This window comes from Coptis chinensis, chromosome 7 (genome assembly GCF_015680905.1).
Source record: "Coptis chinensis isolate HL-2020 chromosome 7, ASM1568090v1, whole genome shotgun sequence".
NCBI classification, from domain to species: domain Eukaryota; kingdom Viridiplantae; phylum Streptophyta; class Magnoliopsida; order Ranunculales; family Ranunculaceae; genus Coptis; species Coptis chinensis.
In genome coordinates this window covers 22941312-23013400 of record NC_141462.1, presented here as the reverse complement: position 1 = coordinate 23013400, position 72089 = coordinate 22941312, and the positions used below count along the sequence as shown (strand labels likewise).

Sequence of the window (72089 nt, the reverse complement as noted above, 5' to 3'; positions counted from 1 at the left end):
GGAGATTGACAGTAAAGAGAAACTTTCCAAAGCTGAATCCAAATCACTTAGTCTTCTTTCTAGTAGTATTCACCACACAACACAACACAAAACACTTTTGCCTCTCTCCTACTTTTAGTTGTACTTTTCCTGGAAAGACTAATGGTCCTTTCACCAAAAAGTCATTCTCTTAGAGAAAACTTTGAGAATACGTAAGTGTGTAGTGGGATCTACTTAGGATTCCAAGTCTTATCTTAAGAGGACAAGTCATTGTCATACAAGTACTTGTACTTGATATATTAAAACACTTTTAATATATATCTCTTTAATATGGAAAGTGCCTATTAACAAATCCATATTTACAATAAGGCCCCTAAAACTTTCAAGAAAGTCCTTTCCTACCATTAATTATATCTAAATCCCTCCACCTTACTTGTATTCACAATTAGACTATTGGGAATTTGTTCTTCACTGTCACACTCATGTCTAATTAACCCAATGTGACATTTAACATCAATTGAGCATTAAGAAACTATTTCTTATACCGGCCGGGTTTGAGCTCAATTAGTTATGTCACAATTTCCTAATACATAACTCCGTAGAGTGGTGGATTATTTTTAGAATTCGTGATTCAAGACGTCCTACATTCATTACCCAAAACATCAAGTCTATTCTATGAATAGACATTACTTTTTAACGTTTCAAAGTAATAAATTTGAGACACAATGAATTTTCATAATTCCTCAAGTCTAGGGATTAATCGGTAGAGTGAGATTTGCACACTAATCTTAACATCAAATTTATAGTGTGTTATCACTTTGATCCCCTCAGTGTCAGTCATGTGACTACACCAATATACAAACTTAGAGTCATACTCAAATGATTGAGATATCATCATCCTATCATATAGCAGTTATGTATATTGCAGTCTTATAAGTGAAGCGTCTGACTTCACCCCTAACTATGAGCATTCTAGGTAAATAGATACAACCAAATCTCCCGCACATGACTCTTCATATGCTTGATTGTTCTAATTCTTTTACCTATGGAACTTATGGTTTCATCATATGATATGAGTTCACCCATAAGCATAATAATAAGATGCGTGTATTTAATTAAACATCATCATGTATAATCAATAAATGTTCATTGGCTTTGTAAAGGCCAAATATCCCAACAATCTCCCACTAGCCTTCAAAGCCATATAACGACCATTCTAAAACCTATAATATTTATATAAGGATCTGCACATACATATATACCAATATATATAGTATTTGGTCCTCATAGACTATATCATTCATAATGAATAGTGTATCATATACATATGAGACCAATAACATAGCCATCTTACCTTCAACCTTCTTGTAAAACACAAGGTCCTTCCTTACATTAATCAAAACCAAACGATTTGATTATTTGATCAAAGTTTACATTCTAACTCCTTAAAGCTTGTAGGAACTATAAAGCCTCCAGGTTCTAAAATGCGGTCTTTACATCCATTTGCCAAATCACATAGTCATAATGAGCAGCAATCACTAGAAGGACTCAATGGACTTTTCATGGCTACTGGCAAAAAAGTTCTCTCATAATCGATACCCTCTTTTGAGTAAACATTTTCTCAACCAGTCTCGCATTAAAAGTCTCTACCTTTCTAATAGCTTCTCTTTAACTTTTGAATAACTACTTATTCTTAATATGCTTAATATTTGGCAAAGGATCAACAAGTTCCCAGACATTGTTGGAATATAAGGGCTCCATTTCTCATCTCATTGATTCAAGCCATTTACTCAAATCAATGTCAAAAATTACTTCTTCGTAGTTTATAGGATCTACATCCTTGTCATCTGATATAACATATAAAGTTTCCCTTAATAATAGGGTTACTTTTCTTGAAGACTAATTGTCATCCCACTACGACGAAGTACCAGAGTAGGTTTAGATAAACTCTGAACTTTACATGGAAGTTTTATCTAAATTATAAATTAATCTATATTGAACATAAATAGAAATATCTGCTGACATTTCTAAGGCTTATCTCCAAAAAGATACAGGGAGAGTTTGAATAACTCACCATAGTCTAAACCATACCCCATAAGGTTATTTTCCTTCTTTCTGCAATCTCTTTTTGTTGTGGAGTTCTCGGTGCACTTAATTGAAACAAAATCATATTTTGCATTAAGTTAATTACCTTTTGTTTTCACATTTATAGGCTCATGTACTAACTCCATTAACTATGTAGCTCTTGACCCTTTACTTTAAAAGATCTTTTAGTCATCACTCCTTCTAAATAAGATTACAGGTTGAAGAAGATTATAAAGGGAGTGAACTTAAAATCCCATCTTTCACCCATGCTATCAATCTTATTCAGATTGATATGACCAAGTTTTAGTGCCACAAGTTTGTTAGATTATCTGAAGAAAATACCCGCTTTTGAGGTAATAACATATGATGAATTACTAATATCAAAATCATTTATTTCTAGCATAGAAGAAAGTAAATAAAGACCATTTTCCAAAAAACCAGAGGCAATAATCTTTTTATTTAATCTGATTACAACTTTTGAATCAAATGAAATAGAATATTATATTCTGACTTATAAAGTGTTGAAACAGAAACCAAATTTCTCCTTATCCCTGGAACATAAAAATAGTCTTCTAAAACTAACATTTTCTTTTCTAATGATAAACAATAAACTCATATTGATACTGTAACAACATTTTCCTCTGTCCCTAGTGCCTGGTACACCTTTTCTTCATTCATCATTCTTTTCCGCTGAAACTCCTGTAATATTTTACAAAAGTAGTTAGTGGCCTCTTATTCCACTTAATAGGTGTCAGAAGGAAAAACCAACTCTTTGGTTTTAAGAATAAAGGATTTCATACATTCTTTTTGTTTTTGTTTTATAGCCAGATACTCTCTACAGTTCCGCTTCCAATGACCAGGCTTTTCACAATGGTAACAATTACCTTTTGCTTTAGCCCCTGAATTCTTCTCCACTCCCCCTTTTTGCCCCAAGGGAAAACTTTTTACCCTTTTTCCACTTGCTTTTGCCTTTCAACTTAGGCTTGGAAACACCAACATTTTCTGAGACCATTACACTTGGTTTAACCTTAACTAAGTCTTTAGCCTGCTGCAAAGAGTTCATTAACTCTGGCAGTGTCAGATCCATATTGTTCATGTTGTAGTTCAACTTGAACTGATTAAATGAAACTGGCAAAGACTGAAGAATAGCATCAACCTGAGAATTGGCATCTATTTCAATGCCTAAGATCTCCAACTCATTGACATAGCCAATCATCTTAAGGATATGCTCCCTAACTTGAGTCCCATCATCTATTTTTGTATTCATCAGGTTTCCCATTGCAATCTGACGTTTAGTGCGATTTTGTTCGCCAAACATCTCTTGCAAATTGCTCATGATCTCAATAGCTGTACCAAAATTTTGGTGTTGGTGCTGGAGTACGTTTGACATGGATGCCAGGAGATAACACTTGGACATCTCATTGGCCTTTTGCCATTTTTTGTACTCATCTTTCAGCCTTACATTAGCATTGTCTGCTGGTTCGGGGGGGGGGGGCGGGGTGTTGGGCAAGGGGTAGTGAGAACGAATTTGTAACTTTCAGCATGCAAGATAATGTTAATGTTATGCTTCTAGTTCACATAATTAGGACCAGTTAACTTGTTCTCTTTCAAGATAGATGCTAAGGGACTGAAATTTGATTGAGGCATATCTGGAATATTTACATATACACAAAAATTATTATAATTCATTTAATATTGATTTTGGGAATTTAATAAACCAATTTCCCGCTTATATAATAAAAATACAACACCCTCAATATTGTATCATTAAGACAAATATAAGCAATGGAAACCTAATACTTATGAACAATATCTTATCCGTAGGGCATCAAAATTATTCAACTTAATCAAGCGAGTTCTGCTAGACTCATCAATTTTACATACAAGTAATATGATTTACATTATCATTCCTTTTGCTACTAAAATATAATTGCACAAACCGTAGGGCTGTCAATTATATTTCAACCAAGTGTACCATCATCTTAATTCATTAATGTAACCGCGAGATAATGAATCTGTAAGGGAAAACACTCTCACTAGCCATACATGAATTTTTCTTCTTAAGAGTAGACAATAGGCCAAAATATTTTAATATGTAATTAATTTATCCGTAGGGATCATATTAATCATATCTAAAAATATAATTCCTATTGAATTGATAACGGCGTAGCAAGGGATTCAATTCGTAAATTAAATGCATTTACCACTTACTTTATAAAGACTGAGGGTATTAGTGCTTAAATATCAACACTTACTTCTAAGTTAAAAAAAAACCGATTACATAATATGCTTCTAATAATAATGACAATGACGTCTCATGCATCTCATGCCAAAAAAATACATGTCATAATGTCATAGATATTCTACTGTCATATTATGGAAAGTCTAGATATAAAAACTAGTAGCATATATCGTTCGATATACCCTGGTACATGTCATGCATTATATGTACCTAGCTTAATATTGCTAATAATTACGCAGTTAAACACATGTATAGCTACCATGCATGAGGTGTGAGGTGTCAAACATACTTTAAAGCTTAAGCATAAAAGGAAAAGAAGTTCACATGTGACTTTATTCCTATCTCTTACAGCAAGTACACATACTTTATACATCTTCTATATGGCCCACAGTACCAAGAACCAACTCAAAAGCTACTGTAAAAAAAAACGTGCATGCATATACATATACCATTGGACAACACATGCCAAGCATCTCATGCACCATGCATATCTTTTACTTTTCCTTCAAAGAAAATTTTACTAACATCTAAACACGTGTCACTGCATGTGGTCATTAGCAATGAACAAGACTATTAACATAGTCCTTCATCTTCCCACCCACTTATAGTAAAAAAGACTTTGTCATATACTAATACAATACTTTTTACAAGTCCAAGTTAAGGACTTGAGATGCCAACGTCATATCCACTTTTTATAAAGTGATTTCTGCCTTTTAGCTCATTGGTAATGCTATTTATATTAACAAAGAACTTTATGCAAGACATAAACGTGACTAGTACCAAATAGAGTAAAACAGATCTAGTAAAAATCCATCCTTCACTCACGTACTCACGTTACCGAAATCAACAGATAAAAACTTGATATTTAAAACGATCAATGTTAACCTTAAAAAGAACATGTGATCATATTATCAAACTAATAGATCACGTCAATATCACATATTTATATATATCATTCATTTTTATAGTATGTACTAATACTTAAAAAAAATCACCTTTATTACTTAGAACATGCAGATATGAAATCACCATATATCTCATATAAAATTTTCAGATCTCATTATTCTATTAAATAAAAAATAGATTATAGCATGACCCGCTCTGATACCAATTGTTAAGATTACTTTAATCCTCATCTTTCACATGCTAATCTATTATTGATCAAAAAAGGAATTAAAAGAAAAATACCTTCAAAGCCAGAATTAGAGATTGACAGTAAAGAGAAACTTTCCAAAGCTGAATCAAATCACTTAGTCTTCAGCCTTCTAATAGTATTCACCACACAACACAACACAAAACACTTTTGCCTTTCTCCTACTTTTAGTTGTACTTTTCCTGGAAAGACAAATGGTCCCTTCCACCAAAAAGTCATTCTCTTATATAGATAAAACTTTGAGAATATGTAAGTATGTGTGTAGTGGGATTCACTTAGGATTCCAAGTATTATCTTAATAGGACAAGTCCCTGTCATACAAGTACTTGAACTTGATATATTAAAACACTTTTAATATATATATCTTTAATATGGAAAGTGCCCATTAATAAATCCATATTTATAATAAGGCCCCGAGAACTTTCAAGAAAGTCCTTATCTATCATTAATTATATCTATGTCCCTCCACCTTACTTGTATTCACAATTAGACCATTGGGAATTTGTTATTCACTGTCACACCCATGTCTAATTGACCCAATGTGACATTTAACATCAATTGAGCATTAAGAAACTATTTCTTATACCGGCCGGGTTTGAGCTCAATTAGTTATGTCACAATTTTCTAATACATAACTCCGTAGAGTGGTGGATCCTTTATTAAAATTCGTGATTCAAGACGTCCTACATTCATTACCCAAAACTTCAAGTCTAGTCTATGAATAGACATTACTTTTTAACGTCTCAAAGTAATAAATTTGAGACACAATGAATTTTCACAATTCCTTAAGTCTAGGGATTAATCGGTAGAGTGAGATTTGCACACTAACCTTAACAGCGAATTTATAGCGTGTTCTCACTTTGATCCCCTCAGTGTCAGTCATGTGACTACACCAATATACAAACTTAGAGTCATACTCAAATGATTGAGATATCATCATCATATCATATAGCAGTTATGTATATTACAGTCTTATAAGTGAAGCGTCCGACTTCACCCCTAACTGTGAGCATTCTAGATAAATAGATACAATCAAATCTCCCGCACATGACTCTTCATATGCCTGATTGTTCTAATTCTATTACCTATGGAACTTATGGTTTCATCATATGATATGAGTTCACCCATATACATAATAATAAGATACGTGTATTTAATTAAACATCATCATGTATAATCAATAAATGTTCATTGGCTTTATAAATGCCAAATATCCCAACAAACAAAAGAGTAGAAGCTAGTTTGAATAGCAATTGTTGGCTTCAAGGCATGAACCACCGACCACTTGAGAGCAAGCTTAGAAGTTTGCCTTTATCATCGTTAAGAAGTTGTTCTTTAGTGCTCCCTCCAACTTCATTCTAGTTACCAGCTAGAGTTGATGCGATCCTAATGAAGTTGTTGAGGTACTCACATGAAATCAAATAGGTGACCTGAACTGAGAATTAGCATCCTATTCATGTAAACAGTGTAAAGTCACTATTTTTTCAAGGTGCATGAATTGAATAGTTTTATATTAGCTCGTGTATACAAAAGGCTAAATAACGAAGTTAAGAAACTCAGTGTAATAAATCTCTGTTGGGAGATTTCACTAGGAAGTTACACTTCAACCTAGTTACTTTCAATCCCAAATGACTTCAACTTGGAGTTCTGTTGTGAATAGGATAATGCCGAAACAACGTTATCCATAACAAATAGATCAATCCTACACAAAGATCGACTCTTTCTCACTAGACAAGACTTCAACACCCTCCAAGTAATATCCCAACACTTCTCAATATCAAATAACAAGCATATAAAGTAAAACAATTAATGTAAAGGAAGAACAAACCACAAGACGAGATATATCATGGTTCAGCAATTCACCTACGTCCACACTGCCAGTTCCAAGCTTTACTAGATGTCCAAAGTATCAGATTACAAGAGCTCTTAATTCACTCACAAAGAATGAACACTCAACTCACAAAGAATTGCTCTCTTACAATCATTCTCTTTTTTGGTTTTGGTTAGGTTAAGTTTTTACATAAAAAACTTATATTTATACTGTTTCCAAAAAACTTCCGAAACAGTGGAATTCGTGCTGAAAATGGTGGAGCGCAGGCGCGCTTAAAACACTGGAAGTCGCCAAAGACATGAGCGCATGCTCGCCCTTGTTCAAGCATACATAGGGCGCGGGCGCGCCTAAGACCAAAGAGAGAAAAAACATCTTTTTTCTCTACATTCTCCACCTCAGTGAGGTTTTAACACATAAAACCAAGCCAAACACATCCAGCAAGAACACATCCATCCAAAACTCGCAATCAACCGCCCCGAAGGGCCATGCCCACAAAGGGCTCTTTCAAGCATGTAGGATTTAGAGCAAGTCCAAACAGTGTTGGAACTTAACTCCAGTGACAACCTTTGTCAGCATATCAGCAGGATTGTCATGGGTGTCCACTTTCTCAAGGGCTACATCACCATCCTCAATGACATCCCGTATAAAGCGATAATGGACATCAATATGCTTGGTCCGAGCATGATGAACCTAGTTCTTCACCAAATGAATAACACTCTGAGTATCACAATACAAAGTAACATTGTTCTGCTCAATACTCATATCATCCAGAAGACCTCGAAGCCATAGTGCCTCTTTCACTGCCATATTTTGCTTTAGTAGTAGATAGTGCAACTGTAGCATGTAACATAGACTTCCAACTAACCGGTGCACCATGCATCATAAACACATAACCAGTAGTCGATCGTCGTCTATCTAGATCACCTGCATAATCTGAATCCACATACCCAATGACATAACAAGTGCCTCCACCATAAACTAATCCCACATCCAAGGTACCCTTCAAGTACCTCAATACCCATTTCACTACTTCCCAATGTTGTTTCCCAGGATTTTCCATATACCTGCTTACAGCACTAACTGCCTGTGAAATATTTGGGCGTGTGCACATCATAGCATACATCAAACTACCCACCGCACTTGCATAAGGAACATTTGCTATATGCTTTTGTTCCTCCACCGAACTAGGAGAGAACTTAGCTGAAAGCCTAAAATGCCCAGCTAAAGGTGTAGAAACCGACTTTGCATTCTCCATACCAAAACGAGAAATTACTTTCTAAAGGTATTTCTTCTAAGATACAACTATCCATCGCTTCTTCCTATCTCTGTCAATCTCCATGCCCAATATCTTCTAGGCTCCACCTAAGTCTTTCATCTCAAACTCAGAGCTAAGTTGAGATTTCAACTTGTCTATCTCCACCATATTTTTGGAAGCAATAAGCATATCATCCACATAAAGCAAGAGATAGATGAAGTTATTACTACGAAGCCTACAAAAGTAAACACAACAGTCATACTTACTTCGGGTGTACTCATGTTGCATCATGAATGTGTCAAAGCGCTTGTACCATTACCTTGACGATTGCTTTAACCCATACAGTGACCGATTCAATTTGCACACATGATCTTCTTTCTCAGCAACAACAAAACCCTCAGGTTGTCTCATATAGATTTCTTCCTCCAAGTCCCCATGCAAGAAAGCAGTTTTCATATCAAGTTGCTCTAACTCCAAGTCGATGTGAGCAACTAAACTTAATAACACATGAATGGAAGTATGTTTGACCACCGGGGAAAATACCTCATTGTAGTCGACTCTTTCCTTCTGTGAGAAACCCTTTGCTACCACTCTTGTCTTGTACCCAGTATTGTCGGACTCAGGAAGGACCTATTTCTTTTTGAACACCCATTTACTGCCGATAGTCCTTTTGCCCTTTGGCAATAAAACTAGGTCACATGTGTGATTTTTATTAAGAGACTCCATCTCTTCTTGCATAGCAACCAACCAATCTCTGTAATGAACATCTCTAACAGCTTCCTTGAAGCTATCTAGCTCATCATCTTCGATATTTAGTGCATATGCCTCTAAATCCACCTGACTATAGTGTTTCACCAGCTTCTTGTGCCCATACTTGTGCACTTTTTTAACTTGTCTCTTGGGCCTATGGTTAACCACTACAAGTTGCGGATGCTCATGCTTACTACAAGAAAATGGGCTTTTCCCACGGGTGCCCGTTATTTTTACCCACAGTCAATGAGCCTCGCTGGGTATCCAACAGTGTTTGACCGTCGCTACTCCTAAAATGATCGTGGTATTGTTTTGTAACTCTTAAGCCATTATTTGGGTGTAGTCTTCCAACGACTTTAGATCTTGTTGTGTTGTCAAAGAGCCGTAGGCAAAGGTCCACCTCATAACATATAATCTAAAACTAAAAAGAAATTAAAACTTAAGAAAAGCCCTAGCTCGTAACTATTCTTCTTCAACCTAACGAAATGAACTTCCATTCTAACTTTGTGACCGAATCAGAGTACGTTATAATTAAGTCGCTGGTATTTGAAGGTGGACGGTGGACGCATCTCTTCGTAGTTTGATATTCAAAGTCATTGATATTTGTTCTTCCTTAAGGTAATTCTATAAATTCCATCTTTTTTATAATTTTCGTTCATTGGGGTTTCACTTTTCAAGTTTAATTGCACTTATTTTCGAAGCTTTGATTTCCCTAATCCCTAATTCATCAAAAGTGTTGCCTGATTTCTTGAGTGTTTAAGGTTTAGAGAAATTTGATTTCTTTAGTGGGTTAGGGTTCAAAAATATGGTTGAGCGGTGCTGAGAAATTGATTCTCGTATTGGGGCTAGCATAAAAATCCTCGAATATGTTGGGGTTACACTCATTTGGAGTAAAAAATTCCAACGTTAAGTTATTCTCAACCCCATCTGTGGTTAGCTAAATAACCCTCAACTTGTACTTCACGTTTTTTTTAAATCTATAGGGAGGCTTGTACAAAGGGAGTCTGAATATGTGTTTATGGTGTGTTTTCACTACTTGTTACCCTCGGTTAAGTCAAATTGATTTTTATTTGTATTTTTGTTGATGTTGTAATTGTTGTGAATAGAATATGATTTGGATTGTTTTTCCTTTTGCACTTGACTTGTGATATATTTAAATTTTTTTATCGTGAAGCAAAATGTTCGAGGCCATTTTCCATATTTTAAAGGACAACACATCTTTGGAACTGACTATGAGCAGCTACCAGCTTCTTATCGAGTTAGACAAGGTAATTATTATGAGGTCTTAAAGTTCATGATGTTCAAGCAGATGTTTAATACTCCTTTACATAATGCAGTGTTTCCCTCGAGTTTACATATCCCACTCAAACACATCTGAGTCGAGTGGTAGTAGAGAACTTGTAGTGCTAGAGGAGGTAAGAGTGTATGACGATGATCAACATTATGTTGTATTCACCTTTGACATGTGACCATTGAATCAATGCTATGGGATGTTGCATTTGTAGGCTTGGTCACCTTTTGCTCTTGGCCCAGTTATTGCAACCTACAGGGAGACTGACACAAATTATAGAAACTCGAATCATCTGCTTGACTCCTTGGTTAGTTGTTCCTCTAAACGTAGATAGTATATCTAGTTTAAGTGGTTTTGCATTCAGTAAAAGTATTAACTTAGAATTATTAGTATAAAAATAACACTAGAATTTTCATAATGGATCCAGTTACAATCCTTTATCTGCATTTTTACTAATGGAAGTCAAAATTTTCTAGGGTTTCTGCCATTTAACTGAGAAAATTGCTTAAGAGGTTAATGAAGTTAACTTCCAAGTCCCAGCGATGAAGGTTAGGCTGTTATTTGACTTATTTCATCATATATACACTCATATTAGCTAAGTGCTGTCTAAAAAGTCTCGTACTACCCAAAGTGGTAATAATCATCACTGTTACATTCTTGATTAAAATAATACTCAGTTGTTGACTTGGATTGCATGGTGATAAAATTGTTGGTGGGTGGTATGATAGGGTACTGGTGCTGTTAACTTGGATGGCCTTTGGGGGTGTCTGTATTTCTTGTGTTGTACTGTATTTACTGTTCTCTTTGCTTACCTTTGATGGGTGTGGGGTGATGTGGTCTTCCCTGGTGGGATGACTGTATTAGGGGTTTAGGTGGGGGTCTTGGTCTTGTTTAATTAGCTATTGGCTAACTACTTAAGTATTAATGTAATCTTTTTTGTTTATTCTAATGAATTAACTTTCATGGGGAAAAAAAAAAGTGTCTTTTATTTGATTTGTGTTCTTCACGTACCTAGAGGCCATATTCTGAGGCTTTTAGCCCTAGAGCTTTTAGTGGTCAACACAACAATCAACTAGTATGTGTAGCTCAATACGTGCACAATAGTGAACACTCTTAGCAAGCATGCCAAGATTCAGGTACTGTTCTCTATTATGCCTATTTAAATTAAGCTACACCATCATATTAAGCATGCAGTTGATTCATCTGAAAATGTTAGAGGCAGTCTGTTCTCCAAACTTGCAAAGATATAATTGCTGCTTTTGATAATCTTCGAAAAGCAGATAAGTAAGTCTAACGAATGGTTTCATATTCTAATTATTGTACACTTAAATTGGTTGTATGGTCTTTGATTTTCTACATTTTCTTACCTTGCTCTATCATTTTGTAACAAATTGTTCAAATGATCATTCTCTTCTACTAGAAAACCAGGGCAAAGCTTAAGAGCAGCCAAGTTATCTTTAATACATTTATTTTTTATACATATACATAATGCTTTGTTAAGCTGTCTATCAAGTAGAACTGGAAACCATGTCTTTCCAACTGAAACATAATCACTAAGTTCATTTGGATCTTTTCATTCTTTTCCTTTTTTGTACTTTTGAAAATTGCACATATAGGACAAGGAATTGTTGATAAATATTTTCTTGGCCGTTAGCAAATTTATTGGTGCTGGTTTGTAAACACTTAGTGGGTCTTGCTTTGTTGGCAAATACTAACTTGTTTGGTGTGATTGAATTATATATTTGTTTGGTTGGTTATATATTATTACCAGCCCACGGTCTTGATTTCAATTTTCCTAATGTACAATTCTTATCATCGGAGGTAATACAGGGAGAAGGTAACCTTCTTGCACACCTGGTGATTGTAGTGTACAAGGTGTCCTATTAGCAGGTGCACTCACTATTTTCTCTTTTTCTTCTTTATGCTAGGTTTCATTTGGATATGTTTTAGTAGGTTCTTGAGCTTAGGGTCAGTGTTCATCCTAAAGTTGCAAATGTTCCTTTTCAATTATCCATTAAGAAACATCATATGTTTTTACACAAGTTAAAATATTACACAGTAGGTTTTTGAGCAGTTGAGCTTTTTATTAGTTGACACCCACCTAACTGTGAAGGCTTCTTAGCCTCTTTTTTTCACTTCAACTTCAGTGTTAATAATTTTAAATTCTATAGTTTAGTACATATATCAATTGACCGTCCTGTTTCAGCACCTTGTTACCTTGTAGCTTAATAAGACCCTTTTTCGATAGTGCCCAATATATTATTTGTTTGATAGGTGAAAGTTAGTTTCAGATATTGGGCTTCATCCAGTTGTCCACATACACTAGTTTTGCTTCTTGAACACACTAGTGATTTCTGAATTTATTTTTCAAAGTTAGGCCACTCATTTTTTTATATCCTCTTTTGGTTTGTAGGAAATTGTGAAGGATTGATTCAAATTCAATACAAGGTTTGATTTTCTTGGTCTGACACTTTGATTTGCTATATATGTAAGACTCCTACATTTACCATGCGTTCCATTATATTTTGAAGTAATTTTTCGTTCTAAGACATATTGTAGTCTTTATGCTTGACTTGTTGCAACCTATTGAACCAGTAACAGGCTTGAAAGGCTCACACTAATGCAACTTGAGATTACGATCTAGTGTATTATCTTAGAATATGTATTCTACTTGAGAATATGTATAGTACTTAGAAATAGCAGTTGTTAACCGTTCTAATTATCTAAATTTACCGTGCATTTACTAGTGATTTGTGTATAGAACATCTCATATTACTCATCAATCTTTTTGTTTAGGACAGTGTTTATATCGTACATGTGATACAAAGAGACAATACTAGTTAATTCAATCATTTGCTTTGTACAGCTCCCTTTTATATATTTTCGGGATGATGAGGATGAATGAAAATTGTGATTTTGATGTGTAGGATGGTTATGGAAGTTTTGCTGGGTGATGTGTAGGTCTTTATTGATTGCAAGTGAAAAGACCCACGAATTAAAATATAAATATTTTAAAAAAATAAAATAAAATAACTCTGCCACGATCTATAGCCGTAGCAAAAGAGCATATCCCATGAACCAAAATTGTAGGAAACACTGATCTTTTCCCACGGCCTAAAACCATAGGAAATACCGACGGCAATAATCGATGCAAAGACCGTCGCTATTGGTAGGCTTTACCGACTGGTCATAACTGTGGGCAGACCATTTCCGACGCACAAAAAACCCACGGTCCAAAACCGTGGGAATGGCGTAAAACCTGTTTTCTTGTAGTGGCTCTTCTTCCTGTTGTTGCGTGGTTCCATGATCTGGTACCTCATCATGAACCAACCAATCATCTGCTGCATCAGACAACTCAAGCTCAGTAGCTTGAACTTCTATAGAGTTACCATTCTGCCCAACTTTTTCCGGCTTACTGAAAGATAACACGGAAGTCTCATCAAAGGTAACATCTCTGCTGACCAGGAACTTGTGGTCTTCTAGACAGCACAATTTGTATCCCTTTACCCCATTTGCGAAGCCTAAGAATATGGCTTTCTTAGCTCTAGGATCTAGCTTGTTTTCCCTCACATGGTAGTAAGCAATCGATCCAAACACTCGCAAAATACTATAATCAGTTGGGTTACCTTACCACACCTCATAAGGTGCCTTGCAATCTATAGCTGGAACTGGTGACCTATTGTACAGGTAACATGCCATGGACACTGCATCTGCCCAATACTCTTTACCTAGACTAGCATTAGACAACAAACATCTCGCTCTTTCAAGCAAGGTTTTATTTATCCTCTTTACCATTCCATTCTGTTAAGGCGTGCCCCTGACTGTCCATTGTTTGATAATTCTCTGTTGCGCATAAAACTCTTGAAAAGGCCTATAGGTATACTCTGTACCATTGTTAGACCTTAGTGTCTTGACCTTCTTATCTGTGCGATTCTCAACCCTTGCCTTCCACTTCTTAAATGTCTCAAACACTTCATCTTTTATTTTATCATATACACCCACACATAGCGAGTATGATCATCAATGAATGAGACATAATAGCGGTTACCTCCCTTTAAAACCACTCTGGAGGGTCCCCAAACATCCGTATGCACATAGTCGAGGATGCCTATTGTCGTGTGCTTGCTTGACTTGAACTTGACTCTGCACTGCTTCCCATAGACGCAATGCTCACAGAACCCCATACTTGGCTTCTTCAAGTCCTTCAAGAACCCTCGATTGCATAACTCAGACAAACCCTTTTCACTCATATGCCTTAGTCGCATATGCCACATCTTAGTGCATTCAGAATCATCACTACATGCAACCACTACTACATCGCATATCACCATACTACCCATCAAAGTATACAAGGTTCCATGTCTTTGACCCTTCATAACAACTAAAGAACCATTGACAATCTTTAGGACTCCACCTTCCCCCACGAACTTGTGGCCTTTGGAATCAAAGGTACCAAGCTAGAGAAATAAGGTTTTTCTTGAGCTCAGGAACATGTCTCACATCGGTTAAAGTCCTCACTACACCATCATGCATCTTGACCCTTATAGTTCCAATTCCTACCATTTTACAAGCAACATCATTACCCATCAAAATGGAACCACCATTAATGCTCTCATAAGAAGTAAACCACTTTCTATTCGGGCACATATAGTAGGAACATCCAAAATCAAGAATCCATCTTTCGGCCATGTAGTCTTGTGTGGACACACAGAGACTCAACTCATCCCCTTCAGAGCCTGAAGCATAACTTGCCTCAATTTTAGCCTTATCTTTCTTCTTACCATCTTTCTTGTTCTTTTTCTTTGGGTGAGGACAATTACTTGCGTAATGTCCCTTTTCATCGCAATTGTAGCACTTCACATGTGTCAAAGGCTTCTTTGACTTGGACCTAGACTTCTCATTGCTTGTAGAAGCCTTTTCATGCGACCTTCCTCTTGCCACTAGCCTCTGTCCTGCATCAATGTTATTCTCTACACGTGTCTTCTTCATTAACTCATAAGAAAGAACTACACTCTGAACTTCGTCAAGATCAACATCTTCTCTGTTCATAAATGTAGTCATTAGATGCTCATAGCTTTTTGGCAAAAAGAATATTAAACATGTTGCTTGATTCTCATCATCCATTTTCATGCCAACATTCAACTAATCCGCTAGGCGTTGACGAAACTCACTAATGTGCTCTTGCATCATTGAACCATCCACCATCATGTACCGATAAAGATGTTTCTTAAGGTACATCTTGTTCGTCATGCACTTGGTCATATACATAGATTCTAGCTTTAGCCAAATACCGGCAACGGTATTTTCTCCCATCACACTATACATGACCTCATTAGCAAGACACAACCGGATTGATGAACAAGCATATAGATCGAACTCTTCCCAATCATCATTACTCATAGTCGCAGCATTTTAGTTAGTCCCCTTTAAAGCCTTGTGCAAACCTTGTTGGATGAGGATGTCCTTTACTTGGACTCTCCAAATCCCAAAGTTATTCTTCCCATTAAACTTATTTACTTCAAACTTAGCATTTGACATCTTGGGAGCCATTTTTCAAGTTACACACAATAACCCAAAAAAAAAACAATTTCACTTCAGAATTTAATCGAACACCTTGTCTACACAAATTTCGAGCACTATAGTTCTTTACCAAAACTCAAAATCCTAAGTCGTATATCTTGCTCTGATATCAGTTGTTGTGAATAGGACAATACGGAAACAACGTTATCCATAACAAATAGATCAATCCTATACAAATATCGGTCCTTTCTCACTAGACAAGCACTACTAAAAAAAGGCTTTTTATGACAACTTTTAACTGTCATGAAATACATATCATGACACTTTCTAATTGAAAAATCAGCCGACATTATTGAGGGTGTCATAAAAAGTCAACCAAAACCGTCATTAAATTTATGACGGTTCATAGAAATGCGTCTTAAAAGTTCCTCCCATTATGACATACATTATCCTTTAAAACGTCATAGTAGGTAAATTTGATTATGACACCTCATATGTAATCGTCATAAATTATAGTTAGAACCGTCAAGAAATGCCCATTGATTACTGTTGAACCGTCATTTTATTGAACAAAGTACGCAAACAAATAGTTTACACTATGACAGTTCTTCTAAAACCGTCATCTAATTTATTTTTATTTTTTTTAAAAATATATATTATTATTATATTTTTTTCTGCCAAAAGTACTACATAATAACCTGTAATTCAATTCCTAACCTGTAAACTTATTTCACCAATAAAACAACTATAAAATTCTCAAAAATAAAATTAGAACATCTAGAGTAACTTCAATCCCATAGATTTTCAATCCATTCGGAAAATACTTATTCCTTACATCAATTTATTCAACAAGAAAAAATAGTAAGTTATTATCCTTTATCCAACATCATTGAAAAATGCAAGATACATTTATTTGATAGCACATTCAACCAAACTAAAAATCATTCTAATCAACTCCATCATCAACAAATTAAGTATTATTCATCGATCGATCGAACGTTGTCAAACCTAAGAAACAAAGTAAAGAAACATTAGTAGTATATTTGCTACCAAAAGCTCAAGCCACTGACCAAAAACAAGCTATTTTATATATGGCATGAGAGGAACAATGCGATGGGACCTAGTTCTCACAACGGAAGGAAAAATAAATGAAAATACCTACAATACAATATGGACTGTGGTTCAAGATATACACTACTACATTTATATATAGGGAGAGCTGAAAACAAAAAAAACCCACAAATGCAAGGGTCATAGCACGAATCTTTACTAAAGCCATCTCATACCTCAAAGCAAACAAAAGAAAAACAAAATACTATTTTCGCAACACATACACATACCTTTGGCTTGCCGAGATATATCGTTCGATGAAGTCAATAAACTTCATACGGATTTCAATAAGCTTAGCGGTGGTATAGGTGATAGTGTATGTTGGCCAGCTCCATTAGCTACATGAGTACGTCAAGTCAACAAAGAATTTAGTATGATCTAAGTTTACAAGAAAGAATTACATAGATATTTTACGTCTACTACCCATTATTTTCTGCATAGACAATTTCATATATGTGACGCTCCAAATCTCAAACAATTTCATAACTAAGATACATGACTTTTATGGTAAAAATTTCGGCAGTCTCCTCTATATTTTCACCATTTCATAAATATAATAACTTGTCATAACCTGAAAACCACAGTAATATATTTCATATTGGTTTAACCCAACTACTTAACCGTCTCGACCAATGCCAAAGCAGTTAAGTAACTGGCTTACAAAAATGAGATCACTTCAACATTTGGGACTTAGTATGCCAAAGTACTTGAATGTCTCGACTAATGCCAGATCATCCAAGCTCCTCGTACAAGTGCATACAATTATCAAAAAGTTCAACTATAACAAAGCAAATCAAATCCAAATGAAATACTTTAATGTCATGGAAAGCTAGAAAAAAAAATCATTCCAAACAAGGGTACAAACCTACTGGTCATGAGACAAGGACATTCTATATTCCCAAAAAAAAGTAAACTAATAAGTATCAAGTTCGATCTTATGGCTATAAGTGGGACCTGATTTTGGAAACAAAGTTCACCAAGTACACATAGGTAACAAGCAAAGCCATGACTGACCTATGACTAGGCAACATGCCCATGCTGAAATAAATACCCCTCATAAAGGTGGTCAAATGGAAGTGTTGACTTATGAATACACAGAGTCCATTCATGATGAATACTTGAGTGGCAGATTTGTTATTCAAAACTTCTCCTTGTTCATGAACAAAATTCTATATATACTTGTTCATGAACAAAATTCTATATATATTTCATAAAAGGGTTCGTGTATCTTCAAAATCTATATAAGCGGGCTTATGAACAGAAAAAACGTCTAGATCGATTGGACTTGCGAGTAAGAAATTGAAGAACTAACGGTTTAACACCACACATGTATTAGCAAAAAGGGGGGGCTCAAAGGAATTTAACGAAAATCTTAGTTACACTAGTACTATCATAATTCAGCACCAAGGACCAAATCATTAATAGAAATGTCGAATCAACCTCGACAAGAACTCCTACAACCAGCTACGTACCACTTCCAATTTCAACAACCAAAAATTGAGTATAAGCTTGCAACTATTTGAATAACAAGAAGAAAGAGGCATACAACTAATAATCCTTTTAAACTTAAACAAGTTCTACCTGTACATCATCTTCAATTATAAAGCATGGTACTAAAAGAAAAGGTCTAATTTATTAGCCCAATAGACTAACTAAACTTCGCAAGCATGCATCTAATACTACCAACATTCAATCTAATGACTTCCAAATCAAAACATATCAATTTGCAAACATATTATTTGAGTCGCATTTGCAGTGGAAGAATTCCAAGCTTTAAGCAATGCATTTTACAAAATTGAATATCAAGGAGTTTTCAATCATCAATTTCTTACCAGCTCAACCATTAAAGATTTATTGATTAGCCCACCATTGAAAGAGCTAAAAGTTTTCAATCATCAAATTCTTACCAACTCAATGACCATTTCTTACCAACCATACCATTGTGTATTACGACTGTAAGGAACAAAACAAGAACTGAGGCAACATAATAGAATGGGCTTCTCCTTGTAAATTTGTGTTTGATCACTAAGACACATGTAACTAGTTTACAAGGTATGGCTTTGGGTGTATTTTTCTAAAGGCTACACACTACATGCCACTCTAGACTGATGCAGGCCATTATCCAGGCCAAGCAGCAGGGGGCTGCCATAGGCCTGCTTGCCCAAATCATGGAACACACTTCAATTCAACATAATGCACCATGTTCTATTTACATATTATCTCTAAGAAATGTTAGATGGAGTACAAAGGATAACTTGTTCCCAAACGTGAATATATAATCACCATATAGCTTATTATAACATCTATCAAAGGATCAAATGCTTGTTTCATTCCACTATAGAATATTTATTTTTAAGTAGTAAAACATCTATGTCAGACTCCCCAAAGTGAATTAGAGCACTAAAAAAATCAGTACAAGTTTTTCAAGACCAAAGGAAGATTTATGAGCTTACCAAATGATCATCAAGTATCTCCTCCTTATATATTCTAATGTGTCCGCAAATATTCTCCCCTCTCTAAACTTATTGGAACATCATAACACCCTAAATTCAGTTCATGGGAATATGTCCTAATCCAATGAAATCAAATGCCAAGTTTAATTCAATCTACATTAACTGAGAAAAAGAACTGTACTCACATCAATTCATTAAGCAATACAAATGATATTCAAATCAGTTAGGCCGTAAGGAGAGTATTTGGACAGCCAAAATCTTGGCCTATAGTCTTATATCATGTAGGAAATACTCATCCAGAAAAAATACAAGCGGTATAATGTTCCCTTAATAATTTGGGCAAAAAATTAGTCGAGAGATTGGGTTTAATTCCTTAACCCAATCCAAGACGTTAGAAAAATTCCAAAAGAAACTTCAAATGTTCAACTGATAATCAAAATTGGGTGAAAACAATGTATCTAATCAAGTGTATTTTGGGTACTTCTCTACATGAATAAGGAAAAACTAGGTGAAGACAACTCTTACCAAGTAATTAATTTAGTGGAAAATCCTCCAATTGTGTGCTGGAAATTTCTACCCAATCAACACTTTCAACAAGATTGATATCATCACCTTCATATTAAAATTTCATGTATTCAATCTTTCAATTTGTATAAACTAAGAGATAAGAGTTTGTCAATATGCAATTTAAGAGGAGAGAAAAGATTACCTGATTGAGACGTAAGCTATAAGGTAAATAAGATATCCTGTTGGTTAATGGAGTCACTCAAAGGGAGACCAGGAGTAACTTAAGGATATCCTACTTCCTGATCAGATGCACCAATTATTACTTAGAATGGTAATTTTTGGTTGGTAATAGATTCTTATCTCTTTCTTCCCTCCATTTCTTTCCAGTTTAAGCAATTTCCGGTTTTGTTCCTTCCTTTTCAAACTCTTGGCTTTGTATCGTCCTTTTCCTGTAATTATGGTTAGCGGTCTTAACAATCAAGCTAGTAATGCTGTTCCTGTAAGAGATGCTGTTCCATCTTCGTGGAGTGCTCTGTTCCATGGTTCAGGGGTGGTATCGTCTCTCACTCCTTTGAGGAGCTTCTCTCCAATCCTCAATGATGGGGTTGCCATGGTTCCTGACGAACTGGTCGACCAAGGTATCCAGCAATGGGATGACTATTTAGTTGGGTATTTCTTAGATAAGCGGTTGTCTTTCCCATTTGTCAGGGATTTTCTCACTAAGACTTGGAAGCTTAAAGCAAGCTTTGAAATTACAACTGATAAGGAGCTTTTTTATTTGAGCTTTACCAGTAATGAAGATCGGAAGATGGTTCTAGAATCGGGGCCGGTGTTTATTGCAGATAGGATCTTTGTTCTTAAGCCGTGGAGTGTTGAGATTGACTGCCAGCGGAGTGTTCTCACCACAGTTCCAGTTTGGGTGAAACTGCATGACCTTCCTAAAGAAATGTGGACTTTGGATGGTTTATCCTATACTGCCAGTTTGATAGCAGGGCCAATGTTCATGGATGACGCAACGGCAAAAAGAAAGAGACTGTCGTTTGCAAGGGTATGTGTAGAGGTCCCTGTAAACCATAAATATGAACCTACTGTTCGGCTTAAGGTGAAAGGACGATAAGTAGCGGTGGGAGTTGAATATACATGGAAACCATTGTCATGTGAGAAGTGTAACAAGTTTGGTCATTCCACAAGCAGATGTGGGGCTAGAATTGTGAGGAGATGGAATGCTCGAAATATGGTGAGGGGTGAAACTAGTGGCACTACTAGTTTAGAAACTAATGTTGAAGGGATTGAAAACCAGCAGAATAGCACCAACTTGGGGGCTAACAATCAGACTGGGATAATAGGACCAGCCCTACAGGAGGATCAAAATAATACAGTAGGTCCTTATACTCGACAGGAAGGAGGAGTTTGTGGGGATGCTCCAGCGCAAGGACCAGTTCGATCAATCGGTCTGTATAATGAAAATGCCCTTGGTACTAGTCCAATAACAGGGGAGATGGGTATTACTTCTCCAGTAGCAGTCAATGTGGAGGAGGAGTCAATACTAGAACCAGGGTACTCAGTGGGGGGTGTAGCTATAGTACAAGAGAACCAAGCTGGGTATGGTAATAGGTTTCTCTTATTACAAGAGGATGAAGAGTCTCCTGGGAACAACAATGAGATAGTGGTTTATGATGAATCAACAGATGCCGGGGAAGCACAATTCCAAGGAGAACATGCTCTATATGAAGCAGCTACCCTGGAGGAAGAAACCATTAACGATGACCTCTCCGAAACTGAAAAAGAATTCTTTGATGATGAGCATAGTCCACAAGACCTAGCCCTACTTCCTTTGCAAGTGATAACAAGGGCTCAGTCTAAGCAGCAACAAAATCCACAAAATTCCAACAACAAAGGGAAGGGTAAGAACAAGGGTTCTGGGAGGAAGGGGAAACATAAACGGTAGTCATGTCGAAGCTTGCTGTATGGAATGTACGAGGCCTTAATGACCTCAATAAAGCTAGTTACCTGAATAAATTTAGAAGGGTGAATAATTTATGTCTTTTTGCTATGGTGGAGACGAAAGTCAGAATAGAGAAGTTTCAGCTTATCAGTAGTCTCTGTTGTCCTTCGTGGCCTTTTGTAAACAACTACAGTAGCAATGACAGTGGCAGAATCTGGATATCGTGGGATCCGGGGGTTATAGCACTATCGAAAATAAAGGAGACTGAGCAACTTATACACTGTAAGATTGATCTGCTCCCTTCTTTGAAATCTTTCTTTTTTACTGTGATATATGCAAGTAACAATAGTGCAGATAGAACGAGGCTATGGGCTGAAATTTGCAATATTCACAATGGCACACAAGGAGAGTGGTGCGTTGCAGGAGACTTTAAAAATGTTCTTTATTCGTTTGAACGGATTGGTGGAGAAGCGGTGCACCCTAGGGAAACCACCCCTTTCAGGGATTGTCTTGTCACATCTGAGCTGTATGATCTCAAAGCTATTGGGGCATTCTATACATGGACCAATTTTGATAGGAAGTGGTCTAAAATTGATCGATGCTTGGTGAATAGTGCCTGGAGTACTACATTCTCCTACTCTTATGCAGAATACCTGCCCTCGGGTACTTCAGATCACTCTCCAATAGTTATCGCTATCATCAACAGAGTTGCTGCTAGTCCTCCTTTCAGGTTTAGTAACTTTTGGATCCACTACCAAAAGAACGACTTTACCCGACTGACTATGGCTGTCGTGAAAGGTATTACCCGACGCACCAAAACCGCCGCAAAGACCGCCGGAAAATGCTCGGTCGGCATAGCCTTCCCGACGGTTTTATTGGTCAAAACAGCCGTCGGGGTTGAAGATCTTTGCCGACCGGACATTCCGGCTGTTAATAACCGTCGGATATGCCGGTATCAAAACCGTCGGATAGTTCCTGCTTTGTCAAAACCGCCGGATATTCCTGGCCGCTAAAACCGCCGGATATTCCCATTGTTAAAAACCGTTGGATAGTTCTATTGTTATGAACCGTCGGTTAGACCATCATCATCACCGTCGGATATATGCCACTGCTAGCCGTCGGGTAGTTTCCTACTAGAGCGGTTTTCATCCGTCGGGTATTAGTTCTTTATTTTAAAAAATATTTTTATAATAATTGTTTTGTATCCCAACATTACATTCTTGCAAGTTCCCACTCAAATGCTACAAACGCCAATGTATTCATAAAGAAACAATGTGTTCAAAAAAAACAAGAATAAGACATGTTGTTCACTAAGTATACATATTACTTCCTTTAGAAACCAAAAATCAGCACCACGCATTACACCATCGTCTAACAACCGGTCCTAGTAATCTCTAGTACCATTACTTACAACAAACATACTCAAAAACCAAAATAGATGAAGTTTGCATATCCCACACAATAGATTACTCATCGCAACCTTGATTCAACCCTTCAACAAAATCACTAAGGTCCAAAGCGTCTCACCAAGTTGGTAATCCATTTGCCAAGATCTTGAAGTGAGTTTTCGACCAAAAAAAAGAAGCGAAGAAGATCATGAAGTACTCTCTTAGGAACTAGAAATAATTCTAGTCTGTTCTATTCTAGCTATAAGTACCTAAAAAATACCCAAATATCTTGCTAATCAAAACAGAATGTAAGAAACTTGCTAATCAAAACAGAATAAAAACACGTCTTTGGAAGAATGTTTGAAGTTTGTACACTAACCAAAACAGAATCAAAAGCCTTAAGTTCTATTTAAGCCCTCTCAAGGTCCTTGAACAACTGCATGCCTATCTTGGATTTTGAAGAGCCATGTGTGTTATAATAGCTTGTAGCTTTGTTCCCACTCCTAAGATTGCCTGCAAGGAGAATCATTCAACTCAATTAGCTTGTCATTACAAAACCTTGAACTCAATTAGATAATTAGCTTCACAATTTGTTCATCTCATTCTACGGTCGGAATCCTTGGGATACACCCATATGTCGCATGACAAGTAAGTTGAGTGATTTAAAAGCGTGGTCGAAGTCACCCTAATTACAATATTCATCATCTCCGGAGGACATTCGCCCGACTTTAAAGATCTCACATACTTGAACCTGATCTAACAGGTTACGTTTCGCAATTCGACTTTGTGTTCAAGATGCATGTCGGGTTTCTTTGATTTTCACATACCGTTACAGAATATATATACTAGAGATGTATATACCAATCACAAAATATATAAATTTATATCAATCTCACAATTCAAGATTTGTATAACATATCTTACACCTCTACCTTCTAAGATACACCAAATTATTTGACAAGATAGCTATGGATATTGCCACGTAAAACCATGGTTTGATCTTGTTGTATGCGATGAATCCACTAACCAACTGTGTGTGTCCGATATACCAAAATCTAGTAGCAGACCTTTACCATGTTACAACTTACAACTACTGAAGCTATAATAAGAAATCGATCAATAGAGCTTTACCTCTTTGTATTACCATCGGCATTAGCCCCAAAAACAAGTTCTCACATTCGGTTTCGGTTTAGGTTTAACTTTATTGATATATATGACTTGTGCGGACATCCCCGTCACCATAAGAAAGAGAATAAAAGTCAGAAAAGGAATAATTGCTAAAAAGAAAGGCAACAATGCGCATTTTTTGAAGAGCTTAGCAAACCTTTTTTAAGGGAGAGCTCAGTCTGGCAGGGGTAAGTGTTGTACAAAAAGTCCAACTAAATTCATCACGTATTTCTCTATCTTCTTCTACTTTGTCTCATTTATCACACAACAAAGGACTAGTATCTGCAATCCTCTATTTCATATTTTCATGAAGCTGTATAATATAACCTATATGGGAAGAAGAAGAAAAGATAAAGAACTTGAATCATTGAATAGAGGACGGAAAACAACCGAAAGATAGGCGCTTAAACTAAACCCGCATACCTAGGGCTGCCAATCACCGCTACCTTCGGATCGAAGCATTTGTACAAGATAAAAGTTCCAACTGGAGGCACCAAGTATTAAGCTTAGCGAGGCGTGATTATCGAATTTTACACAAACCCCTCCACCACTTTCTCAATTTACTAATTTCCGGAAAAAACAAAACTGATAACAAAATTGAAGTCCATTAAAATGCGAGAACTAAACCCGGTTCAAACCTCGAGAAAAATGATTTTCTCACCGCATTTCTATTTTCATCTTTCATCCGGCTTTTCAATGCAATGAAGCTATGGATCTTCATTTTATGTATGACCTTCAAACGTGTAGCAAGATAACCTCACCTATACGAAGGAACACATGTCTCATCACATCTTTTCAAAATTGTAGGTCAACATGCTACAAGCTTACCCATTTACCACCAGAGGGCCACAAAGAATATGATACATAACTTGCAATTAATCTTTTTTGTACAACTAACTATACATAAAGGAACTAAGTCGGTGAAACCAGTCCCTTTTCAGAAGTATCATCACGATGGGAACTCGATAAACCTCCGCCCTGCTCCTTCCTTCAGATCCTCCATTCTGATGCTTCTTCAAGGAAGTAAACCAGAAAAACAAAAGATATTCACGCGGTGTTGACAACAATATCTCGTTAACTCCGAGGTGGATCGACGCTAACTCCCAACTTTTCAAGATTCTTCATATTACATTTTAATAGAAAGAGCAAAGGTGGATTCAAAACAATGGGAAGCACCAACCTTTGCATGCTTTAACAAAGTGTTCATGGGATAAGCTGGTGGAGAAATGTGGGATGTTCCATCTGCATTTTCCCGATTCTCACTTGGTGGAAGTTTCACGTGTCCTCCACTTTTCCAATTGTTAGAGCGACCATTAGGTTTGTGCTCGTGCAACTTGTCACTAGCCAAACTCTGTCTTCTAAGCGCTGGGGCATATAATCAAGAGGATTCAAAGGCATGCAGTCAATATCCTACATTGGAAAAAAATTAATTCCCATAAATCACTGTTTTCTACCCGAAAAATTATATTTGCATATTAAAGATAATTTTCTCCTCTTTTCTAATAGCTAAAATGGGTTCAGCGATGAAAAGGTGAGTTATATCAATATCCAAAAGACAAAAGAGGGAGATCCTCCCAACCTTTTGCTTCCTTAGCAAAGCACCAAGGAAAACAAGAGAATCCGAAGTTAGAAATTAAGACTACAAAGCAAGGACAGCAGAGATAGTGATGACAGGAATTACTGAGTCGTGACTAATATCAGGAGGTGACATCTTGCTCAAAAGATGGTGCAAATGTAAAAGAGAACAAAAACATCCCTCAAGGAGAATTTATTTGAGGAAATAGGAATACCTTATTTTTATGACCATGAATACAATCAAAAGTAGCCCGTATTTCTGCATACTTTTCTTCCCCAAAAGATTTCTTGTGAGCATATATGATCTAGAGTAAATCAAAATCAGAAGTTATAAATTATTATGAGTCCCCAAAAACTAAAAGAGGTATTTTATACTTACAATTAAAACTTACTTGTTCGAAGAGAGAGCGAGCAGCAGAGAGAAGAATGTCAGGCAAGTCTCTTCTTGAGAGAGAATAATGCCATTGGTTTCCACAAGCAACTCTAAGCTTTAAACACTGCTCATCAAATTCCTTGATAGAAAATGAACCCTGTCTGTCATTATCTATGGCCCATCTAAATCCCTACAATCATTTGACATATCCGTTAGCTTCTTCTGATACATAGTGCGATTTTTAGCAATCATTTCCTATTCACATGAGACGTCAAAACTATCACTTGTGGCACCTGAACACCAATTATTGGGACAACCACTGCATACCAAGTATCCACAAAAGCAGCAAACCATGCATGCATTCCTGCGGCAAAAGAATTATCATATGACTTGGTGCAAATTACTGAAACATTGCAAGTTAAATTTCCATTAGTACAAGTCTTATTTAACTGACCTCCAAGCATGTCAAAATTTCGAAAAGAAATTCCAACAAGTAATTTCACAGTGAAAAAAATGGACTTAGGGGGAGAATAAAACAATGTAGCATATAAGGCTTTTATATTGCAAGACCCTTCTCCGAGTGTCTCCCAAGGTATATACTTTGTTTTTACAGGAAGGCATCAAGAATCTCAATTTGTGGCTTGATACAGGATATTCTACTTTTCTCTTTTTTATGTTTCTAATATCATCAAAAAAAATACTCCCCAAATCCTTTTCAAACCCTTATTGACAAAATTTGGTCCTGATTTCCATTGAAAATTACAACAGCAAGACGATAAGACAAGAGGGAACAATAATGGAATGAGGAAATCCCCTGTCGAGTAATACAAAAGGCGATAACAAGGTACCCTTTGGGGTGTCAAGAAGTGGCTGCATGGCCGTTGAACCAACGATCTATTCAGGAACAAGATTTCGCAGATTGGCATACCTAATAAATAACGAAATTTTGGAACTTATTCTTGTGACAAAAGGAGAACAGATCAGAATTTTAAGAGGGTGGAGGGGTATTCTCGATTGCATAATGAGTTTTAAAAAGGGACGATCATTAGATAGTAGAGTCACCTGGTCAATTTTTAACAGGTCTCCCTCGAGGAGACGAGCATCGGCTGGTACTATGTCTCCAAGTTTTATAATCGATGACATCTCGGGAACAAGAACTGCTGATCTTCTTCGTTCCACTTTCCATCTCGAATTGAAGGAGGCGGTGGAAGGAGGGAAAGATTTAGGAATCACATCCATGGACCGAGGACTAGAAACTTTCACCTGAAATTGAGGTTGGAAGCTACAAGAGCTCGATGTATGTAGTTTATAGCGGGAACCGTAACCGAGCTGCATTTGGAATTGTAGTCAATACTTCACCGCCAACAAAGAATGGCGTTATATTGGTCCACTAAACATAAGCAAACAACATTTTTGTGACCCATCTTTCTTTGCTTTTGCGGGGATTGTCCAATCTCTAACACTTATTCATTAGTGACACCCACCATAACCTCAATACTAGTGTTCGCTAAAGAGCATTAAGCATACCACGATCCGCATCAAAGAGGCGACATGATCGATCCGATTAGCTTTCGGATTGCTACAACCTCCTTTGGGTGATGGTAAGTTGGTGGACGCCGGTGCCAATATTTACTCCCACAAATGCACCCGCCGGTTAAAACCATGTTTGATTAAAAGCACGGTAGAATAATGGGAAGAAAGCAAAAATATAATGATAAAAGTTAAAGAATAAATGAGGGACATGGTTACATCAACTGGTAAACCCGATTTAAAACCAATGGTGTTCATAACTTCTTTAAAATAGATTCTAAACAACAGCTATAATTATCGATGCAGCTTAAAAATAAAAAACGGTCATGAAGAAAACAACTAAATGCAAACAGAAAACCCAGATAAGCAAAATCTGTTCAATCTAGTACCTTAGCCTTAGGGTTTGACTTGTTAAGCAACAGTTCAGTTTGAAACAGAATCAAAACCATGGAAGCATGGTCCTAGGGCCTTCTATATTAAAAAGGCAAGTTTGTAAAGAAGCTTATGTCAACAGAAAATAATTGATTGACTTGGCACTTTTTCTTACTGCGCCCGGTCGGCGGTGAGTATTTCCAAGTGTGATTTTGCAATCGACACTAGCATTGCCAAATGATTGCTTCAAATTGTTTCCACGCTTTAATGGTGACCACTAACGTCCCTGTAAACACTGTAGAAGAAGTTTCGCCTTTTCCGGAATCGGGGTGGACCGGATCGAATCAATCTTTGCGAGCAAAGGAATTGCCTCTGCGCAGCCCATCGACCGAAGTTTTAGAGACTTCGGCAGGCAAGTGACCAAGCTTGCCCGAGATGGAAAAGTGATCCAAAAAGCTTCTTGAGTTGCCTCGAACCGTCTTGAGTGATGTGACCAAGTGGGGATGCCGAAAGTCGCAGCTCGGTGGCCCTCGACGTGGGAAATTGCTAAATAGTGAATTAAGAGCTTTGAGGTACTCCTCGTTCACACTTCCAAAGAGCCCATAAATCCTTTTCTATAGAAATGCAGGAATGAACAAATTCACCGGACAAAAGAAATATTAGTTATGAACATGAAAAAACACGAGGAGCACTAAGGAACAACTAAATATCGGTTATATTAAAGCAAACCAAGATCGGACCACCACAGGGAAAATGGTCTAAATCAGCAAAAGCGCTACGTCCCTGCAGTAATGATGTGCACATTAGTAACCCAAGAGACCGCTAGTCCTTCTCAAGAAATGCAAATGAATTGGAGATGAGATCGCTTAAATAACAAAATAAGAAGTTGACTGTGATATCGAAAGCATTATTCCTCCAAGGCAGCTCCAACCTCCCTTTTAAGAAACCGATATACATAAACAGGAGAGAAAGCCTTAAACTATGACCATGTTTCCAAATGTTGAATGCACCGACACCTCCCATCATAAGAAACCAAAGGAATGCGATTGGAGCAAAGAGCCACCCAACTTTATCGGTTCCATAACTTTGCATACTAAACAAGCAAAAATAACTGTAATAATCGAGATCCCCGTTTTAAGCCCTCTTATATTTTCTTCAAATATAGAAATTTCCCTCTCATAATTGTTTTTAAAAACGATAGAAAGTGTTACCTAAACTAAAGGTAATCATCAGTATCAAGTTTATTTTCCTACAAAAAGAATAATTCCGATGAATGAGTCTATACAAATTAATAAAAAAGAAACTAACAATTTGCAATCGAACCATCGGAAACGTTTGTTATCATTATTAATGTTGTTTTGTTAATCTGCCTTTTTTGTTCCCAAGTGAAAATCGGATAAGAATTTATTCAATGCTAAGAAACTAAATACCTCTAATCAGGGAGAAGCTAAAGGAAAACAACACTAAGTTGAACCACTGAAAAGTTGAATAGTCCTTATACCACTAAATTAGTAAATTACTAGCCAATTGCCACAATCTCGATCCCTTCTCCAAAGCATGCTTTACAAAACAATCTTTACAAAGATGTACTCTAAGATATCAAATCAAAGAATAGTATTCCCATTATGTTTCAAAGACTTTGCATTCATTTCTTTCCAATATGCATCCACCAGAAGAGAGAAAAACATAGGCAACACATATATGATGAATATCAGAGGGAAAGGATGATAGTATTCACTTACATGTGTAACTCCACCTTCTTGTCCATGCAAAACATATAAAAGCTCCATATTGCCCTAAGAAACGGGATGGAGTAAAATATGAGTTTTCGCCATGAATAGAAACAAGTAGAAATCAGAGAAGAAAGAAAAAAGAATTACTTACATCTATAATAGCACCAGCAGCCTTGGGTTAGCGTAGGTGAATCCAAAGAAAACAAAACATCTGCCATCCTTTCTCTCTCCTCCTTTATCTGGGCTTGGGACCAGCAATGCAAACTTATCATAAGTTTGCACAGGCGGAGTTACCAAGGGGGTTGGTAGAACACAACTCAATTATTGCTTTCCTAAGAACCATATTAAATAGTGATAAAAATATACATCACAAACCATTTAAAACCCAAAAGGAAATAACAAAAAGCTAGTAGTTTACTTAGTACTTGGCACTGGTAAAAGCCAATAAAAACATTTAAGTAAATGAGCAGTGTTTCAAGAAGGTGACCTAATGATTACAACATTAGCAGTTCTTTGGGCCAGATAACACTCCCTTGAGCGACCTCGCCAAGCTTTGATCTCCAATCATCATGAGGCAATGGTAGTACAGCACCTCCGTCATAAACCACGTTCACATGAACTTTGAAGTTTCCCTCTTCCAATCTCCTGTTACCAAACTCGGTATTAGGATCAATATCTTGCACGATACCTCTCGCCACGACTCTAAGTGGCCAACCACCACGCAGATCACATTCTTTACCAATATATTCATTGACAACCTACAAATTTAAATTGTGTTATCGGGTCTTTTCCTTATAAGAGATATTTTTCAAAAATAACTTTCGAATAATTACCGGGAAGCGTGACTAGAACGTGGTGATTCAACATCTGCCGCCATAGGCATTCTTCCTTGGCTCATAAATTCTCTCAACAAAGCTGAATTCTCCAACATCAGATTCTCAAGCACATCTACCCTCTTCACAAGGTCCGTGTTCATCTCTTTCAAAGCTAAATTCTGTTGTGCCACAACTTTCATCTTCTTTCACCGATGTTTTGCAGACCCTTCACCCAAGCCTCAAAAAACACCCCTACTATCCGCCCAAGAACACAGACTTAATAGACAATCGATTTAATACCTTTAAAATCATGTCAAACAACAATTAATTACAATAACTATGATTCAATATGAGACCTTTGTGAGGGCATCATTCACCGACGTCTCTCGTGACTCCGGGTGCAAAGCAGTGTAGTCATTAAGCTTTTCCTAGTAAATCGGATAAACAAAAATATCCCAAATTACTATCTTAAAAATAATTTAGTATCTCAATTCTTATTAAATCAGTACACTAACAACTAGCTCCGGGTTTTGGTGTTCCCCATTCTTTCTTTTATGATTGTGCATATATTGGTCCAATCTAGTGATAGATGACACAGGACCCCTTTCTCCTTTGCCATTTCAACTCTAGCTAAACCGCAGATTTCCTCCCAAGACACTTAAGAGTTTTTTGTTGTTTACGATTTTTTCGTGGTTCCTCAAACTAGAAGCCTGCACATGTTAAAGTTAGTAATAGTGCACTTTAATTTATATCAAAACACATATACTTAATCACCATGAAATAAAAACAGAAAACCCATTAACCTTGAATTTCGAATTGCAATTATCCACAAATTGTCGCCAATCTTGCGGAGAGGAATTCCTTTGTTTGGGATGTTCCCTCACAAAGGAAGGAGGTTGATCTTTGACGTATTTTTGAACAACTCATGCTTGTACTCCTTCCACGCTTTCGAATTTGCTTATTGTCCAATCCGTGTCAATAGTATCGATGTTTTCAAACACATACATTCTTCCTAAAGTTTTAATTGCTTTGGGTATGATGCTCTCATGCTGAACGAACCGGTTTCCAGCTATCATAGTTTAATTGGGATGTCACGGCGAAAGCAATGTGACCAAGCTTGGTGATGAAATGGTCAACCTCTTCTTTGGGCTCATCTGGTTGACCCCACTCATTAAGCTTAATGATTACCTTCTCATAGCCTTCGGGCAGCTCCTCCGAAACACCTATCGAAGGACCTCTTGTTTCCTTAGAAGAGGAAGTTGATGCACCATAAATGTGTGTCTCACCTGCATATATCAACCAAATTTGTTAGTAAGATCAAAACAATGGTATGGAAATTAAACTTAAAACTAAAAGTCATCTCCATTACCTAAGTCATCACCAAGGCTGTCACTTAGTAAATGTGAGCTGCTATGTGTTTGTCTCTCGTCCATGTGCAAAGAGCTGTAATACAATACAACAAGTATGCATGTCCATGGTGCAGAGATCAAGATCAGTTAATTTTTTATTTAAATTTCTATTTAACTAGCAAGATAAAGCATTCCATAAAAGGCCTATTATGCACACATGAAAAATACAGCCGGAAAATAAAAAGATTCAAGTACAGGCATACCCTGTTCAAACAAAAAGTTGCACTTAATCAAAGAACTACCAAAATTTTAATACCACAAAACTCACACCACTAAGTCAACACAAAATATAAATGGACTATGTTCTAGATCTCTTTCTTTTTCTGCTACTCTCAACAACTTCAAACATGTCGCCCGGGTCGTTGAATATCAGGTTCATCCACCATAGAAATGTCGAGGGTTGTTAGGCCCTATATCTGAATCATTCACCACTCTTTTCCTCGAGAGACACGGTCCACCTTCATCAAAATACACTTTTCTTGGAACCTCCAAGACTACATGCCATTCAAGATTCTTGGGATCTTGGGAATAGAAAACCCGATTAGCCTTCTGCAAGAATAAATGGTTCATCACATATATGGTCCGAATCGAGTTGATTGGATAAGTTGACCAACCTCAACTTTGCTTCCTCATCCACTTTCACACCAAGTTGTGTGCACTTAGCCCAATCACACTTGAACAAAACAGTCTTGTAGTCTTCAACGATAATTTAGTTGAACAATATTTGTTAGAACGCCATAGTAATCTGCATCTTCATCAATTGGATTTTTATCCTTAGAACTAGAACGGAAAGTTGTAGGGCAACTTGTGGTGGTAACACCATTGTTTTGGTTCCTTTTATTTTTCTGATAGTCTTTGGTGATGAAGAGAAACCCATTAACACAATACTTATGGTACTTTGTAGCAAAGCGTGTAGGTCCCCTAACTAAATCCTTGAAGTGATCATCAGTGGATTCGAGGAACTCCTGCTGTTTTGTCAACCATGTGATGAAATCATCAGAACACAATGCAACCCTAGTGTGCCCAGTCCTCCTCCTTGCACTTGTTCTATTGTCCTCAATGAAGCTAGTGTACTTCCTAAATGATTTTTGAAGTAATAAAGTCAGTTAGGATTATGTATATAATTTAGATTGTGTTAAGTTTCTAACAACTTTAATACGACGTGATATACTTACGTGTGCCATCTGTCATAACTAGGATGACTTCTTAGTACCCATTGGCGTGCTTGTTCATACTCCACACCTTCCAATAAATACTTTGCACTTGGGCCAAGTGGCCCACCCTCATTGGCAGTGTGGTTGTCGTCTACACTATCCAAAAAATCTGGTAAAACATCAGGTTCATTTTCAGCCATCCTATCAAGTTTATCTAAAAGACCACCTCCTCCTTTATATCCAGCACAATACATTAGTGTCTCCTCCTTCAAGTAACGCTCTGCAATACACCCTTCCGGGCGCGCTTTGTTGGTAACATAATCCTTGAAATATTTCATGTACCTTAAAAAAGTATTTTAGAAGCAATAGAATCTTAAAAATGAGAAAATGAGAAAATAAATAAATAAAATAAGTAACAAAAATCAGGCTAATTACCTTCAAAACAATACATCCACCTAAAGAAAACAGGCCCACAAAGGCGAGCCTCATGAGCTAAGTGAATAGGAAGATGCATCATAGTAACAAACAATGATGGTGGGCAGAGATCTCCAAATACAAGACAATGCCTTGACCATACCCCTTTCCAATTACATCAAGTGTTTCAATCTCTACTTTCTTGAACACAAAGCACTAAAGAAAGTACAAATGGTAGTAATAATTGTTCGAGCTTCTTTTCTGTTGCCATCTCTATAAGCATGTCAGATATTAATACCGGCAACAAATGTTGCATTTAGAATATGATAGTCATGTGACTTCATTTGTCTCAAATCCATTGAATCTCCTTTGACAATATTAGACCAGTTACCACTAAAACCCAACAGTACACTAAGATTATGCAAGGTTTGGATGAACAACTTCTTCTCCTCTTTTCGAAGCCAAAAGATACCTTGAGGCATAACCTGTTTCCCCGCCAAGCTTAGTCACCCAATATTTCTTCTTTCTCTTCATGCTTTAAATCTTTTGCGTGCATTGACATCATCTTTAGTTTTCCTTTCAGATTCAACATCAAAGCAAGAAGAATTTCACATACATTTTTTCAATATGCATGACATCAAGGTTATGATGAGGGACGAGAATGTGTTTCCAATACTTGAGCTTAAAGAAGATAGATCGCTTTGAAAACCACAAATTTCCTTTATTCCCTTCCTTATTCTTGCCGAAGCTTCCCAAATTGATGATTTTTCAAACTCTTAGTCATTCTCTTAACTTCAACTCCGGTCAACCTTATTGGTTGCTCACCTTCTTCCTTTGTCTTATCATAGGTGCTTTCTCTTGTATCATTTCTAGCCTCGGATCTCAATGGAAGCCACCGCCTACTTCTCATATACACATGCTTACTTCCATGGTGAAGTCTTATAGAAGCAGATTTTAGGACCACAAGGAGGGCAAGCAAATTTTCCCTTAGTTCTACAGCCGGAGATATTCCCATGTTTTTTGGAAAATTATGGATTGTCCACAATAAAATGGCACGATATGGAACTCTTCACCTTTAAATGCATCTTTAACCATCACCCCATCACGCCACAATTCTTGGAGTTCTTTAACCAACGGCCTGCAAATAAACGTCAATATCATTACCTCGGGTTGCTTTGGACCCTCAATAAGAGTTGAAAGCATAGTGAATTGAGACTTCATGCATAGCCAAGGGAGGTTATAGTTCACAAGCATAACAGGCCATGAACTCAGGTTTAGCGTATTTAGCTCCAAAGTTGCCATAAGGAGTAAAACCATCGGTGGCTAGTCCCAAGCTTAACATTCCGTGGCTCTACAGAGAAGTCCGGATATTTTAAATTGACTTGCTTCCACACCGCCGAAGTCAACGGGATGCCTCATCGTGCGGGCTTTGATTCTCCAAAGAGAATGCCACCGCATCTCCTTTGCCACCCAAGGCACACTATACAATCGCTTCAATCTTTCCGTAAGTGGAAAGTATCGCAAGACCTTAGCAGGCACCCTAGTTCGCTTCCTCAAATCTTCAATGGTTGGAGTTTTGTATCTAGAAACTCCACAAGTAGGACAGGTAACCTTAAATTCATTCTTTTCCCAATACAAGATGCAGTCATTTCTACATGCATCGATCTTCTTGCATTTCAGTTTCAAGTCTTTAATCATCTTATCTGCCCTGTAGTTATTCTCTGGTATCTTGTTACCGCCAGTAACACCATGCGGAGTAGTTGAAGCAATACGGTAAAACTCTTATCACTCCACCCATTTGTGTACTTCAGGTTAAGGAGTTTCACGACAAATCTAAGAACACTGAAGTCACATCCAGGATATAATGCAGTCATTGCTTCACGCAAGTTAGCGTTAAAAGCAACACCGTCTACGACTTCTCTCCCCTCTGTACAACCTCCTGGATCATCTCCAAGAAAAGTGTCCAAGTTGTCAAGACTAAACTCTTGAGCAATGGTGTGGAAAGCAGCATTCATGTCAACCACATGCACGTTCTCTTGAAATCCCGGCCCTCTTTCATTGTGTTGTTCTTCCACTTCTTTCTCACCGTGCAAGAACCACATTTTATATGTCTTGTCAAACCCATAGCTAAAACAGTGTAGGGCAACATTATCGCGGACTCATTGCTTTACGGTTTGGTTTTCGACACTTTCGACAAGAACATGGTATGACATTCTTGTTAACGTGGTGTTCCAAGGCAAAGGTTACAAACTCTGTAACACCTCTTATAAAACGGGGATGCCGAAAATCGTCTAGATCAATCCAACTCTTATCTATCAAGCACGTTGACTCCATGATGTACTTCTAAGAGATAAGAAAGAATAAATGAAACTCAGAACTAGAAAAATAGCTAAATAGTTATGTAGAGGCATACACTAACTAAGCCAAGGAGTTACAATGCTAACTCTAAGCATACACTAACTTCAAGCTAACTCTACGCATACACTAACTTAATATTCATTACCAAAGTTAGATGAAACTAGAGTCGAACACATATATTCATGCATTTTATATAATCAGCAATACATACACAAACATATTGGTGTTGTAATAAAAAAGACATCAATCCTACAATGCTAGCAAGACATTTCTATTTGAAAAATCAGTTCGTTTTTCAAAGAGTAAAAAAGGTATAATAGTTGAACTTAGTTAACTAGATTGCTCTCAAACTACCTTAGAATTTTTTTTACAGAACCAAACACAATGTGGCAATTTTATTTTGATACATTATCCTCATTTGACTAACACATTTGATTAAAGCATTACTCAAATAATAATAAAATGAGTTGCTTTAAACCAAATCAAAGTCAGTAGCCTTTGATTTGAAGGTATGATACTAGTATGCTACATATGATACTAGTCTCTATACACCTCTTTTGTTCGAATATTTTTTCGGCATTGAAGGTATATAATACAAGTCTACTACAATTATAAAGCTATATAAACACAACATTTCTAATTCCACAAAATGCATTACCACTAGTATAAAGCCCGCTTAACTGTCGTGTTTCATCAAACAATGTCGTATAAAAATGTGGAATATGGGGAACTGAAAAATAGAATAGAACTGAAAAAAAGATAGCCAGTGCATATCTATAGAATACTAAACTTTTACCGACACTAAAATATATAATACACACTTACGAGAAAGCAAAGAAAAACAGCCAAGGAACCCATTTTGTCATCCAAAGCAATTTAAACAAGAAGATCGACATTATGTAAAAAGCCCTTTGTTTTAAAAACACAAATCAAATTGGACAAACTTACCGAAATTTACGCTGACAGACGACAATATTCTGAGTTGAAATTAATCAAACACAAGTTTTAATAAAACAGCTAGAAAAGAAATCATGTTTCACTTATTGAACACAAGTTTTAAATAAATAACTAAAGTTTTCATCTTTTAAAAGCCGGTGTTCAAACGAGTAGTAGTGGCAGTGGAGGAGGAGATGCGTGGTGGCAGAGAGATGAGGTGGTGGCTTTGTAGTGAAGGAAAGTGAATATTTTTTAAGGATTAAACATGCAAAAACTAGAAAATTAAGTGAGAATGAGGCTGAGATACAAACAAATCAACTAAATATTCAAACATTGAAATTACCCCGCTCAGTTGAGAAGCGGCGTCGGTGCAATGAGATTCAGGGCGTCGGCGGTGCAATGAAATCCGGTGGGCCGGGTGCAATGAAATTCAAGGGGGCGGTGGGTGCAATGAAATTCAAGAGGTAATAGAATTCAAGGCGCGTCGGTGGGTGCAAATGAAATTCAAGGGCCGGTGGTGCAATGAAATTCAAGAGGTAATAGTCCGCGTGCAACTATTGCGAAAGGAAGGAAAATTGAAAACTTCGGCGTTGTTAGAGTCGGTTTTATTATTTTAATTTTAGGGGGTTTAATTTTTCATGAAATTTTAGAGCGTGAGAAGTGAAATCTTTGCCGCCTTTTGAATAGATATGCCGACGGCGGTTAAGAAGTGCACGCCATATTTTGGTGTCGTTGGAAACAAACAATGGTTAAAGGCAGTCGAACTAGCCGAGAGCTAAAAACTGTCGGGCAACTGTCGGACAGAACAAAACAATTGTAATTCCTCCGGGACGGATGGCCAACTAATACCCGACGGATAAAAGGCGTTGGACACTTCCTATGGTTATAAACCGTCGGGTAATCTTTCTGAAGTCTGTCGGGTAAAGTCGTTTTTTTGGTAGTGATCCTTCATCCAGAGTTCTTGGGCGCCTTTTTGCAATGTTGGAGGGTGCAAGTGAATGGCAGCCCTCTCTTCATTCTGACGCAAAAGCTCAAACTGTTGAAAAGCAAGTTGAAAAGTCGGGCAAAATTCTTCTCGCCGGACTTAACTAAGCGTGATCGAGGCTGCTAGGAAGGAACTCAAGTATATCTAAAGAAACAAACAAAGTAATCCAATGGATGCTCTACTATGCACTAGGGAAAAAGAAGCACATTCAACCCTCCGCCGACTTATCATCATGGAAGGTGAGGATCTCGTGCACCGCACTCGATGTGATTTGGATGAAATATGGAGATAAATGTAATGAGTTTTTCCATAAGATGATTAAAGAGAGAAAAGGTCGAATTTGATCCGGGCTCTTAATGATGATATCGGGTACTAGAAGGGAAGGGCATGAAGAAGTCTCTCCGCGAGCCTTTGTTGACTACTATAAGACCTTATTGGGACAACCGCCCCCGGCCTAGATGTGATCCCGATTACCTTGAGAGGCTGCACTTTTCTAGGGTTCTCGTCCCCCCGGATGAAGGCGAGACTATGATCTGTGATTTTTACAGAGGCCGAGATTCAACAAGCTCGTTTGAGATGGAGGATAATAAGGCCCCGAGGACTGATGGGTTCAATGCCTTTTTCTTTAAGAAGAACTGGCAATGGGTGAAAGATGAGTTTGTTCAAGCTATTCTTTCTATTTTCTCTCTTCAGTCTGTGCATAGAGGAGTGAACTCAACTCACTTGTGTCTCATCCCGAAATGTGCAACACCATCGAGGGTGGAAGAGTTCCGACCGATAACTTGCTGCAATGTTCTCTATAAGTGTGTCTCCAAAATGCTCACTAATAGAATGAAGCCATTTATGCCTGATATCATCTCCATGCAACAATCTGCCTTTATTCCGGGCAGATCCATTCAGGATAACCTCTTACTAGCTCATGAACTTATTAGAGGATACACAAGGGCTCATGGGACTAAACGATGCTCTATCAAGATTGATATTACCAAAGCATATGATACGGTGAGTTGGCAAACTATTGAGATGGTGATGGCAAGGTTTAGATTCCCAGATAAGTTCATTGAGTGGACTAAAATGTGCTACTCCTCACCTTTTTTTCTCCATTTTAGTAAAATGGGCCTCAAAGGTTATTTTGTCGGGTGCTAGAGGTCTTCGCCAAGGGATCCACTTTTCGCTTTATCTTTTGTCTTAGTAATGGAAGTGCTCAGTGGCATGTTGAGGAATAAGGTGGCAGCGAAGGAGTATTCTTACCATCCTAAATGTAAGAAATTGAGCATTACGCATCTTAGCTTTGCAAATGACATCTTGCTGTTTTGTAAAGGTGATCCCAATACGGTTCAAGCTATGAAGAATACCATTGAGGAGTTCTCTGCATGTACTGGTCTGAAGTTGAGTAGCCAGAAGACTACACTGCTTGCGGGTAGTGTGAGTCAACATGAAGCCCAGGAATTAGCGGATATCATGGAAGTGCAACTAGTCCAGCCACCGGTAACATACTTAGGCCTTCCTCTCACTACTTCTAGAATGGGAATTAAGGAGTGCCTGCCTTTGATAGAAATGGTGACAAAGAGGATATCAAATTGGAAGAATAAGTCTCTAACATCTTTGGAAGACTCCAATTGATACAATCGTCCTTTCTTCTCTTCATGTCTCATGGCGAGAACCTTCATCCTACCCCGTGAGAACTTTGAAGGACATCGCAAAGATTTGCAATAGATTCCTTTGGTCGGGGCCGGATATGATCTCCAAAATGCATCATGCAAGTCACGCTTACTCTCTCGGACTTGGTAAAGATCGTGGTGGCTTGGGCATTGTGGATCCAAGACATGGAATAAGGCTGCCTATTGTGGACTAGTTTTCAAAATTGCGAGCTATGAAGATTCCTTATGGGTTCAGTGGACAGTTGAAAACCATATCCGAAACCAACACTTTTGGACTATGAAAGTACCAACTGATGCCTCGTGGGTCTAGAGAAATGTCTTGAAGCACAGGGGAGCAACTCAAAAGTTTGTAAGGCATCAGATAGCGAAGGGTGGGCAGACCTATGTCTGGCATGATCCGTGGTGTCATGATGACTCCATTAATTCATTGGGCGTATAAATCCAACTACTTCATGTTCCGGATAACGCGCTTGTGAGTGAGCTTATTACGAGATGGGAGATGGAACCAGATCATTACCAGTTTGTTCGACAGGTGAGCTCAAGAGGAAAATAGAAGGAATCGAATTGAACCCTCTACTCTCTAGACCAAGTAATTTGGACGCCAACAAAGATCGGGTAGATTCACTATCCGGGTCAAGATACCGTGCTCTTAAGCGATCCAAACAAGGTGAAGTGGTACAAAGTTGATTTGGGGGCAGGCTTGTTCTTCGAAACATTCGCTTATTGTGGTGGCAGCTCTTTTGCAAATGCATTACCGACTTCGGGACAGGTTGGTTAAGAGGAAGGTATTAACGTGTCGAATTGTTGTTTTTTGCAACACCTCAAGAGAGCATTCAAACATTTGTTCTTTGATTGCCGGTTTACAAGAGAGTGTGGGCAAAAGTGAAGAGGTGGATGGGTTTGAGCAAGTAGTGTTTAGAGTCGCCAACCTCCGAATGGTACATTGATTGTTGCGGCTATGTCGTTCTGCTACTATGGAAGCTGAAATTATAAAAGCTATTGTTTGTGCAACAGTTTACGCCATCTGGAGAGAAAGGAATGCGAGGAGATTTCAGCAGCAACAACATACTGAAGAGCAAGTTTTCAGCAGAGTGCAAAAGGAGATGAAGATATATCTACAAACTGTGTTGAAGGAAGTTCCAGAGACTATAGCGGCAAGACTGCTGATTGACAAAATCGGTATACAAGTCTCCTTTACACAAACGAACCCCAGCTGGTGCTCGTGGCTTAGGCCTAAACTAGGTGAGCTGATGATAAATACTGATGGGTCGGTTACCGAGGACTCAAATGGATTTGGGGGAGTGATTAGAGATGAAACAGGGCAGTGAAACCGGCATTCACAGCAGTTCTACTAAGAAGTCGGGTTATGACCCAGGAGCTTTTAGCCATTGAAGCCGGGTATGAAGGGGTGCGGTAGACATTGGAGCTACAAGAGTAACCATTGGCGTCGACTCACAAAGGTGCTATTCGGCGATCATAGGCAAAAGAGGAACCCCTTGGTACTATCTTAATATCGCCGCTTCCATTATTGCTTTGAAAGATCAGTTCGAAGTAGTGGAGTTCAAACATGTTTATAGGGAGACTAATCGGGTAGCTGACTTTTTGTCAAAGCTATGTAATGTTTTACATGACTCCTTGCTGTTTTTCCTACCTCCTTTGGATGGTGCTCTATCTAAACTTGTAATGGAGGATGCGTAAGATAGAATGTATATGAGATTATGATTAATACAGGTTGGGGTCTGCCGAACCCTTAGCTTCTTAAAAAAAAAAAAATAAGTAACAATCATTAAAATCCAATGAACTAAATCAAAAAACCAAATTGGACCACCCTAGTTGCAACTACATAACTTTGTGCAAGCATGTATTTGTAAAAAAAAATTAATTTTTGTAGAAGGAAGCAAGCATAGAACTAACTTTGCAAAGAAACTTTAGTTGAGATCAAGAAAGCCATCTACTAAAGGAAACACCATGTCCCTTTAACTGAGCCCCACATTACAAAAAGGACTCTCATTAGCAACTCAAACAACCTCCACTCTAGACTGCAACAAGAAAAACAATAGCAGACACGCCATTCCTAGAAAACTTATATTGACTAGTAACACTCCTACGACATAATATCACAGAAACTTATATTGACATTTTTCAACAAAGCCGACAAGATAAAAAAAAAAACAACTGTCATAATATGTCAATTTTTAGTAGTCTTTATATATTATATATATATATATATATATATATATATATATATATATATATATATATATATATATATATATATATATATATTTATTTATTTATTTATTTATTTATTTATTATAGCTCCCTCTTCAATTGAGAAAGCGTTTCTAGAGTGTCCACGTGTCATGGCTAATTAAGAAAAAATAGGAGATAAAATAGAAAACAAATATTTATCTTTATCCTTAGATTACCCTTATAGAGACTCCAGTTTTTCCTAAACTCTTTTATTAAATATAAAAAAGTATGATATAAATAAGGAAACAATCCCATATAGAGTTTCACAGACTCTCTAACTTTTCCTAAACACGAGTTTCACAGAATCTCCAACTTTTCCTAAACAATACGAAAAAAAAATAGGTGACAAAAAACTAAATTGCTAAAACCAATAATTTCCACCGAAAACGATTTTCCTAAAACACTTTCGATTTGATGCGCCATCCATAATGGGATTTAAATATTTATTCATAGTTAAGGATTCCAAAAATCACAATTCTAGCCACAATAATTACGACATATTCCAATTAAATTTATAAATTTATATATTTTCAACACTATATATATAACTGCATTGAACTAACTTCAAAAAATAATTAACGGGAAATCGAAAACTGGATGCAAATGCAAGCATTAAACTAATCTTAAAAAATAATTAATAGAAAATCGGAATATGGATACAACTGCATTAAACTAACCTCAAATAATAATTAACGAGAAATCAAAACTTGGATGCAAATACATCAAACTAATATAAAAAAATAATTGTCGGAAAATCGGATCTGGATGTAAATTCATTGAACTAACCCTTAAAGATTAAATTAATGGGAAATCAAAAACTGGATGCAACTGCATTGAACTAACCTCAAAGAAAAATTAATTATAAATTGGAAACATTATGCAAATGTGTGGAACTAATCTTAAAGAATAATTAACGGAAATTGAAACCGGGTCGAAACTCCAGCTCAACTAATCTTAAAAAATAAACTAGATACAAATGCATTGAACTAACCTCAATAAATAATTAACAATAAATTGGAAACTTGATGCAAATTCATTAAATTAATATCAAACAATAAGTAACGAAAAATCGGAAACTTGATGCAAATGCAACCTTATCAAATAATAAACGAGAAATCAAAAACTGTATGCAAATGCATTAAACTAATCTCACAGAATAATTAACTAGAAATCAAAAACTGGATGCAAATGCATTGAGCTGACCTCAAAGAACAATTAACAAGGAATTAGAAATTGGATGCAAATGTATTGAACTAACTGTAAAGAATAATTAACGAGAAATCGGAAACTATATGCAACCGCATTGAACTAACCTAAAAAAAAAAAAAAATAACAAGAATCAGAAATTAGATTCAACTGCATTGAACTAACCTCAAAATATAAATAACGGAAAATCAGAAACTGGATGCAAATGCATTGAACTAATTTCAAAACATAGTTGGATTATATGTTGTGAGAATGTCTCGATAAGTATAGTTTTGCATTTAAAATTGTGTTTATCTTATCTCTTTCCGTATGATTGGTAACTTCTTGCTATTCAAGTAGCTTTAATATATATGAACTTCGCCTTATTAGGTAATCTCACAAAACTTCAATTAAACTTCTATTATTAAACAACAAAATGAAATTGAAGGGTTTTATCAAATGTGAGTTTTTTTTTAATGGAGGATGAGGTTTTCACGTTATAAAAAATTTGGATGAGTGACAAATATAATATTAATATATAATAGTTCTGCATATTTGCAAATATTTTTTAGAATAATTAATATAACAACACCCGTTCATAGATAATCTTTGTAGATTCCACATAATGAGTCATGCATAATTTAAAGAATAATTAACGGGAAATTGGGAACTAGATAATATTTGATGATCCAACATAATAAATCAAACATAATTTATTTTTTATGTCATGTTTGGAAGGATACTATAGATAGATCAGTAGAAGTTGGTATTACACACTACATTGGATAATTAAAAGAAAATCGAAAACTGGATTCAAATACATAACTAAGCTCAAAGAGTAATTAACGGGAAATCGAAAACTTTATGCAATAAACTAAACTCAAAAAGTAATTAACTAGAAATCGAAAACTGGATGCAATTGCATTAAACTAACGCCAGAGAACAACTAACGGAAAATTAGAAAATAGATGCAAATTCTTGAAAAATATTTAATGGGAAATCGTAAACGGTATGCATTAAACATTAAACAAACCTCAAATAATAATTAATAGGAAACCAGAAACTGGATGCAAATGCATTGAACTAAACTCAAAAAATAATTAACATAAAATCAAAAACCAAATGTAACTGCATTGAACTAATTTCATAAAATAATTGGTGGGAAATCATAAACTAAATGCAAATATGCATTGAAATAACCTCAAAAAATAGTTAACGAGAAATCAGAAACCGGATGTAATTGCATCGAACTAACCTTAAAACATAAATAATAAATTGGATGCAAATGCATTAAACTAACCTCAAGAAATAATTAACGGGAAATCAGAAATTAGATGCAAATTCATTGAACTAACCTCAAACAATAATTAACTAGAAATCGGGAACTAGATGCAAATGCAATCTTATCAAATAATAAACGAGAAATTGAAAACTGGATGCAAATACATTAAACTAATCTCACAGAATAATTAACCGGAAATTAGAAACTTGATGCAAATGCATTGAACTGACCTCAAAGAACAATTAATATGAAATTGAAAATTGGATCCAGATGTATTGAACTAACCACAAATAATAATTAATGAGAAATCGAAAACTTGATGCAACTGCATTGAACTAACCTCAAAAAATAAATAATGAGAATCGAAAATTGGATGCAACTGTATTCAACTAACCTCAAAATATAAATAATGAAAAATCAGAAACTAGATGCAGATGTATTGAACTAATCTCAAAGAGTAATTAACGGAGATTGAAACCTTGATGCAAATGCATTGAACTAATCTCAAAGACTAATTAATTAAACATAAAAAATTGGATGCAACTGTACTAAATTAACCTTAATGAATAACTAACGGGAAATTATAAAGTGGATGCAATTGCATTGAACTAACCTCAAATAATAATTAACGGGAAATCGAAAACTTGATGCAACTGCATTGAACTAACCTCAAAGAATAATTAATGAGAAATTGGAAACTTAATGCAATGTACTACATTGAACTAACTTCAAAGAATAATTAATGGAAAATCATAAACTTAATGCAAATGCATTGAACTAATAACCCTAAAACATGTTTGTATTATAAGTAGAGAGAATAAATGTCTTGACAAATATAGTTTTTCATTTTAAGTAGTGTTTATCATAATTTTTTTATTATGATTAAGAATGTCATGCTATTCAAGTAGGTTAAATATTGTCTTCGTCACATTAGACATTCTCACAAAATTTCAATCAAACTTCTATTATTAAACCTAACAACAAAAAGAAGTCGATGAGTTTTATCAAGGTTTGATGCTTCATTTTTATAGAGAGTGGTGCAAGAAATTTGAATAACTGATTAATATAATTTTCATATCTCATAGCTATGCATAGTTGCTAATATTTTTTATAATAATTTAATATAACGACACTCGTTCATAAGACGGGTTTGAAAGCTAGTGGACTCCTATGGCATAATATCATCCATAATGGATCTTCATTTGAAAGCATATAAATATCTTTTTTACATCTGATAAACACTCTCACAAGGAATAAGTTGGCATACACAATGAACTCACCATAAGAACAACGTGAAACTATCCAGAAAAAACACTTATCAATCCCTTCAAACACATGGGCACCAACAAATTGAATATGCCATCAAGCAATATCACCGTTACAACAAACTGTCGCATTTTTCTTCTAGCTGAAATTAGACAGAAAAAGTAATCTAAACGATCAACAAATAAAGCAGATACAAGGTCAACAAATTCAACAATTCCTTCAAGGCTAGAAAAATCCACTTACAACTACTAACATTCTTAAAGGTCGAACCCTAACAATTTTTTATCTAAGAATTGAGCAATAGTAGTTCTAGGCTTCTAGGAGTCTACTTTAAAACTATATATTATGCAACTAGAGGTTGAGCAGTTATCTTTTCAAAAGAACACATTATCATTTATTGACCTACATTAACACGTGCCTTCTTAATGTAACACTAAAATTTTAAAAACAAAAGTCTACGATTGTTAAGACACTGATCTTGTTTTACATAACCAGATCCCACAATAATTTGTCAATAGGCATGAAATTGATCAGCTTCAGCATATCCAATCAGAGCTAACCTATTGTCATTTGACAAGCAACCTTCATGATTCAACATCAAATTCAAGCAACAGGACTAAAATCCCGAGTACTTGTTATCGCCAACCTATATCAACATATGCCTTCTTAAACTAATTAACTGAACCAAAGCAGCACAAAGTTCATACAGGTTCACTCAAAAATCAAAGGAAAAATATTGACATATCTTTATAAAAAAAACCACAAGAACATTCATGACAAGACAATCAATATATATTCATTCCAAGAAACAATAAATATACAACAAGACCACTTACAGAGAGATAACATCACCTTCAGCAGATTGAGCATCCAACCATTTTCCAAGTACAAACCCAATTAGTAACCCCACACATCTAGAACATGCAATTAACCATAATATAATCCATAATGGTTCTAGCTTCATTGCACAATATGTACATCACATTGCAGATTCAAGACATAAATTCATTATATGTTTGCGACTATTATAATAGAGTTTGAAACTATAACCAAAATTGGCCCACTAGATTTATCAAATATAAGAATTAAAAAGGAAACAACATCAAAACCTGCTGACACAAGAACGCGAGAAAGACGAGCAACATCATGAGTAGACAAAACTTCGAAGACAGAGCAAATGATTTCATATGGAAGAACTTGTAATCAATATGATTAAACCTTGCCGCTGTTGTGCGAAGCCTCCACATTGGGTGATGCCCGAACCTTACATAAGACCCCCAAATTAGTAAATTGCAAAATCCAAAATCAATTTATGAGAACCATTAATCCAAAGAAATTAAGGTTTTTGAAATTGGGGGTTTTAATTAGGGGTTGTAACCTAAAATCCAATCAACCTGAAAATTATTCAAGGATAAATGAACAAGAGAGAGAGAGAGAGAGAGAGAGAGAGAGAGAGAGAGAGAGAGAGAGAGAGAGAGAGCAATCCGAATCAATATTTGTGGATGAGAATGGAGCGGCAGTACTACAGTTATAGAAGAAGATGAAGAAGAAGTTTTGGTGGGGGCGGTGCAGTTTGGGTTATTGCTTGTTCTTCTTCAATTTGGTGTTGATGGAAGAGACGAAGTAGTCAATAAAACTGAGGAATACATTTACAAGAGCTGCCCCTTGAAGTTGCATGACCTAACACATGCTTAGCTGGTTTGGTTTTTCGTATGCCAACGAGACTCTCAGTATGACGCTTGACTCTAAACAAAACTTTTAGGGGTCCCAAAATCGAAAACCAACTCTTATATTTTTGACGACTTAGAAAATATTGACGGTTTAGAAAAATGTGCGAGTTGATGGTTTTGCCAAGTACGTCATTATTATTCTCACACCTATAGTACTATGAACATAAAATTGTTGGTAACCATCATAAAAAAGCTTAGTACGACGGTTTACTTAAAAGCCATCAAGAAAACAAATCTTAACCATCATAAAATTCTCATATTTTCTTGACGTCTGTGTTATACACGACATAATACTACAAGATCCATCATAAAAATATCACTGAGACACCTATCTTGACGATTTTCAACAAAACCGTCAAGATAGATAAAAATCAAGTGTCATAATATGTTTTTTTTTTAGTAGTGAAGACTTCAACACCCTCCAAGTAATATCCCAATACTTCTCAATATCAAATAACAAGCATATAAAGTAAAACAATTAATGTAAAGAAAGAACAAACCACAAGACGAGATATATCGTGGTTCGGCAATTTGCCTACATCCACACTGCGAGTTCCAAACTTTACTAGATGTCTAGAGTATCATATTACAAGAGCTCTCAATTCACTCACAAAGAATGAACACTCAACTCACAAAGAATTACTCTCTTACAATCATTCTCTTTCTTGGTTTTGGTTAGGTTAAGTTTTTAGAGAAAAAAACTTATATTTATATTGTTCCCAAAAAACTTCCGAAACAGTGGAATTTGTGCTGAAAACGGTGGAGCACGGGCGCGCCCTTGGCCAAGCAAAAGTCGAGCACGGGCGCGCCTAAAACACTGGAAGTTGCGTGTGCGCCCTTGTTCAGGCATACATAGGGCGCGGGTGAGCCTAAGACCAAAGAGAGAAAAAAATGTCTTTTTTTTTTACAAGTTTACACCAAGGAAATCACCCATCCAAGACTTTGGTAGTTATCACAACAAACTCAACAAAGCAAAACCACTTATTTATCATCACACATAACAAGCAAACAATAAATAAGGTAGTAAATGCAAAGAGACACAAAGATTTAAGGTGGTTCAGTAAATATTACCTACGTTCACACAAGAGCTGAGTTTCCTTTATAGTAAAGATTGGAGAGTTTACAAGAGATGTCTAGAATCAAGAACAAGATGCCTCATTCAAACCCTAGCTCAATAGAGCTCCCACAATTCCCATAAAATGAATCTCTCAAAATTGTCTCAAAACCCTAATCTATTTCCTTTTGTAATGACCAAGAATTTTACCTACGGGTAAACTGGTCATTTTATGTGTTAGTTCAGTGCCACTTTAGGTAATTACGCACTATATGGCGAGGTTTAACATTTATATATTTGGCGGGGTTGATATGAGTTTTAATATGGATTTGGATAGTTGTTTGAATTGGGCTTTTGTGTGGGCTTGGGTAGAAATATCTATCCATAGTCTATTAATTGGGTCGGTTAAATTATTAGACTTGCTATATTATATTGGACCTATTTTACTAGTGGGCATATAATATTAATTGGGTTTTCTCTATAATTATTTGGTTGCTATTTTATTGGGCCTTCTATATATATTAATATTGAGCATGTTCTATTATTGGGTTTGCTTTATTATATGGACCTTGTTTGGTTACTTGGGCTTATGTTATTATATGGGCTCATTCATATATATTATATATATATATATATATATATATATATATATATATATATATATATATATATATATATATATAATGGGTTTGCTCCTATGGTCCGGGGGGAAGGGGGAGAGGATAAGGACAAAAAAGGAAAAAAAAGTGAGGAACAGAACTCTTCGTCTCTGACCATACCAAAAGTCGAATCGGAAAGGGGGTTCGAAATTGGAAATGAGATGGACACCGTACCACTTTATCTTATGAAGCTAGGGGGTGGGTTTATATAAGCTGGTTGACTAATCACCCATAGATTAGTTCGGTCTTACTTAGTTGTTGTTTGGCTTGCTGAAGACATGAGCAAGGTATATACAAAGGGGTTAAATCAGGGAGAAGCAGCCATCAATGATTCAGTGGATAGCTACTGTATTGTGTGTTCCCTCCACTTTCAAATATCATGTTTGTTATGCTTTGATTATGATTTTATCTTGTCCTTTTCTAAGTGTTTTAGTAGACTTGTTTGTGTATTATTCATGGGTTCCTATTATATAGCAAGTTTTGTTTTGGTGGTTACTTAGGAGATTATAGATTATTGTTACTAAGAGAAATTGTATGGAGGAGTGGGTTGGCTGGAAAAACAATTCATATGTGTTAACCGAACCTAGTAGTTAAGCACATGCTAGCCAGGTAGCTACAGGCCACCATTTGGCCTCTTCCAGGCCGCACTAGCCCTCTTCCAGGCTGCATCCAAGTCACTCATATGCCATTTGCTAGGGACAATGCTAGGCCACACGTAATTTATTGTTAAATTTTCTCGCGTAATTATAAGTTGGCTAGTTCAAATACAAATAAGTTAATATTCTTTTATTGGTGTCGAGAGTTGGTTGTTTGATTGAGTATTTGGGGAAACCTCGAAAGATTTGAAGTGAAATGACATACATGTAGAATACCAATTCAAGGTTGAGATCGAATCGGTTAGTGGACGTTACAAGATTAGAACAGGAGTGAGGAGCCCATGCCACCTTCCTCATCGGAATGGCTTAATCCATTCCCATATATCCTTACCCCAATAGGAGAACTACGATTGGATTGATCCCTAAATGGGTACATAGGCAGCCACCCGGCTCAGCCGCTTCCATAGGAAAACCCCCACCCCTTGTAACAAGGAAATCGGTTATTCTATATATGTTATTACTATTTAATTTGGTTTTAACATATGATTCTACGTGTTAAGCATGATCTTAATCTTGTAGTACGAATATCTAACAATAGTTATTAATGTTGATCGTTTAAGTGTGTTCTTAAATATTTGTTCAATTAAGTTAGCACGCGGGGAGTTTATAAGAAAAATGGTATGACAAGCAGGTCGATGTAGCCAAAAGGTAAGTCGTTATGTAAATCTTATCAGCTGTTAATAAATTTAATTCACATTGATTATTATATACTGGCTAACCATCTAACGCTGCGTGTTAGAGAGTGTTCACAAGGACGAACAGACTCTTTATAAGACAGAGAAGGCATACGTGCTTGTTAAGACAACTTTAACGTGCAGCGTATTCTGATTGCTACAACGGTTCCTTTGCTATGTCTTTTAATTCTAAATTGATTTCTTTTAAGTTGTTTTGTAATAATTTAGTTATAATGTTAGTTGTCTGTAATTATAAATCCATGTTAGAATGAATTCATTCTTTAGAAATTATGACGTTAATTAGCGTCCAAGGGTGAAAGACCAATCTAGGGTAAAAGATCGGTTTTGGGGTGCTACCGCTACTTGATTTAACTGGCATTCGTCTAGATGGTTAAGTAGCCGGTGCCACGAATCATTATCTTTTAGTATTCGGGTTTACAGCTGAGGTTTTAATATATTAAATGGAAGTATATTATATGATTTTCAGGTTATGACAGGTTGTAAATTTATGAAATGTTGGAAATATAGAGGAAACTCTGTCGAAATTTCTTTGAATGCGATGTTCAAAGAGGTTGTTTATATTTTAGTTCTAGTTTGGACTCGTAAGAGTCAAACCCGCTCACGTCTTGGTTTATCAGACGGTTGAATAATTGGATCAAGCTCTTTTATCTAAATATTTGATTGTCTGAAAAATGGGGTGCTACAAATGGTATCAGAGCATGGCTCTAAATCCCAAATAGGCAGGATACCAGGAAGGGTCATATTTTATTACAACATTCTAATAGTTTATATCCTTGGAATTTCACGTGTTCTCAGATCTTTGTGCAACAAAGTGCTGTCTTTCTGAAAGTGTTTGATGCGGATACGTTGGACCTAGAATTTCATGCTCAAAGGTAATTTAGCAGCGTAAGCAACATAAAAGGTATGGTTCACTTCCCTATTTATTTCTTCAACATATTATAATTGTTTATTCATTCAAAAACAAAAAGTTTATGTGTGAAAACAATTTTCACAAAAAGCGGGGTTTAGTGTTGGGTGAATTTAAATTATTCAGAGCATGTTCATGGGTTTGTTATCCCATTTCTTGTGACAGAAATGAGATTGATTTTGTGTGTGGAAGGAGAAATTTCGGTTATATGATTTGTGTGTGTAAGTTTCTTTGATCTGGACATGGTTGGATTAGTACATCATGACCGAGCCCGACAGAGGGAGTCATAGATGATATTGTAATGAACGCATGTCAGGTAAAGTAACTTGTGGCATAGTTAATGAACAAAACCGTTTTCTTAAAATCTATATAGTTGGGTGCGTAAGTTTCTTTGATCTGGACATGGTTGGATTAGTACATTATGACCGAGCACGACAGAGGGAGTCATAGATGATATTGTAATGAACGCATGTCAGGTAAAGTAACTTGCGGCACAATTAGTGAACATAACCATTGGCATAAAACTATATATATGTAATTATTTTGGAATAACCGAAAATACAATAATATACTACTATTCTTATCACGAGGTGATTTAGAAAAGAATTTGTGAATTCCTATAAAGAATGAGTTGTTGTCATATGCCGGCAACGACAGTTCATTCTAGGAGTTACAACTATGGTGTACACCTTTCGAGGTGAATGGGCCAGCTTTAAAGGGATGCATCACAGGGTGTAGTCCGGGAATTCCTTTTCTATTTTTCTAGATGACCCTGTTTGTACGTGGCACGTTGTCTGGTGCTTAGTTTAGTGGAGGATACATGCTATCTCGATGAGGTTTAGATGCGAGGGGTGATTATATAGATTCACTCTTGGATTGGCTTTAGGTACCGAAGCAATCTACAGTCGTCGAATGGTTGACCGCCGTAAGTTAGGTGACAGCCTGTATGGGGGTCGTGGTTATAGGGCTCATCTGAGCCCTAAAAGCTTTGGGTTTTGTATGTAAGATCACAACAACGGCATTTCAGCTCCATGCCGGTAAAATCAGGAAAATAACGGTGCATATTTCACACAGGGAAGTACTGAACCGAGATATTGCCTAGGACTGGGGTTGAGTACCAATCGTATCCTCACCTCTCTAATAGGATGCAGCGGCCACAATATTGGTATGATGATTGTATTATGTAGTTATTATAGCTATATAGTATGTGCATATTTCATGTTGAATGTTGCATGTGGCAAGATGTGTATCAGGTATTGTTTCGACAGTCGGTGTTTCGTGAACCTTTTCACTACACCAGATTTAAAAAGAAAAGACAAAGCTACCGACACTTTTGTTTTGTCTTTTTGTGAGTACGAACACCACATGTCGTTGAACTCCCCTAAGCGTCGGATCACATTATCACAACCCATAGAAAATAACATGTTTCGTTCTCTCTCACCAAAATAAGAAAAAACCACTCTCAAAGCCACTCTCAAAATCTTCATAATATTTGATCGATCCTCAAATCGCTATCTTCAGCAAATCTACAATCTCTTCAGGTAATTTCAATTATTTCTTTATCAAATCTATAATCTCTTTATCAGATCTAAGCGATTTCGTTTAGATTTTAACGTTTTTTAAAGATTAATTCATATAATCTTTAAACATGTAATCAGGTTCGAAATTAGTTAAACAGAGTAGTATTGTAATCAGGTTCGAAATTAGTGATTCATTGATTTGTCAGCTGGTTTTGCATTTGGTAATGAAACCTAGATGCATAATTAAAAGTTTAGAAATTAAAAATTACCAAATTCAACATTGTGATGATATTGCTGAGTATTATTTGTTTCAGTTTTCATGCCATACTAAGTTTTCACTTTTAATAGTTACTAAAATTGAAATTGATATTCTTCTATTTTAGATAGCAGCAATCTCTGAATCAGCGGAAGAGCCTGTTAGTGGCCCTGAAGCATCATTTGTTTAAGATCTAATTCCGGGAGATACTTAAAACATACAAACTATTTTGTATATAGACTGCAGCAGGAACTAGAGCGTTTCTAGGTACGTATCAATTTAACTTCTTGTCACATTCAGATCGAGTTTTACATGTTTTACATTCATCTTAAGGATCAGTGCAAATATCTGTTCTTCTCCGTGTGTGGTAAAAGTTTAAGTTTAAGGACGTGCTACAAAAATTATGCACCAGTCACAATAATGCCAGAGGCTTAATATACAAGAGAATAAAATCAGTAACCATTTGTTAAGCTGTATATTTCTCCAGCTCTATTCTCTCATCAAGCTGACTGGTTAAACGTGATCTTATTTAATTATGTTTCATTGTTAGGTTAGCAAACAGTGAGACCTCACGTTATTTTGAAATGACTTTAGTTAGATTTATCAGACACTTGAACATTCTATTGTCGGCAATGCATCAATAGTTTCGAGGACCATTGGTTGGCAGGACTCTCTGCAATCTTTTCTCTCAATTGGTTGATCCAACTGAGAAAAAAAAACAGATTATGTTATAGTATACATTATATTAGAAATAACGAACTAGTAATGGAGTTATTAAAGTGGTGGTGTCTACAGAGTATAGAATATGATTCTGATGTATTTAGTTTGACGTGGTTTGCTAAAGATTTTCTAGCTAAAGAGTTCATGCATCAGAACCAGTAGTACCACATGTGATGCATAGGATCCAAGAGTATATATATATGATCTGCTAAGAGAACGAGTCACTCGCGTTCATATGTCATCTCATCACAACTCACAACCAATCTGATCTTAGCAACAAATTGCTAAGAACATCCAAATGGAATCTAAATTGATTGTCATTGACAATTTACCGCTCTCGTATGGGTTAAAGTCCGGGCCTCCGCCTTGAATATTGGGAGGTCGTCATACTAATTGGCGAGTGGGATTACGGGATGAACATTGGGTTGTCCTATAAGAGTTGTGTCAATACCAATGCCTAAAAGAAAGTTTCACTAGAGTAGATTTCACAAAATAGACAAGACTTTCATGTCTTGAGTTTATGATTTTAAATTGGCAAGAGCATCTCATTCTCAATTTGACACAATCCTATATGGTTCTTATAGTTCGTTCGCTCTCGCTCATTGTCCATCACCTTCAAAAATCTTTTGTTCCAAAGACCCTATTATTTCAAATTACAATCCATGGAGCACCATTTCCTCATTTGTGACAGCTAGGAGGACTTTCAGTAATTACTATTTCTGTAGCTTAGTCTTCTTTCCTAATGAAGAGGCCATTAGATATCTTTGCTGGAAAACGAATGAAAATTGATCGGGTTAATGGTCGAACAATAATATTTCTCAACGCTCCCCACCCCTGCATTCTCTCCAACAAACAAGTATTCCTGAAACGAAAATGAAAATTATGAATTGAGCCTCTTCATTAGGTTGCATGGACAGAAATAAACAGGTTGCTAATATTGGTGTCGAGTGTAATATAATAACCTTAGCAAGATGAGTGATACATGAACTTATGAACGTCCTTTCTTCACTATTTCATACTAACACTTCCCATCTATGACTTGCTATATACTAACAAGCAACTCCGTGAAGATCTGCATGATTGCATCGTGCAGATCTCGTTTTTAAATGCCCTGCCAAGTGCCACCCTCTATACTAATAGGAAGAGCCCAAATTTCAGCCATAATTCTTTTCCAAGTGGGTCACTTATTCCTTAGACCAGTTAAGGATACGAGATAACCAATACAGTATACTCTGTGCCAATCTTTGATTTGAACTGTGGAACTAACTGAGAAATATGATTGTATACTTGTACTACGATGATGTATTAATGCTTGTCGATGAAGTAGTAATTTAGTACACAATGAAATCTGAAGCGATTCCAAGTATGAATAGATTAATGGATGAGGTTGTATCAAGAAGGCCAACATGAATTGAGAGAGAGAGAGAGACTTTGGAGTATTATTTGAACGTAAGTACATTTATTTGAACTCCAATGTATGTATACTTCTGAAGCGCAGTACATCGCCGTCCTGAATTCAACCTTAGCTAACCCAGTTTAGCTAAGTAGGGTCAGTAAAGAGCATCCGTATTCCCTTACTCAGCCCATCTGTTATTACTTATTACAGATCCAACTACAAACGGACAACATTGAATCGTAGTGAACGCTTTGCATCAAATAATGCATAAAAGATTCAGTAGCACTTTAGTCCAAACATTTAGCATACATTCATCAACTAACGAGATGTTCAGAGACATCAAATCCTTATCCTTTACCAGCAAAGATTTCCACCATAATCAAGTCTCAATGACACGAGACTTGACGGGTTTGAGTCGTGTTTTTCTAGGTCAGTTGTCTAAGTTATGTTCTCTATTACTCACTGTCATGCGGAATAGATACAATTTGTGAAGAAAAGGAAAATGATAACTTGTCGATAATGTCGGTTCTACTTTTACCGTAAAGTAAAGTTAAGTAGATGTTGACTAAAAACTACCGGTAGAAATCATGAGGAAATGCAAGTTTGCAAGGCATGTAAAAGTGGAAAACTAGACCATGCCATGCTGCTTACTATTGACAGTGCAACGCCCAACTTGGACTTCTTAGCCAAACATATTTGACCAACAATGAGATTCAGTTGTCACGTTGTACGGCACACATAGTGATCTTATTATACATTTCCATTTCTTTATTGTTGTTTACTTGTTTATATCAAAGCCAGGGTTCAGATTTTGCTGCTAGCAAAAAATTGTTAAATCGTCCCTAAAACTAACCTTTTGGCACATTTAAATCGTCCCTAATAATTTGTTCGTTTCAAATGTTAAAATTATTATTTGCGACGTTTTTTCGTCGGAAATAGTGGTCTAAATATTTTTAAGCAACCGCTTATTCTTTTTATAGTTGAAATAGTGTAGTACCGACGATAAAAAGGTCGAAAATAAGTTTGTACAAAAGGCAACGATTTTTTTTCGTCACTATTTGTCTTAAGCTAGCGACGCTTTTGTTGATCGTGAGAACTAGCATTTTATTTTCGACGTTTATATCGTCGGAATATACGTTTTTGATTTCGGCGCGATTTCGATTATAATCAGCCGCCAAATGTTTGATTTTTCACGAAAAAGAAAAGTGGGAAGAAACACTTTTTGGGGGAAATTAGTAACAGAGGAAAAACATCATAAACTAAAAAGGAAATAGAATGGCTCCTCACTCTCTTTCTTCATCCTCTCAACTTCGATCTCCAGGTACTTCTTTCTCTCTCCTTATTCTTTTTTAAATTATTCTTCGACCCCTTTTCTAATCTTCTATAATTGTTAAAGCTATAGTTTTTTTTTGTACGTAGGTGCTTTAATTATTTTCGGGTTCAATTTGTCTACCACCTTCCTTCATTGAGGGAAAGAAAATCTCTGGTAAGTTTTGAAGAAAAAATCTTTCTTTGAACCTGTTTACCTTAAAAAAGAGAGTAAAGTTGTGATTTTTCTTTTCGTTTCTTCAAGAATTGTCATTCAAACTTGTTTGTAGAAATTAAAGAAGCAACTTTTTATGATATTAGGAACAAAAACACTAATGTTTTATTGTTAATAACTTAGTGAGAGGACTCTGCAAGCGGTAGCTATCAGTTCAGGTAATTTTTTTTGCTAGTTTGAACTTTGGATATATACTAGTTTATCAGGTTAAAATTTTGCTTAGCTATTATGATCTACAAATTAATTTCGTTGATTTGCAAATTAATTTGGGTGTTATTAGTTTTTTCATGATTTGCAAATTAATTTCATAGATCTTTTTTGGTTATTATTAATCATGTCAAAAATAAATTTTGAATATCTCTATATTTCTTACTAAGGGGTTGTTTGTTTTTTTATTTTTAAGCATTCAGCACCGCTGAAAACTAAGTTTTCAAAGCATTCAGCAAAGTCAAGTTGTTTGTTTTTGTTGGAGTCTTCAAGATTCAAAGGTACCAAACCGACTTCAAACATTCAGCGTTTCTTTTCTCATCTGAGCGCTGAAGAAAGAGTCGCTCAAGTTAGGTTTCCACCTCTACCCTTCCATAATTTGATAACTCCAACTCATCTTCTCCCACTTTTGGTTGTTGGCGCTATAATAACAAGGTACATAAAAGTCGTGTTTTCTTATTTTTTTACAGCAAATATCGATTTCTCTACTATACTTATCTTTGATCCATTCTTAATATGTGTTGTGTGTACTATTTATATATCTGTTTGTTTTTGTGTTTTTGTTGTTCTTTTGATTAACAAATATGTTTGAATGCGTTGGAAACAATTCCTTCATTGTAATATGTATTGATTAATCAACATGTTTTGAATGATGCATATACCTAGTATTGATTAATATGTGTTATTTATATAAAGACTGCCTACCTAGCTAGTATTGATATAATCAGCATAAGTAGAATGTTAGAAAACCGAGCTTGTCTATCTGAAACCTTCATTTGGGTACCCCAAAACCTCATAGCATCATGGTCGAATTAATAATAAATTCACGATGGATGAGATAGTGTCGCCAATGAATAAGAACAGGAACATGCTCTTTTTGAATCTATGAATGACTTGTAACATTCAGTATGGGTATCGTGTCAGATGATGTACCACTGTATCAGATAGGCTTAGGTTTCTTGAAGCATATTTTTAATTTTGTCTTGTCATGCATCCAGATCGTAGTACCTAGTGTGGAGCTTTAAGAGGATTACTGAGCAAGGAATCACGAGTGCGAGCCCAGTCTGTCATGTTTTAGTTGTCGCAAATTGCCACTTTAGGCCTTGTGCAGCTCACTCAAACTGTGCAAGGAGACCAGAGGGAGTTCCCTCGAAAAAGAACATGACATGGGGCCACCTGACAGTATTATTAGGTAGGAACACCTGGTTGGGTTGCCATTTAGTGAGAAAAGTGTCGACCATGGTAAATGCTGCAAAGAAGCCATGCTTCTGCCAAACTCATGGAAACAGAGTGCTTGGTGCTTGAGATGGTTACTAGGTGTTTAAGACACTATATAGATTCTGGCACGTGTATATGTGTTTGACACTAGCAGTCTAGTAATAACAACTCAAACAAATTAAACATTTTTTGCATTTTGATGTGATTTCATTAAAAAAAAAATAGAAATTAGGTGTGTCGTTTAAACAGCATACAGATTGGGCTTCTGATACTTAATTTATGTTGTTTGTGGAATTGCTTGAGTAGTAGGCATGTATGTTTCCATGGCTATGTGTCCGTAGTTATTCTGATCTTGTTGGTCTTTGGATGACTTGGCGTGTTTTAGATGTCAGATGTTTTAAGCTTAGCGCTGGTCTGATTTCGAGCTTAATTTTGATTTAGTTAGAGTTTGAACTAGTTTTTTTTTAAAACACAAAAAAGTAAGGTCTGGAAGTCTGCTTTTCAACCCAATCGACCTCGTCGCATTCAGAGGTTTGTGGATATGGTTATGGTGTTCGGAAGTTAGCACGTCAGAATTTTCTGACTACAGAAATCAGGATCTGTGCCTGTTTTCGAACCACGTTTTCACATAGTTAGATTCAGATTCAAACTCTCGCCAAAACATGAAAGAGTGAGTTTTCTGAGTCTTCTTTCCAACCCAATTGGACTCAACGCATTCCAAGGTCTGTAGAGACAGCTATTATGTTGGGAAGTTTGGTTGACAGAAAACAGTGCGTCAGAATTCCGTTTCTGCGCACTGTGTTCGAGTCCAGTTTTCATATAGTTAGAGTGAGAGTTAGTATTTTTGTAAAACATGAAAGAGTAATTTCTGAGAGTCTTCTTTTCACGCATAAAAGCCCTTGTAGCGTTTGGATACCTGTGGAAAGAGTTGTGTCATTTGGAAGATAGTCCGTCAGAAATCTAGTTTTGTTGCATTTTGAAGCAAAGTATTTTCCTATAGGAGTTATAGGCAAGTATTACCTAGATTCATAACCTATGGTGTATTTTGAAATGGTACCTGTTAGTATAACATCAGTGAGATTGTTCCCATGGATGAAACTACTGTATCTTAAACCGTCACCTTTATATGCAAAGACTCGAGTGCGCAATGTGTTTGAAACACGGATCATTCATGGTCAGAGATTGAGTCCAGCCAAGTTATGCATCATCCATTTCTGACCATTTCATGAATTAGTCTTTTCTATGTCTTTTTTTATTTTACTAGTGCATTACTTTAAATTCATTTAAATAGCTAATGAGTGACATTAGGCATGGGTCCTCGGAAGGAAAAATTAACTCCAAGAGTTAAGAAAGAAAAAAAATCAACTCAGGAAGTCGTTGAGAAATCTACTCCAAATCTTAGGTTAAAGACTGATGATATGTGGAAAAAATGTTTCATCGAAATGTGCTTGGACGAGGTTAATAATAAAGGCTTTAGTGGAACTTCGTTAAAATCAGAGTCATGGACTAAGATTAATGAAAAAATGAGCAAGAATTACAATGTCCAATACACACAAAGGCAACTCAAGAACCAATGGGATTACCTTCGAAAGCAATATGCGGCATGGAGGTTACTATCAAAACGGACGGGACATGGAGTCGATTTTGTTGGAGGTGTCTTTGAATTCCGGATGAAGTTTGGGACGACTTAATTGAGGTAGAAACCCACATTTTTTGTTCATACAAGTTATATAAGCGTATGCATATTATTTTATTTGTTTAATTTGATTTTTTTTTGCTATAAACAAATATCCGTTGTGGGTCAATTCGGGCATGCTCCGTTGATGAATAGGGAGTTGTTAGAATCCTTGTTTGAGCCCACCCTAACTTCTCGGCGATGAAATGTTTAATCACAAGCATCCAATTCCAATGACGAATCCCCAATGATGATGTTGCAAAGGTTGAGAATATTGAAAGTGATGGAGATGAGGATAACCGAGATTCATGGAGCTGATTACTTCCCTAATGTCACAATTTGTGGGGACTATGATCCTTACACATCACGGGATGTACCCATGGATGACACACAATATAATCCTTCTCATGATATCCCATCGATAATGAAGAATCTCCTACATATGTACTGAGAATACTCGGTAGATGAACCACCTAACCAAAGACAAGGTTCGACTCACGCCACGAAAGCAAAGAGTGATGCAAGTAGCTCGCAGCAAAACGTAAGAGAGATTCGATTGAGCCGCCAGATCCCCTTGTTAAGAGTATTGGGGAGCTCGTGGAGATGGTGAAGGCTGAAACCATGGGAGACAAGAAGCTTGTGGATGAAGGTGATCTTGAGAGTGCAAAGAGTTATATGTTTTGGGTTTGCTAGATGATTCTCTTTATCTTAACTCCTTGGAAGCTCTTTCCCTCCACGCTTCTCATAACAAGAAACTTACGAATCTTCAAGAAAATAGGCTTAAGATCAAATTCCTGAAGAATATTACTTCTAGGATGACATAATCTTTGCAGCGTTAATTATTTGGATGACTATCGTATTTACATTTTGTTGACTTGGATTACTGTCATATTATGGTTATTATGACTCAACATTTATGAGTATTTTTGTTGACTTGATTGCTTATGGTTGCTATAAACTTGTTACTTTGAGGTTAATATTTAATTTGATTGATTGATTTATTTATTTATTATTATTATTTTAATTCAGGGAAAATGACACAACGACAATGGTTATTAGTGTATTTAATCATAATATTCACATGGCTTTTCGACAAAGCGTAAAGTTTATAAAGGCGAAGATATGTATATCGGCGCTTACTGGGAAAATGTATGTACAAGAGCTTCTACATGGAACTTCCACACATATGTTTAACATGCTAAGGTTGAAGAAGCCTGCCTTCATTATGCTATGTGATCACTTTCGGCAAAGATAGTGGCTTCATGATAGTAAACATATTGATGTAGAGGAAAAAATAGCTATGTTTTTAATGACTATTGGTCACAATAAGCGAAATCGATCAATAGTGGATCGATTTCAACATTCAACACAAACCATTAGTAAGTGTTTTCATGAGGTGCTAGTGGCAATGCTCCATTTCTCAAAGGAGATGATAATTGATCCGCGTTTTGACGGGTTATTCATAAAGGTGGATCTCGTTACCAACGCCGCCTTAAGAGAGGACCATTTAAAGGAGCAATTGGAGCTTTGGATGGTACATTAGTAGATGCACACATTCTACTTGATAAGCAAATTCCCTTTAGAGGAAGAGGAGGTAAGGATTGTTTCCAAAATGTTCTTGGTGTGTGTGATTTTGATATGAAATTTACTTATGTGATGGCTGGATGGGAAGGGATTGCACATGATGCTCGTGTATTAAATGAGACATTAAGGTGGCCTGAAAAAAACGGATTTCCATTGCCTCCTGAAGGTACGTATCAAAACAACCTCACTGATCAAATATATATTTTTGGTTTACATATTTATGTGTCTCATTATTGTAGGTATGTATTACTTGTGTGATGCTGCATACACACATACTAGGGTATTTATGTGTCCTTATAGGAATGCTAGGTATTGGTTGGCAGATTTTAATCGCGGTGGTCATCCTAAAAACAAAGAAGAGAAATTTAATCATGCACATTCTTCGCTAAGAAATGTAATTGAGAGAACATTTGGTGTCTTGAAAAGCAAGATTCAAGATATTGAAGAAGATGGCTCCATATAGTTTTCGCACACAAGTTCAAATTGTTATAGCATGCATGGCAATACACAATTTTCTCCGTTGTGTGGCCATTGATGATGATGATCGATTGTTCAAGCGATATGAAAAAGAAAATGTGACTATTCCAGTGAGGTCTTCAATTAACTCGATGGACCGGAAGCACCACCAAGTATAAATCACACATTTGGACTCGAGGCACATGAGTACATGATCAACTTTGCGTGATCAAATTATGGAACAATTGTTTAATGGACATATATGATCAAGTTTACAAGAGCCGAACTTTGGAGTTACTTGTAATGTCATTTAACTTGGTATGCAAATTTTATAGATGACCTTATGGTTATTGAACTATTATTTATGTTTATATTTTAGTATTTTTTTTTATCTCATATTACTATATGAGTCTTTTAGGCGTCAAAATGTTGAATAAACAAAGGAAATTCTGTCAAATCCATTTTTAACTCTTTGGTTTTACAAGTAATCAAGTTAGTGTTCAAAATAGATTGTAAGGGTAAAATGTCTAAATGATTTATATTCAAAGATTCAGAGTCGTCATTCGACGAGAAAACAAACATGTTTTTTTCGAAGTTCAAGATTCAAAGATTCAAGATTCGAAGGTGGGTCATTCAAAGATTCAAAGATTCAGAATTCAGAGGCTCAAAAAAACAAACAACCCCTAAGTGAAATGCTTCATATAAACATTTCAGGTGGTAATTTTGGTTGTCATCCCCAAGTTGAGAGGCTTGACGGCATTGAATACAAAAAATTGGTTGCGGTTCATTGTTCTTTTCCAATATGTTCCGAGGTTTCTTAAAATACAGCCACTGTATAAGGAAGTCACAAAAACTTCTGGCATACTCACCGAAATGGCATGGGCAGGAGCTGCATTTAATCTCTTTCTGTACATGCTTGCAAGTCATGTGAGTTTTGATAGTACACGTTCTCCTTTTTTCCCCATCATTTCTAACTATATTTAAGGGTTCCCCCCTCTCTGTCAGTATATAATCATAATGGATATAAAGTAGTGGGATGATATATTCTACCAGAGAAAATACAAAAGCAACTTAAGGACAAAACAAGTACACTAAGGGTGTGTTTGTTAAATTTTAACTCATGGAAAAGAAAGAAAATAAAATGGGTGGTCCACTATGGAATGGAATGGAATGGAATGGAAAGGAAATAATTTTAAATGGTATGTGTTTGGTAAACAGGGGAAAGGAAAGTAAAAACTGGGGAAAGGAATAATCATGTTTGTTTGCAAAAGCTATGGAAAGGAATAATTGTATTGTTGGGTCATGAGTGTATTAGTAGTAAGTCCCTATCTATTTATTTCCTTTCCTTTCCTTTCCACAAAAATTTCAGGGGTTAGCTAAGGACACAAAACCTTTTCCATTTCAATAATTTTGTTTCCATATGGAAAAGCCCATTTCCTTTCCATGGGTAAACAAACACCTTATAAACTATGGAAAAGGTGGACCACTCTTATTTTCCTTTCCTTTCCATAGTGTTTCCATCATACCAAACACACCCTAAAACTCGCTAAAGTTATATAGTGTTTCCATAGTGTTTGAATAGTGTTTGAACATAAACTCTAGGCCATTAAAGTTATATGCAGGTTATTCTAAGCCCATATTCTCTAGCTCCTTGCCATTATTTGCAAGTTTTGGTGTTTATACCATGTACCAATATTCGTGTTTACACCCTTTACCAAAATTTACTCCTCTTCGAATAATGGATTTTGTTTCTTGGATATTTCTTGTAGTTGGTATAAATGGTGGAACTACCATGATGGTTTAATTGATGGTCTTTAACCTTGTTACGAGTAGATTAGAATAATTGCTGGGACCATTTTAAGATTTTAACTGCAAAATAAGACAAGCCTGAGCAAACCTGAGACAGTGTTTGTCATATATGTATTTAAGAACTATTCTTTGATATAATAAAGATCGATGTTCATTATATGGTTTGGTTGGCTTGATCATTTTAATATTTTAAAAACATTGCTTTTTTCTCTTTTGTTTATTAATATAGAATTTGTATTTATGAATTCCCCTTCTTTTTCAAAGTTATTTATGTAAATGTATCTATCTCAGAGGGTCTCACGGTCTTACTAGACTTAATATTACCATTATAAAAGTCATAGTTGTAACAAATGGGGTTATTGATAGAGATTTAGCTAAAATAACAAAAAAAAAGGTGTACAACCTTTTATTAATTATAGTACTGCCATTTTTGGTCCATACTGTATAGTGATCTGAATGTTGTCCTTTTGTTATAGACGATCTCGCAATCCACCTTTGTTAGACTAGAAGAGATGAGAGTGAAACGGGAGATCAGATGCGAATGGATGTCACACCGTCTACTCCCTGAGAACCTGAGAGAACGGATGAGGCGGTATGAACAATACAAATGGCAAGAAACAAGGGGGGTGGACAAAGAGTTTTTGGTGCGTAACCTTCCCAAGGACCTAAGGAGGGACATCAAACGCCATCTGTGCCTAGATCTACTCATGAGAGTGAGTACTTTTGTATTTTTTTCTTGTTCTTCCTTTCTTATTTGACAACAAACCTGAATTGGGGTGTTAACTCAACTCTTCTCTGGCTTTGGATGAGCTATATAATTCCAAAAAAGGCAGTTGGTATTTCAAGACTAAGGCAACTCATACTGCATCTAGTATTGCAGGGAGAACTTGTGTTTTGACCAAATTGACTACAATTCTTAATCTTAAATAGAGTAGTCTGTTTAGTGTGTTTGCTTGATGTCAGTTTTGGTTTTGTGTCGTGTGTGCTATGAAACACCTTCATCCATTAAAGATGAGGAATTCGTTAAATACTCACTGGTTTTTCCTTTCTTTAGGTGCCAATGTTTGAAAAAATTGATGAGCAATTATTGGATGCAATGTGTGATCATCTCAAGCCTGCATTCTATTAATCAAGAAAGCTATCTTGTCCGTGAAGGAGACCCAGTTGATGAGATGCTCTTCATCATGCGTGGCAAGCTATTGACTGTGACCACAAATGGTGGTAGAACTGGCTTTTTAAATTCTGAATATCTCAAAGCTAGCAACTTCTGTGGAGAAGAGCTGCTCACATGGGCCCTTGACCCCCACTCCTCCAACCTTCCGATTTCGACCAGAACAGTGTGGGCTATAACATAGGTTGAAGGTTTTGCTCTCATGGCCAACGACTTGAAGTTCGTGGCCTCTCGGGCCAAGACTTCACAAGCAAGCCGCTGCGCACGCTTTTAGGTTCTACTCGCAGCAATGGAAGACATGGGCAACTTGTTTCATTCAAGCAGACTTTGGCCGCACGATAAGAAGAAGCTGGAAGAGTCTCTGCGTGAGGTTGGGAAGATCAGGCTCTGCTGGCTTCTGAAGCAACATTTGAGGTAATCTCTCCTAAAACCTAGCTATATATATATATACACACACTGACCTGTAGATAATTTATAGTTGAAAGCATTTAAAGCTGTAAACAATCAACCTCCATTGTAGAAACTTGAACCATAACATAATCCATATATAGTTTGAAAACTTTCTCAATTATATAATCTAATAGTTGTATGCTAATTTACATGATCCAAAACATTCAAAAACGAATTAAATTTGAACACATCATACAAATATTCTAATCAACTATATTATCATCCAAATGAGCCTGCCAAGGTCTGGTTCTTTCGTTTATCAACCGAACAATGAAGTTCCGTCCTGAAATTTCAACTGTTTTGAGGATTTGGGTATATGGGATTTGATATTTATGCCCATCTAGTTTATTCTTACAGTCCACAATGACTTGGACACATATTACCACACCTATGGATTCTGTCAAATAGATGTTTCAAGCCCTTGGAGTTCTGTGAAGTTTTGATTTTTGACATACATCTGACAGCCTCTTAAACACAGTTTCTTATTATCAAAGTGTGACTTGTTATGTTGTAGCCAAATACCCACAATACCAGCCACATAACTTGAAGTCCAAAGGTGTTAAAGTCTAGGACTCCATCCTTTTGCAGCTCGCATTGCTTCCTTGAAGTTAAGTTTGGGTGGACCGTGTTTAGGTGTGGTTAGGTTGAGATCTGTGTTTAGGTGAACTGTGATTTGGTTGATATCTGTGTTTAGGTTGTTCGTATTGATAGTGCAACTAGTGGGGGTGCTTGTGATTGTTGATTCACTCGATTGGATTTATTGATGTTTAGTTCTTACATGGTGATTGATTTGCCTTTCCTAAATTGGGTTTAATGCTTAGGGGATTGGATTGACCACCACCTATCTGAAATTCATATAACTGATTATAAGTTAAGTTTGTGAGTTGTGAATACTGATTACCCATTTTGTGATCTTAGACATTTCAATCCAGTTATATGGTATTGTTTTCTATAGGTGTTGCGTCATTTTTCCATATCCATGTACATATCTCTGACTCAATTGGCATGTTGGAGTATAGTTGATCAATGTACCTTAACTAAATGTTGTCATATTTTGTTTGCAGGTTCAAAGTCGTGTGGGTTGGAAGAAACGATTTGTGTGGATTTGTTTGGGCTTACTTGTTTGGGCAGAAGCATTTTGGATAGGATTTTAACAAAAAATAAAAATAAAAATACTATGTGATAGATGTTGGATGTTAAGACAATTTCTTTTCATGTTTTGTTTTTTATAAGACTATTGTATATGTAACGAATCATATTATTGTCTTAAGAATGGAGTGGGTTATCATATATAAATGATTTTTGGGTTTGTTGTTTGTTAAATTTAATGTGGTTTAATTGATGTTGTTTATATGTTTCTTTTAGGTTTTGTGATTGAAAAAAGTACATTGGATGTGAATAAGTGATTGAAAGCAGGGAAATAATAATAATTAAAAAAAAAATAGGAATATGAATTTTAGAACCAAAAGTTGCGACATATTAAATAAGTGTCGCCAAAGGTTGATCTCTCGCGACAGTAAATAATGTCGCAATATGAATTTTAGAACCAAAAGTTTGGTGTTGCTATGAAACAAAACGTCGGTAGTGTTATCACACACCCGACGTTTATAAATCGTCACCAAAAGCCAATTTTCAGTGACGTTAAATAATGTCGCAATACAAATTTAAGTAACAAAAATTTTGAGATATTTGCCACGAAATAAATCGTCGGTGGTGGAAACTATTACCGACGTTTTTCTAGATCATCGCTACAAATTACTTTTTGTGACGTTTATAGCAATCAAACGAGAAATGCATATACCGACGTTTTTGTGGGCACTACCGACAGTATAAAACGTCGCTGATTTTTTTTATTTGCCGACGATTTTATTTCGTTGTTTTAGACCTTTAGCGACTATACTTTTTGCGACGATGGAGTGACGATCAAAAGAACGTCGCAACTGACTATTACCGACGTTTTTCTTATTTTTTCCGACACTTTTTTTCGTCGCTAAAAAACATGTTTGTTGTAGTGACTTTGTGAATGAAGAGCTTAGGACTGTCCAACTTGATGATTTGGATGAATGCGTAGATAAGATTAGTTCGGATGAAGATTTCAATGCGGATGAAAATGTGGATGTCGATTGCCATAATGAACAATGTAACCAAAATCCAGTTAATTTAAAAAAGGAGATGAAGTTCAATAATTTGTGGGAGGATGTGAAAGACCAATATATTCCTCATGTAGACAAGAAAATACTAAGTTATCAGTAACAATTGAGTTGATGAACCTCAAGACAAAACATCAGTGGTCCGATAATAGCTTCACAGAATTATTGGATACGCTAAGAGATATTCTTCCTGAAGATAATACATTGCATCTGTCTGTATATGAGGATAAAGGGCTGATTAAATCTTTAGGTATGGACTATGAAACAATCGATGCATGTCCCAATAATTGCATTTTGTATTGGAAAACACTTGAAGCTCTTCAAGAGTGTCCTAAATGTGGTGTGAGCAGATGGAAGAATGTTGAAGCTGTTAATCTTATAGACAAGAAAAAGGCTAAACTCGTACCAGCAAAAGTCTTGAGATACTTCCCATTAATACCTAGGTTACAAAGATTGTATAGGTAAGGCTTTGGCTTCAATACTTGTACGTTATCGCATTTACTTCTTACCCTTTGAATCAATCAGTTTTTAATGAAATATATGTATATATTTTTTTTTAGTGTTCCATGGATTGCGGAGAACATGACATGGCATTCGAGGGCCATGGTTGACGAAAATAGAGTGAGACATCCGGTTGACTCTCTCAATTGGAGCACAGTTGATGCAAAGTGGCCAGAATTTTCTGCTGAGCCACGCAATGTCTGTCTGGGACTTGCGACAGATGGATTTAACCCGTTTTCTCATTCTAATAGTTCTTATTCGTGTTGGCCCGTTATGATTGCTCCATATAATCTCCCGCCATCTCTTTGTATGGTTAAACAGTTTATTATGTTGTCCATGTTGATACCTGGGAAAAGTAGTCCAGGGAAAGACATTGATGTTTATTCGCAACCCCTAATCTCCGAGCTAGATGGGCCTCTTCCAAGTTTGATGAGCATACAATTCCAATACAGAGCTAACAAGTTATGAGCTCTAGTAATATTTAATATCTCTAATCCATCCAAGTACACCAAATGAGAGAAACATCTCTACATGAGAGTATGAGACATTACTAGAGCAGCTGTGTTTTCGACCATTGCTATATGTTCTCTGTTCAGATAACCAGCAGGCTCAAGCCTTACAAGTAGATGGAAACACACAAGACATAGCTACTAAAGAGCTCAACTAGAACAAAATGTATTGCCTCTGCTGCTGCAGTTCTACTTTAAAACAACACAACCTCCTCCTCCGACAATTTTTCACAATATCTGAAAACAAATTATCCATTTGAATAACTCTGAGAGTACTTCTTTTACACTTTCTTCTTGATCAAGTTGTGGTAGTAGTACTGATCGATCTCAAGTAGTTTCTTTGATATGTTGAACAGTACAATCTGTGGCTAATTATGAACTGCAAATGGGCTGCATTCAATTCTTTCCATCCTTGTCTGGTCTACCAATTGCTTTACCATAATAAAAAGTACTAGTAACATTTATGGGCTTCCTTGTTGCATGTAAACTGTTTTGATTCTTATGGACTTTTTGGTTCAGTGGAAAATTTTATTAGATGAAAATTGTGATAGGACTTAATTCTTACTAGAATATTGTTTGTTAAGTGAAAAAAGACTTAAATAAAGCAATTGGGGGGTTGAGATTAGTTTGTATCTGTCATGTTTTGTATGTTGATAGTATTTGTTGTCACTAGTGTTTTGTTCTTTCAGTCTCAGGCATTTAAAGAGTTTTGTTTTTAAAGAAACATCTTATTATCTGTTTCAGGTTCTACTGAGTTTCCATTAATGAATACACAACAAGAGGCGGGAAGTCGAGGATGGAGAATTCCACCAAGATCTGATGTATCTTAAAAGCAATTGGTACTAGAAGAATACACTATTTTTTGTTTTGTTTCTATGGATGGATATCCTGAACTTTTTAGGAACTTAGTACCATTTAACGACTAAATATTTTGGTTGAGTTTTCTGTTTTGAGTTTTGGTTGAGTTTCTATGGATGGAATATCCTCAACTTGAATATGTTATGAGAATCAGTGGTAGTGTTAGTGGGTTGTAAAAGTACTAAAAGAAGCTGCGATGGTTTGTTAGTAGGAGCTAAGTAACTTCTTGATGGGAACCTTTAACTGTTGCTATTAGACTGATTCGCTGAGTAGGCTATAAAATTGTTTCTATTAGCCATTTGATGATGGGTGAGGACTAGGCTTTGTCTATTACTGCACACTTCAAAAGGCACAAGTATCTGTTTATTACTGATGCTATTAATGCTACAGAACTGTAGGGGCATTTTTTGGCCCTGATTCATCCTTTTTTAAAAAATAAATGAAAAAAAAAAAAAAGAAACTTGTCAAGTGTTGTAGGGAAAAAAAGACTGCAAAAAAAACGGGTCACCATACGACACCCAAAAGTGTATTTTCTTTGGAAAAACGACATCCAAAAGTGTCTTTTTTCAACAGATATAGTGTAGTGTTTGAACTGTGAGGATGATTGGTTTTCTATATGGTGGATGCCAATATTTCTGTTAGGTGATAGAGTTGGTTTCCTTGCTTCGAGTTATGGTGGGACTTTTATTCTCCGGATACGGTACTAATGGCTTCTAATTATTGGTGGTTTCGTCTTTGTGTATGGTTGGATAGTGTTGATATATCAGCTGCAGTATTCTGATTGGGTCTTTTATTATTTGGTTATTTCTTTGTGTCTTATATTTGGTTATTGGTTCGGTATCTGGAACGTTGGATTTCATATTGGAGCTGGATTCTTGGACTATATGATGATGGCTATCATTTGGCATCTTATCTTGCTCTCATTTTTCTTCTATTCGGCAAAGACTAATATTTCTTCACTGGGATGTTGCGAGATACACCGTTGATATATATCTTTCTCTTCATGCAAGTTGGAGGAGTTCTGGGCACTACTATATATACTTCGTGTCTTCTCTATTGTTGAATCATATGGTATTATTCTTTGATTTTATTCTCTGGATATTATTGGAGCTTTTGATTTTATTGATCAAGGCGGGAATATTTGGTTCAATATTATGTTATTGCTGATATTTTCTTACAACTATGGGGTGGGGGGTCACTAGTCATTCTATTTTCTGGACGTATATATGCATTCATCTAATTGGTACTTCATCAATTCCAAGTGATATTTTCCATTATTCACATATATTATTAATGGATTCTCGAAGACGACTTATATCTGAATCAATTGAAATTCTTTCTCATCTTGATGTATTATTGGAAGCGCATAGGGAGGTTAGTAACTTTAACAATTCCATCTCAATTAAATGGGTTCGTTTGTTTTATTTTATTTTGAAAAGCAATTACTTTCTCTTTGTTCTAAGTGTACTATTGGATTGTTGACAATGGCGAAGTGCTATGCTGCTTGTTGCCTTAAGTAAATGGTGTGAAATTGTGAAGTAATTGATTATAAATTTTAGGGTTGTTAGTTGTCATGTAACGAGTGTTTTCGTATTTAATTGGCAGTCAAATGATGTGGGGTTTAGTTCAGTGTGAGTTGTTTGTGATTTTTCTGTCTTGTATCTTGGGTGTTTAAATAGTAATTAAAGCTTGTGTTCCTTCAAACTGGTTAGGGTAGTGTCTTACTTGGCATTTTGTCTGTTGGGTTAATCAATTATATGTAGGGTTAACTAGTATTACCCCCCCACTAGATGAGCCAATTAGGATTTCTCCCCCCCCCCCCCCCCTAGATGGGAAATTAGGGTCTTCCCCCTAGATACACACAAAAAAAAAGTCAAAGTGGTTGACTGAAATTTTTTTGTGTGTATTTAGGGAGGAGACCCTAATTTCCCATCTAGGGGAATCCTAATTGGCTCATCTAGTGTGGGGGGGGGGGAGGTAATACTAGTTAACCCTTATATATATCAGTAGACCTATCCTCAGGTTCCCCTTGACTGATTGTGAAATTTTGAGTTATGGGACTAGTTGCGTACTTCAGGTTAGGCTTGTTTGAAAGACATTTAATTGGTAGATGTCATTAGATGTAAGTAAGTCTTAATTTCGAGGATGAAATTTCTCTAAAGAGGGTTGGATGTAATGACCAAAAATTTTACTTACGGGTAAACCAGTCATTTTACGTGTTAGTTTAGTGCCACTCTAAGTAATTACGTACTATATGGTAAGGTTTAACATTTATATATTTGGCGGGGTTGATATGAGTTTTGATATGGATTTGGATAGTTGTTTGAATTGGGCTTTTGTGTGGACTTGGGTAGAAATATCTATGCATAATCTATTAAATTGGGCCAG

General features: G+C 36.2%; 4 protein-coding genes and 1 pseudogene across 4 annotated transcripts; 4 read left to right on the top strand and 1 right to left on the bottom strand.

The window, feature by feature from the left end:
• Nucleotides 1-2956: 2956 nt before the first annotated feature.
• Nucleotides 2957-3481, bottom strand: LOC147486671 (uncharacterized). The gene has a single exon (XM_086573812.1). The coding sequence runs from the start codon at nt 3479-3481 to the stop codon at nt 2957-2959; it is 525 nt and encodes a 174-aa protein (XP_086429938.1).
• A 17152-nt stretch (nt 3482-20633) lies between these two features.
• Nucleotides 20634-21293, top strand: LOC147486670 (uncharacterized). The gene has a single exon (XM_086573811.1). It carries the CDS (start codon nt 20634-20636, stop codon nt 21291-21293), a length of 660 nt encoding a protein of 219 aa, XP_086429937.1.
• Nucleotides 21294-39524: 18231 nt separating this feature from the next.
• LOC147486669 (uncharacterized) lies at nt 39525-39953 on the top strand. The gene has a single exon (XM_086573810.1). It carries the CDS (start codon nt 39525-39527, stop codon nt 39951-39953), a length of 429 nt encoding a protein of 142 aa, XP_086429936.1.
• Nucleotides 39954-60816: 20863 nt separating this feature from the next.
• LOC147486668 (uncharacterized) lies at nt 60817-62260 on the top strand. Its single transcript, XM_086573809.1, has 4 exons — nt 60817-60897; nt 61469-61592; nt 61682-62051; nt 62098-62260. The coding sequence occupies exons 1-4, from the start codon at nt 60817-60819 to the stop codon at nt 62258-62260; spliced, it is 738 nt and encodes a 245-aa protein (XP_086429935.1).
• Nucleotides 62261-63126: 866 nt separating this feature from the next.
• On the top strand, nt 63127-65634 carry LOC147486667 (cyclic nucleotide-gated ion channel 1 pseudogene; annotated as a pseudogene).
• Nucleotides 65635-72089: the final 6455 nt, after the last annotated feature.

Bases quoted from the DNA above. Each gene is read 5' to 3' on its own strand.
- LOC147486671 (XM_086573812.1), bottom strand. From the start codon at position 3,481: ATGTCCAAGTGTTATCTCCTGGCATCCATGTCAAACGTACTCCAGCAC.
- LOC147486670 (XM_086573811.1), top strand. From the start codon at position 20,634: ATGGTTAGCGGTCTTAACAATCAAGCTAGTAATGCTGTTCCTGTAAGA.
- LOC147486669 (XM_086573810.1), top strand. From the start codon at position 39,525: ATGGAAGTGCTCAGTGGCATGTTGAGGAATAAGGTGGCAGCGAAGGAG.
- LOC147486668 (XM_086573809.1), top strand. From the start codon at position 60,817: ATGGTGAAGGCTGAAACCATGGGAGACAAGAAGCTTGTGGATGAAGGT. The intron at 60,898-61,468 runs GTTTGCTAGATG...CGGCAAAGATAG, and splicing joins CAAAGAGTTATATGTTTTGG to TGGCTTCATGATAGTAAACA. The intron at 61,593-61,681 runs GTAAGTGTTTTC...TTATTCATAAAG, and splicing joins ACATTCAACACAAACCATTA to GTGGATCTCGTTACCAACGC.